We start from the raw sequence: 60948 nt of genomic DNA on the forward strand, positions 1-60948 counted from the left end.
ATTTTCCAGACGGGGCCCTGTAAGAACTCCTCCTATTAAAGATTACGACAGTCCGGACGGAGAATACATAGATAGAAGTAAAAAGTGGGACTAGATGTAGTCAGTGAAAGAAAACGAACAGAAAATTAAGACTGAGTGATGTAGAAACGTTGATTTCGTTTCACAATGTGTAGAATACTGGATGAGTTTTAATGTAAACATTCTATGTATTTACATGTGTTTGTATCAGAAAATGTAGAACGCATTAGGATTTGCAGTTACTAAGCTTCAAGGGAGAGAGGCAAGAAAGGAAGAAACAGTACTAAGTGTTTACATGTGAATACAGTTTTTTTTTTTCTGTTTTTGTAATGCCAGGTGATGATAATTAGTATTGAAAATGTTAAGTTTAACTTATTGTAATATACAGGGTTAGCATAAATGATTCATTCGTTTTAAAAAAGCTATAATTTCAAAAGTATTACATGTACACACATGAAAGATATATGAAAAGAACCAAAAACGCACCAAGTTTATACATCCTCGACAAATGTTCACAAATATGTGCCCCTTTGGTGATACGACACACGCTCAGACGATACTCGAGCTCATTCCATACAGTTTGTAGCATAGTCCTGTCAATTGTCTGCACTGCAGCACTGATGCGTTCTTTGAGCTCGACTGAGGATTACTGTAGTGGGCGTAAACAAAGGCAACATGTCAACGAGACGGGGTACCCCCCAAATTGGCACGTCTCAGTTCGTGCTACCCAAACGATGAACTTCGGCATCGCTGGATTGGGTGTATTGGTGAGAATGACCTAGCTTTGTTCCCCTGGCCTCCCATATCTCCTGATTTAACGCCCTGCGATTTCTCCTGTAGGGGTACGTTAAGGACCTTGTTTATGTACCCCACTACCGCAATCCTTAGTCGAGCTCAAAGAACGCATCAGTGCTGTAGTGCAGACAACTGATAGGACTATCCTACAAAATGTATGGAATGAGCTCGAGTATCGCCTGGACATGTGTCGTGTCATCAAAGGGACACATATTGAACATTTGTAGAGGGTGTATAAACCTAATGAGTTTGTGTTTCTTTTCATATATCCTTTATGTGTGTACATGTAATACTTTTGAAAATATAGCTTTCAAAACGAATCATTTATGCTAGCCCTGTATATGTGCACATTCTAATATGCAGAATCGTTATAAATAAAGTAAGGAAGCTACATACAACATGCCGATCAATGTAAATATTGTATTACATAAATTACTAGTTACAATATATACAGTCTTGTTAAAAAAAAAAAAAAAAAAAAAAAAACTTGACCAGTCACTTCTCTTTGAAATACCTTGTATTCTTACCCGTAATCGAAATGAAATGAAACCAAACAAATATAGACTTTCTGTGGCCAATTGAGACCATTATTTGAAGCCAAATTATTTGAATTTCCTACGTAGTGTTGTCAGAATAAGTCCTTTTAAAGCAAAGTGGATGGCCGCAATTTTTTGAACCTCTAGCAAAAGTGACGTTACTATGTTGGTCACTTCATTGTGATTGTGTATTTTGGTTAACATGCTCATAAGTTTTACCTGCTGGGCGAATATAAGAGTAAATGCGTGTATTGGTTAGTGTTCCAATAGTCAAGAATGTGTTTAAAGTTGTTAAGTACCTTCGCCGCCTTTATTTCTCAGTACATTGATTTATATGCAGTAGAGACGTATTTCTTTTTTGGAATAAATGCGGACATACATGATTCAGTTGCGTTTAACCCTTTAAGGATTATGTATAAAAATATTATTCTGATAAAAGAATTTTTGGTGTATATCTGATTAAGATAATACTTAAAGAGAATATTCCTATATAAAAAATAATATAATTTTTCACTATTGTATTTATGTACGTGGCTTCTGTTCTTGGTTTAGGTTAGAGTTAGTTGCATTTCTGTACAGCAAATGACAGCAATAATCAGTACAGCAACGTGGTTCCACCGTGTAACTAGCGGAAAACAGAAGAAACATCCAAAATAGTGGTTTCATGGCGTAACCACTGGGACACAAAGGGTTAAGTGTCACGTGCCTTGTAGAAATAAATTCCTGTTGCACATAAACTCAATGTTGGGCCGCGATGGCTCAGTGGTAGAGCGTTCACCTCTGGTGCTTGGGGTCCCGGGTTCGATCCCAGCCCACGCCAAGTGAACTTTTTGGTGGACAAATACCGTGTGCGTGGGTTTTCTCGGGGTTCTCCCGTTTCCTCCCACTTTCTTATTCCACCATTTCATTCATTACTTATCATCACCGTCTCCTTTAGCCTAACCGGCATAACCGTGGGACGTAAAACTCAAAAATTTCATTTTATAAACTCAATGTTACGTGATTTATGGAATAAATTTGTGTTGCTTATATCTTTTCATTTATGTTTACAAAAATGAATGTAATCTTGTTTAAACGTGATCGCATTACAGCCGAATGGACTTCTATGAATTTTTAAACATAGTACCTACTTCATAAAACGATAATTATGCCTGTTGTTCTGTATAGTTGAAAAACATGGTCAGTTACTCTGAGGGAAGAACGTAGACTGAAAGTATTTGAGAACAAGACCCTAAAACGAATATTCGGACCCAAGAGGAACGGGAATGGTGAATGGCGGAAACTTCATAACGAGGAGCTACATAATTTATACCGTGTAGTATATCTTTTAGTTACCTATCTAACTAGTCTTCAATTCTTCTTTTCTTATGAAACTACCTGGCCTACTTATCGATTCGGCCCTTTCCCTAGGGTAATACTCACTATATATATGTAAATATACTACACATAAAAAATTATAGTAATACGTATGTAATATTATTCAATATCTCTGTATATACGTACTTCTCAGTCTAATATCTAATAATTTAACTGGAGATTCTTGTTCCCGGATTCAGGGACTTTTTTATTTTAAAGACAAAACACCATTATTTTGATGATCCTTTTATTTCCAAGATAAATAAAAGAATAAGAAGTTTTTAGTAATCGCACACGCAGAGTTATTCCCCCAGAGTCTTCACTGCAAACTCTGAAGTGCCTCTATCAGTATAGGCCCTCACTTCGAGCCAGTACATACCTAATGTAAATTCTCTAATCCTCTAAAAGTCCTTTAAATGTTGTTGGGTCCTGTGGCATAAGCTTTTTTGCTGTCCTCACTGATGCAACAGCTCATCTTAGCCTTAAATTTAAAAGCAATTCTCTCACTTGAAGAAAAGATTGTCCTAGCTACACAGAATCCTTGTATACAAGAAAAACTGTGTTCGGGATGCCTAACTAAAAATCTTTATGAGGATATAAGTGAGGGTAAGGTAAAAAAAACAGTCTCTCATTATGAGACAAGAAAATGGCCCTTAAAGTAGGTCGTGCCCTATCCATCGGTCTCTCACTAATGAGACCAGAAAACTTGACCCCTTTACAAGGGCCAATCCCTATCACAGGTTAAGTCAGGAAAACTGTACAACATGTAAAACTGAGAAATAAATTCTCAACCATAAAAGGGATCGAACCCAAAACCGTTTGAGTTCGGGGATATCCTTCATAAGACCTAACCAAAGGTTTAACAAACCATCACTTTAATAAAATCTCACCTAAATATTTAAACATAATTCCTAGCAAGGGAACAAACTTACGAATATCGAAAATCCTATATCTTAAGAAAAAATTAACATTTTAAATTATTAAACTATGTCCTATCTCACTACTTGGCCTTACGCAAGACCACCTATCCAGCAAGTCTTTCACTGTATAGTCCTGACAAAAAGAAAAAGTCCTCGTAGTTGACTTAAAAACAAAAGTGGTTGATCCACGCTAACCCAGGACCGAAGGCCTTATATAGCCATGTGATCCAATGGTTTCTGAAAGAACAACCCTGATCAAGAGAACAGGGATCGCTTATATACGAATCGGGAGACACGTTGCAGAATCTGAATACGAAAAGTTCCCTAGCCAAAAGAAAGAAAAGATCGTTAACTTTGAAAAAAGGAAGGACGCTAACTACCTCCCCTCCTATATTTTTCCGTTTCTCTGCAACACATGTGGACTAAAACTATAGTTTCTAATGGACCAGTGTTTCTATCTATCTTTAAAACTAAAAGATTCATTTCATCTATATGAGCTGCAATGTTAAAAAAAAAATAAATAAATAAATAAATATACAGTTTGCATACAATATTCAGATTAATATACATATATATATAAAATAAATTATTAGTTTCATATTTACACTTAATATATATTAAACACCCAGGCCTGGGAATAAACCTAATATTTATACGTTCGTATATATATATTTATCATATAAAATTAAAAAAAAATCATTATTAATATAAATCAAGTAAGTGGCATAAAAATGTCCACTTACAACCGTTTACCAAACATTGTTAGGGCCATCAAATCTAGGAGACCAGGTGAGCAGGTCATGTAGCGAGAATGGACAATAGTAGAGACACTTTCAAAGTTTTAACTGGAAATCCAATCGAAAACGTCCGTTAGGTAGACCTAGACGCAGATGAGAGGACAATATTAAGATGGGATCTCGCAGAAATTGAAATACAAAGTAGAAACTGGATCCAGTTGGCTAAGGAAAGAAGTCAATGGAGAGCTTTTATGAACACGGCGTTGGACTTCCGAATTCCATAGACCATAGTTAGTTAGTTAGTATCTACTTTAAACTGGGTTTTTATGATGCCCTTTTCATTAAAGTAGGTGCAAGAGGTATCTGGAGTTCAAAATGTATGCCAGAAACAATATTACATGCTGATATTTAATGCAATAATGGATTCATTAATTATTTAAATATCCTTTTTCGCTGGTACACGTTAAAAAAATATTTTCCATTGTTTCTAGTGTAGACTTCTAACATAAACCACACAATACCAGTGAGGAAGCGAACAAACTTAGAATGGAAAACCAGGCAAGCCATGTCCAACGACAGACTTAGAACGGCAGAGGAAGAGAAAATCTTATGGAAACGGTTAGATAATAAGGGAAATGAATGAATACTTAGCATCTAGGTCAAGCTGTGTTCTCATCATTTCATTTCGATTGAAATATGAAGTCTGAGCGGGAAAATTAAATTAAATTTATTTTATAAATGTTACATGTCGCAGAATTAAATTTTCACCAGATAATGGACTTTTAAATAGATCTGAAGTCAGAAAAATCAAACCATTAAAATCCGTGTTCATTTTAAAAACAAGAAAAAAATGGTCTTATAAATCAATGTGTTAGATACTCAGCAGGATTAATAAAATAAAGTGTGATGCCAGTGATGTCCTTTGCGTGAAACGTTCTCCACATGTCGAGCATCATTCTCAGTACGTGTGAGTTTTCCTGTATTATTATTATTATTCTCTTCGATGTGTGAGGGCCACAATAGTCATTTCAGAGGTTATTGTCGCCCGAAAGTGATTCAGATACAATGTTTTCTTTTCCATATCTTTCAAACTTTTCAGGGGAAGTCGCGGTGGCTCAGTGGTAGCGCGTTCTCCTCTGGTGCATTAGGTCCTTGGTTCGATTCCAGTTCGCGCCAAGTGAACTTTGTGGTGGACACACACCATGTATGTGGGTTTTCTCGGGATTCTCCCGTTTCCTCCCACTTTCTTCATTCCACCATTTCTTTCATTTCTCACCACCACCGTCTCCTTTAGCGTAGCCGGCATATCCGTACGACGTAAAACTTCAAGACTTCATTTCGTTTTTTTTTTTTTTTCGTTTTTTTCTGAGGGTGTAAGTGAGATTGCCATGATTCTTCTTTCATCTGGGAAACATGGCGTACGAATTCTGCATAATAGCATATACTCATGATTTCAGACTTTGTAAACTACCCCTGTAGTACTGTGACTTGGTTTAACATCAATAGTTATGAACTATGATTACTTATGGAAGGTAAGAAACATTCGTTTACATTGTATTCAAATTCACAAACATACGACATGTTCCTGTAATCACCCTTAAGGTGTTCCTTAATAATTATACATATAGTAGAATTACAAACTAAACATTTTTCGTAAGAGCAGTAAATTTTCAAAAGGGCGTTAGGAGTGCATAAGAACTGTCAAGGAATCAATTGTTGCCACTGTTACAGAGACATTGTCACTTGCCATTGGCACAAGGAAGCCGAAGAAGATTGGCGTGCTCTTCTCTTGAATATGTTACCCTTAGATTCTGATCTTCAAGGAAAAAGGTTGGTTTTATTTGTGTTCAAAAAGTTGCTTTTATTTATAAGTGCTGATAAGTGATCTTCGCTTCCTGTTACAAGAAGTATATTTGTTACTACTGTCACATGATGGTATCTTATAGTCAAAAATGATTTTGCTTTATTTCCACTGGAATTTCAGCATCTTAGTATGTGTCCAACTTTTCTCTTTAAGATGAAATAAGTCTACCTACTACTGAAGAAGGATAATCATAAATTCTATCCGAAATATACAAGAATTTATGGTGGTTACAGGAACATGTCACGCGTTAGTAAATTACAATATAAAGTAATGAACTATCTTAAAATATTCTTTAAAACATACTTATCATTAGTAAGCACTCATCTCGAAACTGTTAAACTGTATTTTATTGACATTAAGTACTTGATGTAGTCTTCAGAAGTAAGTTGCTTGATAATGTATTGTGAAGTAACAAATTGTCTAACATTTCTGTTAGAATAGAAAGAAGAGCAAAATTTGTTAATTGAGCTCCTTCCTGGCCAAGCGGTTAGCGTACGCGCTTTTGGCGTGGGAGACCCGGGTTCGATTCTCGGCGGGAGTTCACGTGGTTCGAATTCCACGTTAATCAGTAGGTCCATGTCTCATATAGCCTCGCTGCTGAACGGGGCGCTAAACTCAGACCACCTCACCTCATTTGTTAGTTATTTTCTTACTGATAGTTAGTTTTTATTGGAGTTCATAAAACTTCGTAGAAAGCTTTTTAAAATCTAAAGATCCAACATATTTCAATCAAAAAATTTCTTGTACGCCTTATATTTGGAGAGCTACATATAGTGTAGCCAAATTCAATCTATCACTTAACTCAGTATGATGTGTTTATTGCGTAGAAAATACGAAAACTCGATTTAGGAGCCATTCAAGAATCTTGTGGCCCCTGGTCCAAAAACTAATTATTGACCAAGATCACAGTCTTTTGATCCATTTTTGGTTCTTGTATAAACAGCTGTCCTCGTATTTAACAGGACCAGTGACATGTATAAAGTTGTTTGCACATTAAGATTTAGAAGGTTAAAAACACAATAGATATACTCAGGGGCGGCTTTAGGATTTTAATTTTGGGTGGGCCCGCTCCCTCGCTTGTGGATACATATACACATTTGATTGATTAATGACAGTAGGAAATTACTTTTACAGTAATGGTTGATGCTATTTGTTAAATAATTATATACCATTAATATAAATAGTGGAAAATATGTTTACGCTTTATTGTATCTTTTAATGTTGATTTGTATACTGTATAACGTTTGTAGCAGCGTTTATACACTATATTTTGACAAATATCCTATCCGCTAAAACCACCACTGGACATACTGTGAATTGCTGCTCTTTTGGAAGTAAATAGTTGGATTGAATGACGTTCTGTTTGTTTCAATAAACATTTCGAACTTGTAAGTTTTTTAGGAGCTAGTCGAATACATTTTAAAAGATATATATAGTATTATGCCCACTGCTTTATTGCAACGTGATGTAGCAGAGATTGTTCATCATTAAAAATGTATGGACAATGTTTAGCAGAAGGGGTCCACCTATTTTTTCTAAAAAGTGTTACAATTTCGGTAGTTTCTGATCATATTAGGTTAGTTTCGGTTAGGTTAAGTTAGTTTATGTTAGATTATATTAGTGTAGGAGTCCAGCATAATTTTTTTAAAAAAGGAAAGACTTTCGCTTATTTCTGTTAATACTAGGTTAGTTAAGTTTACTTTAGATTAGATTTGAGGTGAGGTGATTTTAGTTTAGCGTTCCGTTCAGCAGCGAGGCTATATGAGACGTGGACCTACTGATTAACGTGGAATCCGAACCACATGAGCTCCCGCCGGGAATTGAACCCGGGTCTCCCACGCCAAAGGCACGTACGCTAACCGCTTAGCCACGAGGGAGCTCTAGATTAGATTTGGTTACGTTATGTTAAGCATAAGTACTTGCATCTTCCATTTCTCCCGTAAATTTTGCATTTTTTACGTACTTCTGGACCCCGTCTGCTAAACATTTACCAAATGTATCACTGACTTACTGATTCTTTCAGCACCAGATGTCTGATACTATTAGACATCTAACTGGATATTTTGTATCTCCTTGTAACATAGACTTAGGATTGAGTATAGCCCGCTCCCCCCCCCCCCCAGTGATTTGTAACGAATCATAGTGATTCTAACGATTCATATTAGTTCATAATGAATCGGAATTACATGTCATCAAGATTTAAGATGTAAATCTTGTGGTAAGGAGGCTTTAGTATAAGTAGTAGTAGCGGTAGTAGTAGTAGTAGTAGTAGTAGCAGTAGTGGTGGTAGTAGTAGTAGTAGTAGCAGAAGTAGTGGTGGTAGTTAATAGCAATACTAGTAGTAGTAGTAGGAACGGGTTAGAAGCCCCGCAGGGGTTTGTTGAGTTCTGTTCTCGATATTAGTAGTAGGAGTAGTAGTAATAGTAGTAGTAGTAGTAGTAGTAGTAGCAGTTGTAGTAATAGTAGTAGTGACTGTTCCAGTTCCGGTGACAAAGAACTGGGGGGAGCGAGCTATACACAAGCCTAGACTTATAAAAGACAGGGATTTTGCGAAATACTTTATTTCGTCCTCCAGATCTCTGAAACCATTAGGCGTAGAATTTCGAAATTTTATATAAATAAACTTCCTGTAATCTATTCTGTTGATAAGATGTGATTATGCGAGATATGACCTCTTGTCTTCTTCACCTTTAATGGTGTTTTAAAAGTTTTTGCACCGACATCTAAGGTCTTGTGTGCTACGATTGTAGGATTATTGAATTACTTGTATGAAAGAATAGTTCTTTGTATAAAATTGTATGTATACTTAAAAAAAAATAAAAAAAATCAAATGGCTAACACCGCCATTTGCAATGGTTGGCCGACTTAAAAGTCGAAGTGCGTGTCAAGTATTGTAGATAATAGATAAAAGTTAGAAGAAAGTTAAATTCAGTGCAATATGATCATAAGAGTAGAAAAGCAGAAAGTCAAAATCAGGAAAAGCATAAAATTGTCATAGGTAAGTATTGTAGTCTAAATCGGGAAGGAGGTTCAACGGGACGAAGAGGGCCAGCTACCCAGTTGGTCAGGGTGTAATAAATTGGTAAAAAGTGAAAAATACATGAATTTTAAATGAGTAGAATAATTGTGGATGAGTGTAAGTGTGTTTGTAATTAACTGTGAATGTGTGAATTATATGTAGAATGAACACTTTTCACTTAAACCACTTCCTCTTCTTGACAACACTTCGGGAGATGTTATCCCTACCAAAGTCACCGCTGGACTCCTATGACCTCTGAAGGGAAGGAATGGGTGGTTTGATTTTTTTTTTTTTTTTCAGTCTCCATAATTGTACATGATTTTGATACTTATATGGGTTTATAAATAATACGAGGCAGCCACATTAGCCATGTCCTCTATACACTGAAAAATTATTAAACATTGAAATTGTTTGCACAATAAAAGCGTGATCATGACACATCATAACCAAAATGGCGCGGGTGGAAACCCAAATTCGCCCGTAATAATCGAATTTGTCATAAAATAAAACCATTGTAGAAAAACAGCGACGCCAGGAACTATAAAAATTGAAACCAAGTTAAATAAACCAAAGAATAACACCTGTATTAAACGAAGGAGAATGCACAAAACTGTAGCTCGAGAAATCTGTCTGACTTCGACACCATAGGACCTCGAACTCCTCTCGGTATTTCCGAAACTTATGTGTCATCACTGAAATTTTCTCATATACACGAAGTTGAACCATGTGTCATGGCCACGCTTTTATTAGTGCAAACAACATCAATGTTTAATACAATTTACTCATCATCTAACATTTTTCCAATGTAATAGAATACATGGCTACTAAGGCTGCCTCGTACAATTTATAAACCCATATACTGGTTCACAGTTTGGTGTACGAAATGTGGCTTCAAAGGAAGAAACGGGGAGTGAGAGGAGACAAGATATGTATGATTTCATAATAGATATTAACTAAAATAAATAAATAAAATAAAAGAGAGCTTCTTAAATATTTTTTGTTTATTCAGTCACTCGTTACAAAACTGCTAGAAAAATAGAAAGTTCTTTCATTCAGCTTCATTCATAATACAGAGAAACAAATGCTTTCAAAGTCAACACAGAAGTACATAACAAATATATATACATATAACAATTTGATAACATCATTCATTCATTTTACAATTGCAGCATCAGAAAGAAAAAAACAATTTATACCTTTTAGTGTTGTGAAAGCACAGTGTATACATACATACAGAAATAGCATCAAGAATACTTTTGTCGTATTTTCTTACAATATACAGAAAGAGAGAGAATTTTATTTGCTGTATAGTCAACGAAAGGTGAATTTGTGCTTGGAGGGGGTTTAAGGGAAGAGTACCAAAATAAATCAGACTAAATGTTCCAGTTGTGTAAATTTTTGGAAGGCATTGTGCACTTTTTTTTATCTATATACAGGGTGTTGCAAAAATTTGTCAATATTTTGGGAATAGATTCCTCACCAAAATGAGAAAAAAGTTTACACGGACCTGTGGTTGGAAGTGCATAGTTTCGTAGTTTGGGGAATCTAAGTCTTTAAAATAAAGAAGAAGAAAAGTGTCTTTTATGCAGGATTGAGACTGACCTTAAAAGTCACTGAAGATCAGAGAAAGTCGGGAGAGATTATTCAAAATGTACCGAAAGTCAGGGAAATTGTTATGTTTACACAAAAATCAGGGAAATTAAAGTGAATCAGGGAAATAGTTCAAAATGTACCGAAAGTCAGAGAAATTGCTATGTTTACACAAAAATCAGGGAAATTGTTCAAAATGTACCGAAAGTCAGGGAAATTGTTATGTTTACACAAAAATCAGGGAAATTAAAGTGAATCAGGGAAATAGTTCAAAATGTACCGAAAGTCAGAGAAATTGCTATGTTTACACAAAAATCAGGGAAATAGTTCAAAATGTACCGAAAGTCAGGGAAATTGTTATGTTTACACAAAAATCAGGGAAATTAAAGTGAATCAGGGAAATAGTTCAAAATGTAGCGAAAGTCAGAGAAATTGCTATGTTTACACAAAAATCAGGGAAATTGTTCAAAATGTGCCGAAAGTCAGGGAAATTGTTATGTTTACACAAAAATTCGGGAAATTGTTCAAAATGTACCGAAAGTCAGGGAAATTGCTATGTTTACAGAAAAGTCAGATTTTTTTAAAAAAAAGCTACCCATAGAAGATACGAAAAACACCTTAGAGAATCAAGACAGATTCAAAAAGATGATAACGAAAAGACCGAGAAAGGAAAATTATCTTTAGAAACAAAATACCTTGAGGAGCAGTGAAGGGTGTTAAAACTTCAAATTTTGAAAGAAGAATGACAAACATTTAAATACTACAAAAGAAAGGGAAAAAGTTTGTATTCTTGGTTGTAGATAAAGAAATAGGCAAAAATGGTTGTTTATGTTTATGAGGACATTCAGAATGCCGAGATATTAAAAATATCATTACTGTATAATTATTGTTCCATCCTAGGTTTATTATATTCCAAATTTAGGAAGTTTGACTTATAAGTATTTATAGTAAGAAAATAAGAGTGTACTGTATTTAAAAATAAATAAAAAGGAGAGCATTGAACGACTATGGGAATGGTGGAGGTCAATTAAAAAATTACATTTTTCTAAACCCAGCTATAAATGACAGTGTTCTCGAGTAAGGGAAAACATATTTAGTCATGGAAATTCAGGGATCCAGAATTTCATTGTGAATCCTGTTATGGATCACAGAACAAATGTTTATATAATGTTTTCGTATGAAGTATTGAATACTGAACGGAATAAATGTGAGTATGGAGAATAATTAGCTGAGCGGAATGAAAATCAATGAGGGAACAAAAAATTGGTTAGAACAACATTTGAGAAGAAATTGATTCTCTATTAAGCTTGTTGAATATATGCGCCATCTTTGTTTTTTTTAAGTCAATTTACAGTAGTTATATGAGAAAGTATTCTTTCTTCTTGAAGTCTTTCTAAACTGACCCTTTGTACAAAATGAATTTGTGTTTTGTAAAGTTTTAATGTTATTTAAATTAAAATTGTATACCACGGAATTCAATTTTCAGAAAGTAAGGAATATTTAAATGGATGTGGAAAAGAAATCAATAAAATCAAACGTTATTTTTTTTATTATTTTAAGGAAAGAAAGAAAGGAGCATTTAAATGAATGTGAAAAAGAAATCAATAAAATCAAAGTATTAAAATTTTCTTTCAAGGAAAGAAAGAAAGAAAGGAACATTTAAATGAATGTGAAAAATAAATCAATAAAATCAAACTATTAAAATTTTCTTTCAAGAAAAGAAAGAAAGAAAGGAACATTTAAATGGATGTGAAGGAGAAGTCAATAAAAATCAAACCGTTAAAACTTTTCTGTGATTTCAAGGAAAGCAAGTAAGGAACATTTAAATGGATGTGAAGTAGAAATCAATAAAAATTAAACGGTTAAAATGTTCTTTCAAGGGAAAAACAGAATAGTATTTTCCAATATAAATCAATGGGCTGAGAAAACAAGATAGAGCAGGTGTACAACATAGTTAAGACTCCGAGAGAATATATGGTGGAAAGTAAAAGAGAGGAGAATGAGAAAATTGTAACTGAAGCACAATATTAATATGAATTGTCTGAAAACGAAGAGTTAGTTGATTTGGGGTTTAACGGTCTCTCAACTTCGAGGACATATGAAACGGAACCTACAGTTCAAAAAATCGGATAACTATTCCCCTAGCATGAAGATTTTAACAAATATATCTTTTCAATTATATAGTCTAAGTATTTTTTTCTTGTTAATAACTAACTATTCCATGATCCAAGGAATACTAATAATTTACCGCTATCACATATTAACTTAAAATACAGTTCAATAACTAATTTCAACCATCACGTTGACTGTACAAATATATTTGTGTTCATATCAAACAGCAAACAAACAAAAAACAAACATCACTCATTCCATCACAAATATCATAATTAGTAACAAAAAATACAAATACTTCTTTTTTTTCTTTCTTACGATTACATCTAACAAAATACTTTTGAGGACATAAATACAAAACTTTTCGCCTTGTTCTTTTCTCTACAAAAGTTTTAACATATATATTTACATTTCTCGTTCATTTATTGAGTTAGCTGTTTTTAAGAAAATGGTTTTACAACTAATTTTAAAAGGCCACTGGAAGATAAGCTGGGTATATATATATATATATATATATATATATATATATATATATATATATATATATATATATATATATATATATATATATATATATATATTTAAGAATATTGTTACTCTGCTGGAGACTTTCTATTTCAAGTGTGCCCTCGGAAAATATGTGAAACCTACTTCAGCCCCACCCCCGCCAACCTCTCAAAGATGATATCCTCCCTTTGCTTTGGGCGAAAGAAGTGAATGACCTCAGCTGTGTTGCCAATTTGTCATTCAGTCCTTTGGTCTTGACGAGTGAATGTAGTAGGCTACTTAGAATGGCTAACAAGATAGTACACAGCGAAGTCCGTTAAATAGTTCAATGTGGCAACACTGTCCACGTCCAACTATTGAAAGATCCCGCCCACAGCAACATGTCCCTCCTCTTTCGAGGGAGGTACGGGAAAACATACAACGACAGCAGCGCCAGGATGGGGCATAGTTGAAATAGAAAAGCTTTAATGAAAATAGTTACCCATAGCTTTTTTTTTATTTCTAAAGGACGTTATTCGTAATTTATCTTTGTTTTTTATGCAATATATCTTAAATTCAGTTGTTGTTGTTCTGGTGTTAGGCAGAACCAGTACTTTTTTTTTAGAGGTTTTGTAAAAAGTATCTCACTTCGTTTCGAAAATACAAAAATAAAAATGACATTTAAGAAGAGATGAAAGCGACTGCTTGAAGGAAGTGTTACTGATTTTTCTCAATGTGCTAAGATTTTTGATCAGAGGCGGCTCCAGAAGAATGTCATACTGGTAAAAATTCAACTTGTATCGCTTGAAACTAGGAGAATAAAGGTTATCTAATGTTTTAATTGTTGTATACAACAACTATTACGTTAAGAAAGTTTTCTTCTTATAGTTTCAAGTGGGGATAAAAACTTCAGTTTTTACCGGTGTCGCTTCCCTCAAGAACCGCCTTCGTTCCAATTATTGGTCAGAAGATCCTAGGCTGACATAGTCCACAAATTCCACTTACCATGCCATGAAAGAGGTGTAATTCATAGTTTGTACGAGTGAGTTTCTATGTTATAAGAATATACCACTTCCTTTAAAGCATGCTTTGAGTACTATTGCAATGTCTTCTGACGATCATTTAGGTCATCTTTGTGCTGGCAACTTCCGCATTCATGTTTATTAGAACAGTAATATCTCCTAATGCACACAACTTAACTATGTATGTATGCAAGTATGTGGACTCCTGGATGCTTCGAGGTCATCATTCTATAGCTATGATACCAAAAGCGATCAAGAGACGTCGGTGAACTTAAAAAGATTCAAGTTGGTGTAATAAATTTGTTGTGAATATCGGTATATTTTTTCCAGAAAATAAAAAATTTCCTTAAGTGTGAGTGTATACATGCCTAACTTTATTCAATATATATTCATGATAACCTGAGTCACCTATTTTGCATTCTACTCCATAAGAATATTCTGTAGTTTTTCTGCCCCAAGTAGCAGTGCGAGACGAAACAAACCAACAAAAACACAATGAAACCTACCTTTTAGGGACACACTCAGATACGAACATGGTTACCTTTCTTGTTACCCAAACAACGTAAACCTCTTCATGACGGACACGTATTGTTCTCAGTTCGTACAGAAAAATAAATTAGAAAAATAAATCTGGATACAGTGAAGCAAGCCAAAAATTCTTTCCTCACAAAAAATCTGTCATACATCAGTGACCTGGTGAAGCAGTGCAGGGAACATTTATAAGGTGAACTAGAAGTTCTTATTTACTGTGCTAACAATAAACTGCTTTCTGCTGCTAATCCTATATAACTTTTAATGGCTTACCTTTACTTTTAGTACTGTCAGTATGCAAATTAAGGGATTTTCCCGTTTATACTTGAGAATAAAGTGACCATAAATGTAGTACATTTTGCAATAAATGTTCATACAAACACATCACCCCCAACACTTCTTTACACAGATTTTCCCCTCAATAATGTGAACACTTGAGTACTGTATTTTGATTTGACCCTACATTTGCATTCATAAAAAATGTATTTACTATTTGCTGCTTAGAAATTCGGCATAAATTTAAGCAAAAATCTAAATTTGTCAAACCTCTCTGGAACGGACAATTTTCTCATTTACGGACAAATAATGTCCGTTATTGAGATGTTCCATTGTACTTTGTCCGTAAATCCAGTGGCCTTAAATCACATGGTTACTTGTCTACTTCTTTAATGAACATATATTAACTTACCTTGTTATTTTGTTTTGTTTTTTACTTCGCAAATTTAACTGTACCTAAAAATATCGTTTTTTGTACAAAAAATACAGACTTTTCCTATAGATCACCCATAATATAAGGACACATTGCTGTAGACGAGTTCCTAATCAAATACGAGCTCCCGTTTGCATATCGGGCAGATGTCAGAATTTTTTAGACAGAGTCGCAAGCAGTCTCCGTGGAACATATGATGACAAGGAGTGATTCTGGCCATTCTCATGGGACTAAGACACACCGCACACACATCGTCAAACTCAGCCAGTTCTTCAAGCGTCGCGTACCTGTACTGACTCAGCACTGCTCGTTCAGCACTAAGCAAAGTCCAGCTGTTGAGTGCCATTTCTCTAAATCGTAAGTAAACATTCACGTACAAAGACAACGTGACGACTCGGTATTGGCCGTAGATTAGAAGTGGAATTGCGAATATGAACGAAAGAGCACCTGTCACGGTTCTCAAGATCACAGGTGCCCAAAGAGTTTCTAGAGATTCCAGAATGTCCAGTTGTAAAAGGGACAACAATGAGGGGAAGCTTTCTACAAAAACTTTCTCCGTACACATGTAATATATCCAGGTGATGATCGTATAGTTCCACGTGGGATGGTAATGCTCCAGACCCTGTTCTAATCCAAAGACCAAAAGCATGAAGACAACTGTGATTATAAAGGTAACCGCCTTGGTCCATTCCAACACTATTTTGGTTGCTGACATTGCAAGGTGTTTGATGTTGGAATGCTGGGTGATGTTTACGTATGGCGACCAATCCTCTTTCTCAATGAGCTCCTTGATGTAGGACACGCAATACGCAACCACGTTGTAGAACATTAGAGAATACATGCAGGTTACCTTCTGGTCCGGCACCAACACTCGGTCACACAACATGAAGAAGATCAACTGAAATATTAACGAAAATTAGAATTAGATAAATATATCTCTGTGTTGTTCATTTACAAAAATCATCTACTATCTTAAAAAGGTTTATGTAATTAATAACTTTTCAGTTTTACTCTTACTATATGGTACCAACGTTAATCGGGAGCCACTATGTAATTGCACAAATCGTTTCCTAATGGCCTAACAACTAGCAACTCTTGTTTGACTAGCGACTTTCCGTTTTTACTAGATATGTTCGCACGAGGAGGTTTGCTTTGTGACTTTCCGATAAGTTGGAAAGCAGGAACAAGTAATAGTAAGCAAAGTATCATAAGGATTAGGGCATCGAAGCCGCAGCAGCGGTTGTTCCCACTGTCACTTAAATATCTTGGGTAAGGAACATAAGCTGTCAGCTTGTTTATACCGTGTACAGTACCGACTTTATGGAGGATTACATGACAATGAGGCATCGTGATTTTTGTTATTACTTTAGTTAGAGTAGAGGTACGTTGCCTGCATAAATAGATTTTCCTGCTTTGTGAGATACATACTAGATTTTATCCGTGAATTTTCCATATTCTGCATCCATATCATTTAACTGCACCTATTTCTCACTGAACTATAATATGTGCAATTATGTAAGACAAGTAAGTGTTAGAATAGGGAAGGAAATGACAGGAGAGTGCAACTGGAAGGAGAATTCGACAGGAATACTGTCTCGCATACATTATTTAATATCTATCTAGAAGAGAGAATGAAAAAGACCCTACAAATTAAAGATATCATTTCAGTAGGAGGTAGAATGATTAGGTGTATACGGAATGCAGATGATATGGCGCTTGTTGCAGAATCTGAAGACAAAATCAATAAGATGTTAGAAAACTTCAAGAAAGACTGTGAAGAATATGGTATGAAAATAAATGTTAGCAAGACAAAAACTATGGTGACTGGAACGAAGAGGTTGGTGTCAGATATAGAAGTAGATGGGAGAAAATAGAAAAGATGACTAGTTTCCGATACCTGGGTAGTATTATTAGTAATGATGTGAAATGTGAATGAGAAATAAAAGCAAGGATAGGAATGGCGAAAGAAGCCTTTAGGAGGAAGAAAATACTATTTGTGCCGCCTTGAATAAAGAGTTGAGAAAATGACTCATAAAATGCTTCGTGTGGAGTATTGTTGTGTATGGGTGAAAAACATGGACATTACGTAAAAATGATAAGAAACGACTGGAAGCTTTCGAAATGTGGATGTTGAGAAGGATGGAGAGAATTAGCTGGGTCGAGAGGAAAACGTATTACAGGGTGTTAGAAATGGTGCAGGAGAAAAGAATAATTTTAGATATTATTAAGAAGAGGAAGAGAAAATGGTTGGGACATTGGATGAGAAGAACTGTACCATGAGAGACGTGCTAGAGGGCATGGTAGCAGGAAAGAGAGGGAGGGGGAGAAGAATATTACAATTAATGGACAATATCAAAACAGAAATCATACATGAAGACGAAGATATTAGCGGAAGACATCGGAGCATGGAAGTTTCTCAGTTGCAGCAAGTGACCTGCCAATAATGGCAGAATATATATATATATATGATGATGATGTAAGAATCGAGCGGATGGGATATGTACGTAAATTTGACCGTGAATGGCTCAATTGCTACTTGGCTGATTTCATTGAACTGCTCAGGAATCCCAAAATAGTTGTAGGGTACACATCACGACGCTGGCACTCTACAAATCTAAACAATACCTTAAAAAGTACAACGTGTGTGAAACCTATAGATTGCAAGTCTTCCAATTATACTGTCAATATTAGTTTACGCAATCGAAACAATTAAAGATGATTATTACAGCGCAAAAATTCAATTAAGTAAAAGCAAGACGAGAGTTTTGAGGAATATTATCAAAAGATTAACTAAATTTGATAAAGAAATCTCAAGAGATAATCTTTTTAAGCTTGCAAGTAGGAATATAGCAGATTCTATCGAAATTGCGCTAAATTTTCAGAGGGTGGATAAAAGCCCACCAAGAGTTTTCTTGACTAGGACAAAAACCCATTTTATGTAAGCAAACAGAGTAACCGCAAGGAAAACTGAGTAATTTTTTAATATTTAATTTTAATTCTGTGAGTGTGTTAAATATCATGTTATGGCCATGACTGCCAACTGTACGGATTCCACCCGTATTGTATGGGTTTAACAACTCAGATACGGGTGACCTAATAATTGCTGGGGAAATGCTTGGACTCGTGCAAGAAACTGTGTGTTTAAAAATTTAGTGAAATCTGAACTAATGGTAAAAATTAACTTTCACATGACCTGCAAACAATTTTATGTAAAAAGAATCCTACTGTATTGAAAAGTGCTAAAAATGAAAACAAGTATAATTATGTCAGAAATAAATTATAGCTACAGTTTTAAATCAATCTTATTTTGTTTCTCTAACAACCACTGCTAAATATAGATTTTTTTAAAAATAAAATACATGGATATGTTTAACTGAAATAAGATTCTAATTTCAAGAAAATTGAATTTGGAGGACTCAAGCTGTGAATGTACGGGTGAGCAGGTTTGAAAAAGTTGACAGCCCTAGTTATGGCGTCGTTGTCTTTGAATTATAAGTCATATTTGTTCATTCCTTTCAAAGGTGAATATTTTTTAAAAGTAACTTTTAATTTGCAATTTATTTCCAAATATCTGATATCAAAGGAAAGGCCAGCAGTCAAATGAAATGCAGTTCGTGTGAAAGATCAACGGATATATTATTTGGTTTCTAACTTTCTGTTCGTTTTTCATTCTTCCACGGATGTAAAAGTTCATCTATTGTGTATGTGTGTGTGTGTGTTTTTGCTAATCTTTGAGAGTTTCATTCCAGTTTCAATGCTGGATGGTGGACAAAAGAAAAAGTGACTTGACATTTCCCGTCAAGTGAAGGGTGAGCCGGACTCTTTAGACAACATAACAAAATATGGTTCTTGGAATACGACCCTGAGAGCAAGTACCAAATTTCGAAGGGCACATCAAGGAGTCCCTGTACCCCCCAAAGGCAAAGAAGTCCAAGTCTAGGATCAAAACAACAATCATCGTCCTCTTTGACAAAAAAAAAAAAAAAAAAAAAAAAAAGAGGTGGTACACAAAGAATTTCTACCTCAAGAAAAGACTATCAATGCGAATTACTACGTGGAAGTTCTCAAACGTCTGCGAGACAGAGTCAATCGGGTCCTACTCAATGCTGGAAGCTCCTTCACGATAACGCGCAGTCACACAACATTCTAACTAGTTGTGACGTCATTACTAGCTAGAATTTGTGTTGCCACGTTACCGCAACCACCATACAGTCCTGACATTAGCACAGCGGACTTTTTTTCTATTTCCCAAGCTAAAAAAAAGCGTGGTGCATGGAAATCGCACTGGCAGTGATGTCTCGATATCCAAGGTAAGGAAATCAAAGAATTTTAATAAGTTGTAACAATCGGATCAATAAATGTTATTTCTGCACCAAGTCTCGTTATTTTCCGGACATACCCTGTACATAAAGAAGTTCCTTAAGTATTAAGATACTCACCCTTTATAAATTAATATATTTCACCTTTAAATTTTAAATTTTCCAAAAAAGTGGCCCCGATACAGACTGATTTTAGTATAAGTTAATCACCAACTCTACTGGTAATATTGATTCCCTTGTGACATGCATTTTTTAAAGAATGAATGGGTCTACAAGACAGGTTACTCGTGTATTTCTCAGCGGACTTTCTTCTACAATACTTAAAGAAAAAAAATTATCATTATATTTTTATCGTAGAAAAGATTTCTGTAATCACCGTACTCCGGTTGAAGCTACTAAATAACATAACTCCGCTACGTTTCCTAGCCTGTTTCCGTTATTTTGTAATATAAATTGTTGGAGCAAAGAGAATATAATTCTTCGAAGTATGTTCGTGATTGTTTATTAACAGAACGACACGAAATATCTTTTTTCATGCATATTCGTCATTCAATTTGAAGTGATCTAGCTTGATACACAGACACCTCTATGCAAACGAAAACGAAAAACGTTGAGTGCGTTACATGCAATTGTGTCCGTTCCAATGCGTCAATGAAGAGAAAGCCTTATAGTTTTTTTTTTTTTTAATCATCTTTCGCGTTGCGTTCTGATCCACAAATTTTGCGAAGACTAATTCGGAATGAGGTCCGCAATATAGCATTCTCCTTAGCTCCCCACTTGATAGACCCTTCGTAGTCTTAACGATCGGCATGGTTACGACTTGATAGTAGCAAAAGTAAAGAATACATTGATGATTGATTGATTTTGGATGTAACGTCCCTTTCAGCAGCGAGGCCATATAAGACAGGACTTATTGATTAACGTGGAATCCGAACCACATGAGCTTTCTCCGGGAAGCGAACCCGGGTCTCACACGTCAAAGGCGCGTACACTAACCGCTTAGCCACGAAGGAGCTCTAAAGAATACATTGAATCAATGTAGTTTGAAGTACATATTCACCAACCGATAATTTACCGTCATTTATCTAACAACGTCGACGTCGCATTCTGAATCATAGTTTTACTTCTTTTGTAAGGGCTGTGTTACGAATAGAATTCGTTGGCAAACGTCTGTCAAAATTGCCAATCGTAACATTGGGCCAACGTTGGCAATTGATTAGTTTACTGTTAGCCACTATTGGGCCAAAGTTGGCAATTGATTCGTCTACTGTTTCCCACTGTTGAGCCTCTGTCTGTGTTGTTAGACAGACGCTTATTCTATATATATCCGAGAAAACTGTATTAAAATGGATCGGTTGTTACGAAGCTGTCGACAAGAGAGCCTATATCTCTTTCGTGACGTACCCGCACGATTGTGCGAGTTGTGCGGATACCGCCTACAATCACTAATAATTATACATTTTTGTATTGCATTTTATTTCTTCGGCCGGGGACGGCTCGCTACATTTTTGCTGGTTACATGAAATGAAATGAAATCGTTGAGTTTTACGTCCCACGGTTATGCCGGTTAGGCTAAAGGAGACGGTGATGATGAGAGATGAGTGAAATGGTGGAATGAAGAAAGTGGGAGGAAACGGGAGTACCCCGAGAAAACCCACGAGCACGGTGTTTGTCCACCACAAAGTTCACTTGGCGGGGACTGGGATCGAACCCGGGGCCCCAAGCACCAGAGGTGAACGCTCTACCACTGAGCCACCGCGCCCCCCTTGCTGGTTACATGAGTCGTACAGATGTGTCAATCCCATACGAGAGTGCGTATTTCTTTTGTTTGTGGTAGAAGTTTGGTGGGATTTATAAAGATGTTAAAAAGTTCCCGTGCGGAAAGGGATAGGTAGATATATAGCTATCCATTTTTTATGGTAAGAGTACAAAATATATCCATTAAGAAGTTAAATTACGTTGTTTATTACCTGATTGACCATGGTTGAGATATTAGACATCTTCATGAAGACCTTTTCACAGCGATCCAATGGAGCATACATTTTACGTATAAATACTTTAGCAGGATTCAACACCAGATAACAAGTCCCTGGAAACAGAGCAAAACTTTATTTAAATATTTAGACAGTGAAAAATGTTCCAGTTTCATCTAATGGTTAACGTTAGCAATATAGATACTAATACGTAGAGTAAGTTGCACTCTAGTTTGTAGCTGGTTGTTAAATAGTTTTTGAAAGTCAGCTATTTAATAATACCCATGCATATCGTAAGTAAGAAACCAAAAGAGTGTCCCAATTAATTATTATTCCCACGGGGACAAGGGTGTTGAATTTCATCTATATATGCACCCAGCCATCACATATACACACTTAATACGAATATTCCTTTCTCACTTGTAAACTTTTATCTTAAATATACGAAATATATATTATATATAAATATATATATATACGAAAGATTTTTGAAACCCGTCTCCAGAAACGAAAAAGCTATTTTCCGCCAGTTTATTGAGTATCGTATTGAGAAACAAATTGGGATAGCATCATTTAGATCTTAAAAGTAGTTCTAAGAATTTTAATGAAATTCGGTGCAAACCTTGTTTTTTTCTAGTGGGGGAAGGGGTAAGCTACCAGTAACCAATTTAGAATGGATTTTAAGTTTTGGAAAATTCATTTAGTGGCATATCTACAAAAATTGTGAGGTGATATGAACTACACATTAGAAAGGTTTTTAAAATTTCTAGTGAAATTTGGTTTTAAAAAGTTTTTGTTTGGGAAAAAAAAAGGAATTTAAATAGGTCTGAATTTTCAGAAATTAATTCGACGGCAGTGAATTCTATCTTCAATATGATACTGCGACATTAACGACTACAGTGCAAGCGGTCCCAGGTTCGATTCCCGGTGGAGACACTCGGTGGGGAAAATGTACAAGCTCTTTCAGGCTAGCCATCCTGAGTGATGTTTTCTGAGTTTTTCTAATTCACACCAACCAACTGCCGGAATTGCACCTAACATATAAGTCCTAGGACGCTTCCTTCCTTCTTTCCCTTTCCTCGGATAGTGTGCTCGCCGAGTGACGTCATCCCTTATACGTAACGGGCTAACATGGCCATAGATGCCGAAAGCCCAGAAATCTAATTCCTAAATTTTAACAACTACAAAATAGTTGAGAAATTAGATATTTCATAAAATGTTTGAACTCGAATATAAGTGCTTTTTTATATAGTTTGGTTACACAAAATAAAAGTTGTTTCCTGTTTCTATTTTCATGACTATTCGAAAATAATCAAGAGCGGGGGAAGGAGAGTTTGTGGTAGTCCCCTCCCACAGAACACTGCAGGTGACGTCACCCAAAGGGTTAGCAACACTGCTGTCCAGTCGGCGAACCTCGAAGCGGATATACTCGGAAAGCAGCTGGACGAGCCTCTCCTGCTGCTTTCCGAGTATATCCGCTTCGCAGGCTCGCCGACTGGACAGCAGTGTTGCTAACCCTTTGGGTGACGTCACCTGCAGTGTTCTGTGGGAGGGGACTACCACAAGTTAACCGAGCCAGAGATGATAATTTTCTTACTCAGGAGGGGAGATAAATTCTTGTCAGAGGGAATATCTCTTGCATCATTAATCAATTCGCACACCGGTTATATAAGTAATCATAAGTATGCCAGTGAAAATTACTTTCAATACCTGATGAAAAAGTTATTTATTTTTATATGATTGTCGCACAATGGCATAGCATTAACATCTGCTGGGTTGGGTGTGATTTAATACAAAATGGAAAATAACGATCCCATGCGTATAACATTTACATGTAATGTTAACGGTGTTCAGCCATTTTTATTTTTAACCTATTGATTTATATGAGAGAGCTATTTTTATGTCTTCTTTGAAATGAAAAGACCTGGCGGATCTAGCATGGGGCAGGGGGCCTAGTCCCTAGTTTTTTGAGTGACAAAAATCATTGAAGTATCATTTATTTATATTTTTGAAAGTTTATAATAAGCATTGCATTTTATTCTTTGTTGGAAAATTTTTGAAACATTAGATATTCCTAGTTTTTGTTAGCGAAGTGCTTAAACGGATTTCAAATTAAAATGATTTGCGTAAACACATGATATACTTATCATAGTCTCAGTGACGTAACTACAGGGCAAACGGGGCTTGTGCCCCGGGCGCTGGATTGGGAGGGGGCGCAAAACTGGACAAATATTTATTTTTACTATAAGGCAAGGAAGGAAGTTTTAGCAAACTAAAGATCATAAAAAATTACCTCAGAAACTTAACAGGGCAACAACGACTCAACAACCTTAGGATTATATATCCATAGAGCATAAGTTAATTTAATAGGTATCTTTTAATGACACTGTAAAAAAAAAAAAAAAAAAAAAAAAAAAAAAAACTTGCAGTCAAAGGAGTCCACAAAGTTAAATTTTAGTTCCACTTTTTTGTATTTTCATTTAACTTATATCGATTTACGAGATCTGTAAAATATCTGAGTATGATAGTCGAGACAACAACTTGACTGTTTGCCATAATTAAATATTCTATTCTCAAGCAACAGACTGTTGATTCATTCTACACATATACACATCCCGATATAATTCCAAAAACATTGTGATGTGCAGTTATTATGATAAGACTGTAAGAATATGTCAAGCATGCTACTCAAAGATTATTTGGCAATCAAATACTAATTAGTTTGGTGTTTTATCTTGTTCCAAAAATTAAATTATGTACTGCAATTTTGAAATCAATCTTTACCACTTGAAGAAAAAATGGAATAGGAGAATTAATGAGTAATGCTAATATCAGGTGTAGTCGTGGAGCATTTTGGTTTGGTTGCTCAGGGGGGAGGGGCGTTAAGGCGAGTTGTTGCCCCGGGCGACAACTAGCCTAATTGCGTCGCTGCATAGTCTGGGTTCTGGCTAGCCCCCCAGGTTTTATATTCTAGATCCGCCACTGTGAACAGGAATTTTAATAATGTGATTCTACATTGGGAATCGAACCCGAGTTCATGCAGACCATAAGTAGATATGTTAACTATTTACACGAACACAAAAATGAATTGTATTTGAAAATAAAAGCAAAACTTTATACTTAAAAATGATCAAAATATTTTAAATCGTATACGTAATCCATGAATTTGCATTGCTAATCTGTTTTGACACACTGTACAATGTGTATAAACCGATTGAATATGAATTCAACTGGGGCTAATTTGTAGGAGTTGTTAGAAAACATGAGAAGGTCGCAGGAACCACTTCAGTTCCCATTAATCACCGCTGCGGAGTTTTTTTCCTCGCCTGTTGCCAGGAGGAGCTCGCTGTCTGACGGAAGATGCTGACTGAATCCATCAAATAAGCAGCCATGAAGCAACACAATCATCATTAGCCTCCAAACTAGAAACGAACAACCCCTTCCCTCCCTTAAAAACTTCCTCATAACAGCAGATGAGAGTGTTTCTCTGTTCACAGGGGGTAACAGTTTCTCAGAAGGCCTTCATTGCCAAGGCCAATTGAACGCAATAGACTGTTCTACATTTTCATAAATTATCGGTCACATGTGAGATCAACATCTAACCGTGGTGTTTCTTCCTTCCTTAGTGCATGTTATCTACAGTACGAAACAACGATTGGCAAACACCGCTTTATCTTAAATGTAACGTCTTTCTTCCTATGTAATATTAAAAATGTTGAAATATTCATGCTAAAAATAAATAAACAAATAAAATAGAATAAATAAATAAATAACAATAAAGCAAGTTTAGAGTGTAAGACAGTCAGTGATGAACATTTTCCGATTCGCAAAAACATACTTCACTTATTCCTACATCGTTGTTTAGCCGTGATGTGAGGTGAAAAATTTTCTTCTATATTTTTTCCGGAAAATTTTCCGTTGTTAACAAATATCAGTGATTAAGTAGCAATTCCTCAGTATTCATAAAATTGGTTGAATTCATGTATAGAAATGTTAAAAAGTGAAAGATCGTTTAAAGAATCTGAAAATTTTCATGGCTCACACAATTTCCAGGACTATGTAGAGACAAGTAAAACAATTTTTCATGAATCGAAATATTTTGTGTCTTGTGTGGAAAAAATGAAGAATTTTTTATGAGTCGGAAAATTTTCGTCATTTTGAAGCAAAAAGTAAACAACTTTTTGTGAATCGGAAAGTTTTATTGCTCTGTAGAAACAAGTGAAAGGAATTTTCATGAATCGGAAAATTTTCATCACGATGTAGAATCAAGTGGAAAAAACTTTTCATAATCCAGACAATTTTTGATGTTTGGTGGAAAATTTTCCACTGTACATTCTGCTATAACTATACATTCAACTATATTTAACTGTACATTCAGCTATAAAATTCAATTCCTGTAAAGGAAAGTTAGACAGCAACAAATTATCTTTTTCCAATTAGCTTTCGGAAATCAGAAAATTTTCTAATATTTCAAGTTGGGAATTAAAAATATACAGTGTTTTCCTCTCTCTCTCTCTCTCTCTCTCTCTCTCTCTGAAGATTATTCTTGTAACAGAAAATAAGAAAAAATGATTTTATTGTGTTTAACACTCGTAAATCATAATTTCAATATTGGAATTTTTTATAATCAACATCTTAGAGCAGATATTTGTATTGTAAAACTACAATTATTATGTACAAAAATGTATTAGAAATAACAACGATTCGATAGAACAAGTATATATACTTTGTGTTTTTTTTTTTTTTATTTTGTAAATTAAAATGAAATTACTTGTTGCTTTTAGAACGCAGCGCTAATAGTGCAGCTTTTTATGTTTCTTTTATTATTTTATTGGAAGAACAACACACAAATCAGCTTCCTTATTAGCTATATATTACTTTCTCTTCTGAATGAATATATGAATAAATAAATGTTTATTTCCAGAAAATGATCAGTATTTGCTTTCATGAGTTACTTAAACTCGAATTTTGGGTAGTCAAAAATTTACAGTAGGCACTTTATATTATATCTACTTATTTATAAATGTTGCAGTATGTAAATCTATAACAGTAGTAAAGCTATGAGAAAACCGTCTTATGCGTATTAAACTGACGAAATCTAATATTGTAAGATCAAAGGTGGATTCTGAGGGAAGAACGCATTGAAGCTTTTGAAACATTCTTAAAATGAAGAATCGTTAGATTTTCAATTCGTAAAACTTTTTAAGACAATATTTATTACCAATAAATTTTACTGCTAAACAACGATGTAGGAATAAGTGGAGTATCTTTTTATGAATCGGAAAATATTCATGACTTTTAAAAATTGAAATTTTAAATAATAGAATGGGATATTTGTACTCTACGAACTCGATGTATGTTCTCTGCACTTTGCATACACACACACAGAGAGAGAGAGATATATAAAGGAGTTGAATTGAGTTGATTTTGAGTTTAACGTCCCTTTCAGCAGGGAGACTATATAAGACGGGACCAACTGATTAACGTAGAATCCGAACTACATGAGCTCCCGCTGGGAATCGAAGCCAGGTCTTCCATGCCAAAGGCGCGTATGCTAACCGTTTAGCAACGAAGGAGCTCGTAGAGGAAGAGAGAGAGAGAGAGAGACGCTGTGTAAAATTTTACTTCTCAACTTAAAATATTAGAAAATTTTCCGGTTCCCGAAAGCTAATTGAAAAATTATAATTTGTTGCTGACTAACTTTCCTCTACAAAAATTCAATTTTGTAGCTCTATGTGCAGTTAAATATAGTGAAAAATTTTCCACCAAACATCACTATACATAATATCCAAAATTGTCCGGATTATGAAAAGTTTTTTCCACTTGTTTCTACATCGTGATGAAAATTTTCCGATTCATGAAAATTCCTTTCACTTGTTTCTACAGAGCAATAAAACTTTCCGATTCACAAAAAGTTGTTTACTTTTTGCTTCAAAATTATGCAAATTTTCCGACTCATAAAAAGTTATTCAATTTTTCCACACAAGACACAAAATATTTCGATTCATGAACAATTGTTTAACTTGTTCCTACATAGTACTGACAATTATGCGAGCCATGAACATTTTCAGATTCTTTAAACGATCTTTCACTTTTTAACATTCTATACATGAATTCAACCAATTTTATGATTGCTGAGGAATTGTTACTTGATTACTGATATTTTTTTAGAACGGAAAATTTTCCGGAAAAATATAGCGGAAAATTTTCCGAAATGGTAAATTTTCCGCGGAAAATTTTCCACCTCACATCACTAAAGACAGTTCATCGCCACAGAAATCAAAGTTCGTAGTTAGATGCTATTTTCTGACAGAGCCCAATCTATTCTGAATTGTTGCTATTCATGTTCCGACGATGCGCCTTTACGTTGCTACCATATGAGGTAGAGCATGTTTCTTAACCGCTGTGTCGCGAATATATGTCAGGTGTGTCGCTAAATTATTACTATCTTCTAAGATCTTCCTCAAAGAAATTATCTTTAGAAGAAAATAAAAAAAATATCGCCAATCGACTTATTTTTCTGATGGTAATATTTCTTTCTGATGTTCCTGCTTAAGAGTCGTAAGTTTCTTTTATGTTAATATGTTTCTATTCAAGAGTCTTACGTAACTTACTTGTGAGATTTATATCTCATGGTCCTTCCATAATTTTAAGAAAATGTATTCTATATATATATTATCGGGATTCCTGGTCTTGGTCTTGGTCTTGCATGCAAGACTCTTGCAAAAACTGCAAGACCAAGACTCTTGCGCTCATCACTAAATCAGGATTCCTTCTTTTATATTTCGAGACTAAAATTACTCATCACCAACCTAGACGTTCTACCACTATCAGCAGGTCGCTTGCTGACACTAACAAGCTTCCATGCATTAGGGTACTCAGCTAACTTCTTCGTCCTTACGGAATAATTTTCTGCTTTAATGATGCATCTATCGTCCTTTCTTCTCATGAGTTCCCTTGTGGCTAAGCAGTTAACATACGTGTCTTTGGCGTGGGAAACCCAGGTTTGATTCCCGGCGGGAGTTCATATATTTCGGATTCCAGTTAAGCTCTAGGTTCACGTCCTCATTGCTGAAAGGAACATTAAACTGAAAACCAAATCAAGTCTCTCCCTCTTTTTCCTGCCACAATATCCTCTAACACATCTTTCATAACACAGTTCCTTTTCAGCCAATGTTCTAACCAGTTTCCCCTTCCTCTTTTCAATTAGATCAAAATTGTTTTTTTTCTCTTTTACTATTTCTAACTCCTTCTAATCATTTTCATTCGACTCAGGTAATTTTGTCTAATTTTCTCCACACTCACATTTCAAAAGCATCCACTGTTTTTCAATGGTTTTTATGTAATATTTAAATTAAATATCTCAGTTTAACGTCCCACGATTATACTCTTTAACCTAAGGGAGACGATGATTAAGGCAAGTGAATTATTATGGAAGAATTGATGTACTGAGAAAGTGGAAGGAAACGGGAGTACTTCGAGAAAACCCACTGGAGTACTTCGAGATGTTGTCCACCACAAACTTATTTGGCTGGGGTTTGAACTAAGGGTCCCACTCTACTCTACTATTGAGCCAACGTATCCCCTGCTTTTATGTAAAGTCCATATTTCTCGTCTATTGAGTACAATTCCCCAATATATATATATATATATATATATATATATATATATATATATATATATATATATATATATATATATATGTGTGTGTGTGTGTGTGTGTGTGTGTCTTTTTCTTAAGTTTTTAGTCAAGGACTAACACAATAGACTTCTTCCTCCAAAATGCTTCCCTCGCCATTTCCTTTCACGTTTGCACTGCATGTTTTTTACCACCAATATACTACTTACCTAGAGAAAACCAGTCACTTGTACTATTTTCTTTCTCCCCACCTAGATTTACTATTCTGTTTAATTTCTAGGAAACAAAGTATAAACTGTACCATTCACATGAAAGCCACTGGAGGGGGTACTGAAAAATTTTATTGGAAATAAACTTTCGAACGTGGACTGTACGATAAAAAAAAAATATAGTATAGAGAGACTATTTTCTAATTGATACCTTAATTAGTGAAAATAATGAACCTTCTTTTATTGAAGTCGTTTTGCCATTTAAAGAATAAACAAAACTAAGATAATTTCTCTGACTTAAATACATGTACACAAAGAATTCTTTTCCCTCTACGTGAAGCATTAAAAGATCTTAAGAGGCAAAATTAAAATACCCGCTAATTTTTACAGTAATTATGTGATATCTTCAAATAGATAAAAGATAACCGAAAAGTGGAACAGGAGCTCGCTAGACAATATTATTTTACATGAGATACCGTTATCACGACTCACTTATCTGCTTTCGATTACCAGCCATTTAAAACATCGGTATTTATTTTCGCGTTTCTAAATGGCATGAAAACGGAAAGGTACTAAGTGACTCGTGATAACGGAACCTCATGCAAAATAATATTGTCTAGCGCGCTCTTGTTCCATATTCCGATTGTTGCTTATCTATTTGAAAATATCACATAATTACAGTAAAATTAGCGTATTTTAATTTCACAGTGATTAGGCCTCTTTGTTCCTATGTTTTTAAGAGTAAGATATTAAATTAGAGGTAATTGTACACGAATTACAGAAACAAGTGCGTACCTTCCATATATATAAACAAATGATGTATATGTTTGTAGTTCACACACTTTACAGCCAACATTCATGTTTTGTTTCTCAATAAGAGAGGGTAACTGACTCATCTTGTCCAATGAAGAATCTAGTGTTTAAAAACGATCGAATTTTGGGAATATAATAGAAAAATGTCTGGAAAACTGGTTGCTCCACATGTTACAAGTTTAGCTATACTTATGAAAATTTGGGGTCAATAGATAACTGCCTTGAATCTTAAATATTCTTCTCCGGAAGACATTGCAGCAAACCTAATTGGAAAATTAATTTCTCGGAAGATTACTCATTTTGTCTAATTGAAACTAAACCTCTGGGTCTCTCAAGAGGTGTTGTTTACAATATTTCGCTACAATCAATAATCAATCTGCACAGCAGAGATTTTTTTTAAAACAAAAAAAGCATTGGAGATCCCATGCTTCCTTATCCTTTGCAGGACTTGGTTGCATCGCTTGACAACAAGGCAGAAGGGGGGGGGGCGCTTGGAAGACAACAGACTTGTTTGTAGAAGACAATAATTGTCAGCCAGTGGTAGCTGTCATATCGAATCTGCCACTTTTTCTCATGTGGCAATCTCGATGACGTCACTAGAGTCTTGCAACCCCCGACGACCATATATTAGGCTGGTTGAGAAGACGATGGGTCCCAGGCACCCAAGCACCATCTGACACCAAACAGCAGCTGCAGGTAAGTGATGGCTCGCGTCTATAGTTTCTACTTACATCTTTCTTAATTGTGGACTGTTCTTTGTGAAATACTGCAAAATAGTTTAATTTGACGTTCTGTATAAGTGCTCTTTTCGATACTGAATGAAAACTATTGACACTGTTATCAAGACTTGAGAGTCCTGAGTTTGAGTTCTGTTGGGGTCGTGTAATCTGCCTCCAAGCAGACATTTTGTACGATTTTTTTCTCTCTTTAACGTTTTAAAAATTATTTTTGAAATCTGGGAGAATGTTTTAGTATATTAAAATTAATACCGGGATTTTGATTTATTTGTATGTATGTTGTTTCTATCAGTTTTCTGTTCGTTTCCCGGTTATCACTCAAATATTAATGAATTCATCGACGGCAGTTATAGGCATGACTAGTGTGAGACTTGGAACTTGAACCCAAGTACCCAGCACTTTTACTTCAGGTTTTATTTGGCAAAAATAGTGTGCGAACAGGTCCATTTTAATATTGTAGTTATGGGTTTTGACATTCGGCGAGGAACCAGATTTCTGTAGCCTGTAAGGGTTTGAAATTTTTATTAGTTGAGTGCCTCCAAGTAGATATTTCCGAATGTAGGTTATAACCCATTTACCTAACGTTACTAGTGGGATAACTAAGCTGGACTGAAGGCTAAATAGAAAATTAGGGTAAATCGAATGATTATGTGATGTCTCTACGTATCAAGTGATATATTCAAATATCTAAATATTAATATCGAAAAATCATATTGATAGTTATTTGGGTATTTTCGACATGTTGATATCATTGATGATGCTATATTTTCCGAAATTGTCGATGTGCAAAACCGATTATTGCGCATCCCTAGTCAGGAGTACAACGTACAGCTCAATTATATAGCTATTGAGCACAGAAATTAGCAATTAATTGTTCACATAAGGCACTGTCACGTCTTATAGCGTAAAGAAGCTAGTTTTTGACCAGAGATTTATATATAAAATGCAAATGCAAACTCTCTCTCTCTCCCTTCCGTGTGGACTTTGTGGTGGACAAACACCGCGCTCGTGGGTTTTCTAGGGGTTCTCCCGTTTCCTCCCACTTTCTTCATTCCACCATTTCACTCATTGCTCATTATCAAAGTCTCCTTTTGCCTAACCGGCATAAGCGTGGGACGTTAAACTTAAAGATTTCATTTCTCTCTCTCTCTCTCTCTCTGTATATACATTACACAGCAAGGTGTATTTATACGGCTCACGTTAATATTTCAAAATGATTGGTTGATGCACAATATACTCCATGCTTACGGCTCCCAGACGTCCCGGTTCTAGTGAACAGTCCCGAATTTGCAAGATCTATCCCTATCCCTAAAGAACCATTCGGAACCCCAAATATCCCGGTTTCTCACGAAAAAGGTGAGAAATAATCTAGTGGTGGATTTAGAAGGTAAAAACTGGGGTGGGGTAAGTCAGAACCCAGACTATGATAGGTATATCATGAGTTTACTATAAACTTTCAAAAATAAATAAATAATAGCTTAAATAATTTTTGTCACTTAAACAAGTGGTGGGCCTACGCCCTCCAGCCCCGAGCAAGATCCGCCACTGGAATAATCTACTCTGACTTTCTTCTCATATCTCACTCTCAACATAATTCTCATATCTCATTCTGAACATAGTTCTCATATCTCATTCTGAACATAATTCTCATATCTCATACTGAACATAATTATCATATCTCATTCTCTACATAATTCTCATATCTCATACTGAATATAATTCTCATATCTCATTCTGAACATAATTCTCATATCTCATTCTGAACATAATTCTCATATCTCATTCTGAACATAATTCTCATATCTCATTCTGAACATAATTCTCATATCTCATTCTCGACATAATTCTCTTATCTCATACTGAACATAATTCTCATATCTCATTCTCAACATAATTCTCATATCTCATTCTGAACATAATTCTCATATCTCAGCAAGAACCAAGTATGATCATAGTGTAAATTTTCATAGGTTATGTGGGTTTTTCAATCTATAAGCATGGAAGCTTTAGTCATGTGTTACAATTTTATTGTACCGTATATTTATCTATCTTTATGCGTGTGTAATGTGTCACTGGAATTTCTTTTTAATCTGTGCATGTGCTGCACAGAACACATACATAATACGTTAAAATTTTACCTTTAGCGTATTCAATGCAGCTTCTGAGCGCACTCAGCGGGTACTTGTAATTAGCAGATATGATCATAGGAATCACGAGGCAGGAATAGGCGAAACCGACGCTTCCTACCAAAAGAGACGCATTTCCTCTTGTCAGATAAGGGAGAAGTAGCACGATGGACAGCAAACACACTGCAATAGAAAATAAAAAGAACAATTAAAAAGCAGTTTTACAAAATTAGAATTTAGTACCATATATACGAGGTGTGTTCAAAAACTATTTTTTCCCGCGTAAACTAATGAAGCGCGGGAGATTTGCTTCAGCGTAGATGTAGAGGGAACAATCATGATTTTTTCCCCTCAGTCGCTGGCAGTCGGCCAATGAATGAAGACGTAGTGAGCGGTCGTCGTATTTCCGTTTTTTGTAAAATGACAGAAACACTTAAGCAGCGATATTGCATCAACTTTTGCCAAAAGCTTGGCGATACCCAAGCGGAAACCATTCAGTCGGATCGGTACATTCAATTTTGAACGAAAATTGGGGCATGAAGAGAATGTTCGTGAAATTCGATTTAGGCTTTCATCCCCAAACACAACATTCCTGTGTGTCGTCAGGCTCCCTTACTCACCCGACATGGCTCTATGTGACTTTTGGTTATTTCCCAAGCTGAAAATGCCACTAAAAGGGACCCGATTTGAGTCAAGGAAAGACATCATGAGGAATGCGACGGCACGCCATCGTTGCTTACCATTCCAAAAACTGCGTTCCAGATGTTAGGAGCGCTGGGAGAAGTATATGCATTACCAAGGAGACTACTTTGAAGAAGATTAGTGTTTCGGATTTTCAAATCAATAAATGTATTTTTGCCAATCAAAGGTTCGATACTTTTTGAACATACCTCGCATAACCTAAGTGTCATACCTCGACAGAACGCGAAGAAGCTCTTAAAAAATAAATGTCGTCTCTAATAAACGGTGTGCCCATTTAAAAAAAGAAAATGCAAAATGCATATATAGGAATACATAGCATAACTAACGCTACCATAATTTCAGAACGTGAAATCGGGACATTTTCCTGTAACTATTCAACTGAATTATGGGAGGCAATGCTCGAAGTGAGACAGTATGCGGTGGTATGCCATACCGCCTCTGGTTTTTCAGTAATGAGGACATACCGTCTCTGGTTTTTCAGTGATCAAGACAATATCTAAATAGCCGGTATGTTGAGTCAAAATCATAATAAAACATACCGCCTCTGCTTTTTTTTTCCACTTCGAACACTGATGGGAGGTTAAGAACACATGGCAATTTACTTGAGGCAGAAACTTGAGCTACAAGAGTAAGGCTTATATTAGTCCGAGAAGCAGCGGAACTTCGTTCCGTCTACCAGTCGTATCATAACTCAGCTCCTCTGCGATATTCGTCTTTTAGCAATATACAGACATTTATTATTATTATTATTATTATTATTATTATTATTATTATTATTATTATTATTATTATTATTATTATTATTATTATTATTATTATTATTATTACATACCTTGAGTTTTACGTCCCACGTGTATGCCAGCTTGTCAAAAGGAGATGGTGATGATGACAAATGAATGAAAATGGAATGGTGGAATGAAGAAAGTGGGAGGAAACGGGAGAGCCCCGAGTAAACTCACGCACACGGTGTTTGTCCGCCACAAAGTTCACTTGGACGAGCTGGGAACGATCCAGGGACCCCATATACCAGAGGTGAACGCTCTACCACTGAGCCACCGCGGCCCGTAATGTGTTTTTAAATACGACACAGCAGAATTCATGATTTTGACAGGACAGAAAAGGGCGTTAATGTTTTTTTTATTATTATTTATTTATGATAAATGCTCACATGTGTCACTATCAATTTTACTTACAGAACACTTTTAAATCGAATGTATTCATTCCATAAACGTTTAAGTCACCTTGTAAACTGACCGGTCATCAAGGGAGGGAATCTATCCAACTTATGACGTCAGGATTGTGTGTTATCTCTTTTTATACCTTCACGTTGAAAGCGTTTCGTACATTCACTGAGTGACAGTCGAAACCACAGCGCTTTGTGCGGTGGCCAACTGCGGAATCACTTGCTGCGTAAATTCAACTTTTTTTGTTTTTCCTTACTTTCTTGTACGTAATTCTTCGCACCGTTATGAGCCATTAACCATATCAAAATACACCACGGCCATTTTTTTTATCGTCTAATAAGTGATATATCATTTTTGTGTAATACGGAACATTTTGGTTCCAGAATAAAAATCATAATCCTTTATCAGACACTAGCGTCAATTACCTGCTTGGCTGTGTTAAAATAAGAACAATTAATACCTTCAGTTTGTCTGTCACTTTTTAATATTATTGAAGCGGTCTCTGATAGACGATGCCTTTTGTCTTGCCGGACATTTTCCATCATTTTTATATATTTCCACGTCCCTCAAGTTGCAGGGCTGAATTTGGATTTAAACGCCATCGGAAGGGTCACTGTTCATCTCAGCACTCTATGGATTCGGCGCTAATATCGGTCATTTTCGATCATTTTTATATGTCTTCCCCTCCCCTGTAAGTTGTACCGTCAAAGTAAAATGATAAAGAGACATCCCAGGCTAAAATCTCATCTATGTTGAAAATTTGATTGAGATCAGTCGTGTGGTTCAAGAGTTATTAAGTTAGAAACAATGTCATTTTCATTTTCATTTATATGTAGAATATAGATAGAATATAGATACACTAGACAAAATTGTTGCAGAATATATGTAGAATATATATAGAATATATGTAGAATATATGCAGAATATATGTAGAATATAGATACACTAGACAAAATTGTTGCAGCGTTTCCGAGAAAATTGCATTTTAATTTTATCTTAACTTCTCAGTAAGTTTCCCTTCTTTTGAAGGGTAGGACCAAAGTTTTAAGCTTCTCCCTTAAGAATCTTATATACAAAAAAAGATCGTAAGTTTAAAGTTTGGTATCGGTACGTTGAATGCTATGACCTCTAGGCGAATATAGTTACACAGAGATAAGCAGACAAATAATCTAAAAGTTTTCTTTTTTTTTTCGGTATGTAGCGGCCGTGAAATATGTAAATTCATTGAACACGATTACTATATTTGCTTCTCTGCTGTCTTCGCTCGCAAGTGAAATTGACGGGGGGTTAGCGCAACAGTGGTCTAATCCACATTTTTAAAAATGGAGAAAAATCAAGTTAAACTTAAACACGTGTGGTTTTTTGTACAATATATGTATGTATATACAATGTATGACACATTCAACCGTGTGCGTGGGTTTTCTAGGGGTTCTCCCGTTTCCTCCCACTTTCTTCATTCCACTATTTCATTCATTTCTCATAATCACCGTCTCCTTTAGCCTAACCGGCATAACCGTGGGACGTAAAATTCAAAGATTTCATTTCATTTCATTATGACACATTCAAACACTTGTGCTTGCTTTTGTTATATTGTACAAAATACCACATGCGTTTAAGTTTAACTTGATTTTTCTCCATTTTTAAAAAGTGGGGCTAAACCCCTCAATTAGAATAGGCCTATGTCAAATCTTACATTCACACAATACAAATACAAGTAATTTAACAAATTTTGACTGAACTTCCCGTTTCTGAAACACATTTATTTGTATTATTTTTATGACTATTACCTCACTTAACACTCGTTTTCAGCATCAAGGTTATATGAGAGACGCGTGCCTAAGTATAATGTAAAATTATAAACACCATCTATTTCTGTTAGGGGTTACTGCTCTCGTCTTTGGTGCGAGAGGTCCCGGGTTCGATTCCCGGTGGGGACACTCGGTCGAAAAAAAGTGTAAAAGCTTTTTCAGGCTAGGCATCCTGAGTGAAGTTTTCCTGCTTTTTTCCTCATTCACGCCAGGTAAATGTCGGGATGGCAGCTAGCATATAGATCCCAGGCCGTTTCCTTCCTTCCCTAATCATTTCTTCTTTCCCTTTTCTCGGATAATGTAGTCGCCGAGTGGGCCACGGTAGCTCAGTCATAGAGCGCTTACCTCTGGGTTTTCTCAGGGTACTCCAGTTTCCTCCAACACTCTCATTCCATCAATTCTCCCATCATCATTCCCTTGCCTTAATCATCCGTCTCCCTTAGCCTAAAGGACATAATCGTGGGACGTTAAACTGAAAAATTTACTTTTTTATATATAGATTGGTACAGGCCCCATTTTTGACCATTTTTTATATTTTACGTTAAATGTTAACAATACTGTACTATTATTATTATTATTATTATTATTATTATTATTATTATTATTATTATTATTATTATTATTATTATTATTATTATTATTAGCTGAATAATGTTTCGTCCTGATGGAATGGAAATAGTAATTTTCTACGTTATGAAGTTGTATAGAAATGATGTGCGTGGGATTTAAACCCATGTCAATCAAAGAGCAGTAACCGATCATGAAAACCAGCTGTGTTTCAGATGCCGAGAGAAGTTCGGTTCATTCACTTGACGTAAAGCGAGTTGTACGAAGACTGCAATGGCTCATGACGGTCATGGTCTGGTGCCAAAGAGAATGGGGGCTATAAAAATGGCGTATGCAGTTAAAGGGTAACAGGCTACGAACGGAGAAGGAATGGGAATTTTTGTTTAGAACGCCATTTTATTGGTTGTTACCGAGTCACACTTCACCAACCTGACAACACGTGCATTAATATATTTCACAAGAACCAAAACCCTCGAACGTATTTGAGTGAAAGATGTCTTGACTTAAAAGCCTTCAGCCTATATTTGTGTAAAGGGCTATTATATATGAACATAGCAAAGAAAAGCGAGGGGGGGATTGTGATAGGGAAGTTCTTTGTCTAAAGCAGAGTTTCTCAACCTGAGAGTCGCGACACCTAGGGGGTCGCGAGAATGTTTAATGGGAGTTACGAAGACAAGAGGAAGGGATCAATATAATTAGAATCTAATATCGGAAAATATTTTTAAATATTATTTTGAAATAAGTACAACAAAAATTAGGTCTATTATTATTTTCAACAGGTGCAGAGTTGTTTAAAAATCGATTTAAATGAAAGATGTACGATATAAACTAGCACGAACGACATATTGAAATACCAGAAAAATACAAATGTAGCAAAACTTGAATGAAAATTGAAAGCTAATGAGATACCTGAGCATGGTGTGATTTCACTAGTGCGGCAATGCCCGGTTCAATCTTCCTGACGCACATTATCAAGTCATTTCAAATACTCAATAACTTTTTTAACAACTGTCTAAGTTTTTTTAAAACCAAAATTAGAAATCACTTTATTTTTGTATCATATGACCCAAAAATTAAGGGAGTCATGAAGTTTTAAAATATTCAAAGGGACTCCATTTTGAAGCAGTATGACGCATAGGATTCGATATTTGTAGTATGAATGAATTGACAAAATTTGATTTAAATCCATTCGCTTTTAGAGAAGTTACTGTATCCACGACGATATACAAGAAATGGATTCCACTATTATAGAAATAGATGGATATCGTAAGATCTTCGCAATAAGTGTATTAAAAATCCCACAGAAGCTTATTACAAACCAGAAATTATAAGCGGGTCGCTTTTCAAGAGGATGTAATAAAATGGGGATCATGATAGGAATTAGGTTGAGAACCATTAGTCTAAAGGAACTGAATCTGCGAAGCCTACATAGAATCTGCAATAATTGTAAGAAGATGGAGAAGTTCGAAGTTCTTTCATAAAGGATGTATTACTTTATTCCTTTTTTAGCGTAATGTCCCACGATTATGCTCCGAGACTAAGGGAAGATGAACATAATGGACAAAATGGTGAATTGAATAAAATGGGTGGAAATGGGAGAAACTCGAGAAAATCCACTCACATGGTATTTGTCCACCCCAAAACCCACTTGATGTGAGCTGGAGTCGGACCAGGAAGTAAAATCACCAGCGACCTGAACCATATACGCAGATAAAAATCTTTAAGAAAAAAACATTATTTTGTGTATTGTACTGTATGAATTTTAAAGTTTGTCGCTGAAAAATGTTTGGAAGGCAAGGACACAAAAACGGGTGAGTGAGGAACGTTATAGTGCTTTTTCTCTTTTTACACTTAATATGTTCCATGGACGATCTTTAACATTCACATAATATAATGCATAAAATTAGGCTCTTACAGATTTTTGTCTCTAATTTGTTCCATATTATGTAGGTATCTACCGGTGTCTGTCGGAGTCGTAAATTATTATTTTCCAAGCCAAGTTTGTGTATAGTTGGGAAAAGGTCTTGAGAAAATAGAATGAAATATGTAATTTCATGTCCCACGTTATTCTCTTTAGGCTAAAGAAAACGGATAAAAGTGAATGCTTATGGAACAATTGGTGGAACGGGAATGTGGGAGAATGTGGAAGGAAAAAAACTCATGGACACTAAGTTGTCTACCACAGACTCACGTGACTTGGGATCGAATCTGTTACACTTCATTCCAGAGTTGAACGCTCTATAGCTGAGACACTGTCCTCCGATAGGCAAAAGATCTTGTCAAAATTTAAGCACTCTCGCCTAATTTAATGTGATTTCTCTTTTTTATTATTGGTTATTAAGAAGTTGGGTTTACCAATAAAAACTTCTTTATAAGCTTACCTTATGGGTCCGTCCTGCTGGGTGATTTTAAAAAATTAAGAATTACAGGATGAATCAGCACCAATTTTGGCCAGGGTGTAGAGAGTCAGGAATTTGAAAGCGAGTTTATTGATGGAGGCTATACATCCACTTGATCCGAAGATATTCCCCGTCATGTATTCCCATAGAACTTATTATAGATTCATTTTCCCTTGGAAGTATGCAACCAGACTGTACCTAAAGGTAAGACTGGTCCCATATCATTCAGTTACTTTCAATATGCTAACCAAATTCCTTAACCTCACACCGCTATTTCTTACTATAAGAGAAACCATCGTCGGATAGTCGGTAAGGTGTTTACTTAGCAAATTGTGGACCTCAGTTCGAAATCAGGAGTTACATTTTCGTTTTACGGGCATAACATTTTCTTTTTACAGGAGTTACAATTTTCGTTTTTACAGAAGCTACATTTTCGTTTTACGAGTTACATTTTCGTTTTAGGGAATTTATATTTTCATTTCCCAGGAGTTACATTTTTGTTTTATGGAAGTTGCATTTGCGTTTTATAGAAGTTATATTTTCGTTTTACTGGAGTTACATTTTCGTTTTACGAGAGTTATATTTTTGCTTTTCGCTTTCTAGAGTTACATTTTCGTTGTACGGAAGTTAGATATTTGTTTTAAAGGGAATTATTTTTTCGTTTTATCCTCCCCCAAATGCCGGCTCAAAGCAAATACAGGAGGCCAATAGGTGCCTGGGGAAACTAAAGACGTTAAGACGGCTGGAACGCAGGAGCATCTTTACATGTAAACCAGTTATAAGAACATTTCTTGAAAGTTTTGTTGAATTTAGTTCAGAATACTTTGTCCTATCTGGAAGCTTAGCTTGATGATGTAAACCTTTCTTGGACTAGAATTTGCTTCTTGTATTCCCATTCTTTTGCTTTGATAAACGGAAGAACAAAAAGTAAGTTATTTCTTCGGAAGTCATGGTTTATTTTTATTTTTTGTTCTTAGAAAATGGCAGAAATACAGTCGAGCCAAAAATCCCTAATAACTGTAGCGACTTTGAGATACACGCGTCCATGAGAGTAAAGGAAAAAGGAATTTCCAAATGATTTTCTGGTAAATGCAAAAACTGTCCTACTTTTAAAATCCATTTTAACCAGACTTCCATTGTCACGCAATTTGCTTACGTGGATATATTATTTTATAATTTATCCATTTATATTGCATAGTTTTGAAATGAACGAATCTAATTTATCTCAAGGATGATCCTTCCCCTTCCCAAGATCCATGGCACACTTGTCCTCACCGCTCATGTAGTGGCTTAGAGGCTGCTGTGCGTGCCTTTGGTGTACGGGGTCTCGGAATCGAATAATAGAACCTTAAAAACATAACACGATGGGCGAAACTCACCTCTCAGTTATATCCATCGTTTGGAGGAACTACATTAATTAAAGAGACTCTACCATCGTCTACACCGAAACATTAGTGAAAGTTCGCATCTCGTTTTGGTGCCAGGAGGCGTCCCATACAGTAAGATATCGAATACCACGGTATGGCTACAACCCAGCAGAGTCGACCCTAACCCAGGAGCTTCCTGGAACTGTCTGGGACAGCAGCAACAGCAAAACAACAAGAATTGGAAATGTAGTGGGATGAAGACATGTTTTAAAAGTATGGTCCACTGGAACTAAAGAAAACCCACAGCTTGCCAGCAGATTCGAACCCGAAACCTACCGATTGGAAAGCAGGAACCTTATTCTGTACTAATTAACAATATAGAGTCGTAAGAATGTCTTGTAAATGATGGTTTATCTCTAAATATTTTGTATTCCAAGAATTAATTAGAAATACAAGTTGACATCCAAAAATCCGGTAACTTTCGGACCTGAGGAATGCCAGGTTTTCGAAAAGGTCGGATTTTTGAATGATTGGATATGCTTGTATATATTGAACAAAAAATGACTACCTGTACAGTCTTTCAAAGAAAGAAAATTCAGCAAATGCATGATAAAATGAGTAGGAATACCTGTTAGCAGGTGTAAGCAAAGTACAACTAATTATCAACTACAGCGCCATCAAAATATAAACGGCACCTCCAGAAAACAGTGGTACATCAATGCGGTAAATTTGAAAATGTGCTCCAAATTCATACTGAATATCTAAAGAGATATTAATGTTGGATTAATGTCAACCTGTAGTGTTTACATTTCTTGAAGGCCTAATTTTTTCCTATGGCACGGAAACCCATCGATTGGGGGGCGTAGGCTGACGTCCCACTTGCCCTGCACACGGTTCAGAATGCCTCAATCTTGTGTTTGAACCCAGATGTTTTCTGAGAAATGTTTCTTTTACTGAGTAATTATTGAGTTTGTCAATGATTTCATCGTCCAATGACATCACTAATTTCAAAATATTTTTACTAAATGTTTTGTGAAATGTTTGTTTTCATTTCTAAGTAAAGATGGCGAAAAAGAGTTTGTGAAAGAGAGAGTGGGTGCTTTGTTGTTGGATGACTAAAAGAGCTTTGAATCATTTCCACTGACTTCCAAGGTGACTTTCTTTCTCTCTTACAACGATCTCATGGGCCGCAGCCAACATTTATTTTACAAATGCTAAACGTGTACGTATGCTCACTCCACAACACCACATGATTCGTAAATATCAAACAAACGGTTCTGAAGATTAGCAAAGCTGGTGATTAAATGGGAAATATGGATCCATGGATAAGCATCGTGATGGATAAACATCATTGACAATTAACTTATTGGCTTTACAAAACGTTTTCAACTACGCGATGCGTTTTTATCCTTATTTTAAACCAAGAAACACGCACTAACATAATTTAAATTATCTACCTCTACTAATACCCATTTATCAACTAGTTCTTTAATTTGTGATTCGAAAATATTTTCTTTTTGACGTAGAATAGGAAATGGAGTTTCCTTGAGATGTTTATGTTCCTGTAAGTACAAATGCCCCACAAAGTCTTTTGTACTGTATAACCGACTTTCTTGTTTATAACATCATTATTAGATGATTTAACCTCAGAGATAAGTTATCAACTTCTGATCCCGAATAACGCCAAACCATGTGGCTATCTTCCTTGACCTTAGAGGTTTTATTCACCTGTACAACTGAATCAGTTTGATTTCTCCCTTTGTAAGTTAACTCAGTATTTATATTTTTTTCTTTTATTTCGATTTAATAGCATGTAGAAATCATCTGTTTGTTCTAGCTTCATATCAGATGCATGTGAGTCGCTTTCCACATTTATCCCACTTGAAGATGGTAAACTATCCTCTTTCATATCTTTCACTACTGAGGGTTTCTCTTGAAAAACTAACTGGTTGCAGGTAAATTTTCCTATCTTCTTCTTCGCTTTATTCTTTTCCTTCCTTTCCTTATTCTTCTGTATTAAATGGTGATTTTCATTCATTTCCTTTTCTTGATTATCCGAATCATCCATTAAAGACAATATATTTGAGCGTATAACCTCTCTATTATTTAAATTGGTATCTTTTACACCGCTGAATTCAATTAAATCTTCTCTTATATCCGGAACTACCAAAGCAAGTTCATGATGCGAAAAATCAGATGAGAAATTCTGATTATTGACTTTAGTCTCAGTGTCAGATATTCTATATTCCAGCCTATTGTTCTCTTCCATTTCATTCTCAAGATCTCGCAATTCTCTTAGACTAGCATCAGTAGGAGCACTAATCTCCAGTAGTTTTCTTTCAACATTTTCTAAACTTATTTCACACCAGAGACCAACTCTATGAAAACAATTGAAGTTTTTTTTTTTTTTTTTTTTCGAATGATGATATAAAGAAACCATTTGATCTTCAAATTCATTAAAGCCACACGGATGAAAAGGGAAGAGGCAAACTTCATCATACTGCAAGTTATTTTCTTCTGCAGTTCGACCCGCGAACACCATTGCTGACGTACAGACTGACAGACAGTCGAGTTTTCAGGCGAGTCCCACTTGGACTTGCCCTACAGTGATAGCCACATATGCGTTAGACGTTATCAAAGTGAGAGCAATCTGCAAGCGAACGTCACAGAAGCCAAATGACAGTGACTGCTATACCAGAGAGTTAGATCCCGAGAGTATATCCTTTGTTCGGACAACTCCGCACTCCATATTTCAGCAAGACAATGCCCTGCACGTGTATTTCGAAATGCACAAGCCTTCTTCGAGAAAGGGCGGATAACCATGCTTCCCCGGTCTGCACGGTCGCCCGACATATCGTCCATTGAACATGTGTGGAAAATGGTTGGTTTACACATTGTTGATGAGGTATTCCGCCAGACAGTCTCCATGTCTTGCTGACTCACATTTAAGCAGTGTGTACGTGATGCTTCAAGAGGACACGTAACTCCCGTGTGATTCGATGCTACCATGAAGAGGCTCTGATTACAGCACGTGCAGATTTTAACCCATTGTAATTCATCATGGTTGGAAATATTGTAGAGTTCTGAGATTGTAATCATTTCTACCTGTATTTTGGTGGACAGCATCATATCGGTGGATTTTCTCAGGGTTCTCCCATTTCCTCCCATATTCTAAGTACACCAAATATTTCATAACCATTAACTTTGATTATCCTCCATAACTTTTATCTTAAACGGGACATCAAATTAAGGAATGTAGGGACAATAAATTAACATTTCCGTTCCTCGTTTCCGTTCCCTTTTTTTAAAAAAAATATTTTCATCACCAATTCTCTCTAACTTCTGCGAAGCGAGCACGGTTGCTGAGTGGTAGAGCGCTTATCTGTGGTGCGTGAGGTCCTTAGTTCGATCCTAGGCTAAGTAAATTTGTGGTGGACGACAATACGTCCGTGGGTTTTCACGGGGTACTACCATTCCCTCCTACTTTCTCATCCCACAAATTCTCCCATCATAATACATTTGCCTTAATCACCGTCCCATAATCGTGGGACGTTAAACTAAAAGACTTTCATTTCTAACCTTTGCGAAAACATCCTGATTAGATTTTTTTTTGATTTCATCTAATTAATTTCTTTTCTTTTTTTTTAATCCATATTCCCAATTCCAACTGTTTTTCACCGTAATTTCCATGTTTGTTCTCCTCAAATATCCTTTTCAAAATAACTTAGTACTAATTTAAGTTGGGTTTATCGTCAAATTTATTATACACGCGTTTCGAGGTGGATCCTAATGAAAAGTAAAAGAAGTGATATATCAGAGTGTATATATCATTTATCCTGTCTATATCTAGTAGATAGAGTTGATCACAATCTTATTTATAATACAAATAATGTCTTAGTCTGTGAGTAACGGTAATTCCTACTAATTCACAGTCACGCTAATAAATGTCGCTAGCTGCACTGCCTTCTACCACACGTCAAGAGATGTCTAGGCAATTTGAAGACGAACCGAACACAATGGAGGAATAAATAGTTCGCTTTTTATGTGTTCTAACAACTATTTCTGCTTTCGGCAAAGTTCCTCAACGTGTGTCTTGGCAAATAATAATAATTAAAACAGAAGGGAACTGAAAAATCAAAGTTGCATTGAAGGAAATCAGAATCAGTCATTTGCTCTGGCGGAATGTCAACGATCAAAGAGTCTGACGTGGAACCAAGCTCCTCGTGGGTTTGTTTGTTTGTTTGTTGTTGCTATGGGGTGCTTGCTGTTGGTTGCAGACTGAACTCTCAACAGGTGATAGCGTATGCGCCATCATCGTTCGCCACGCTTTTTTTTTTTTTTTTTTTTGAGGTATTTATAGCCACTGTATTCGACCGGTCATGTCTCGAGAGGGAAGTTTGTAGGCTGTCCGAGGGGCAAGAAGAGGGCAGGGGAGAACCACACAGCCAGAATAGACGGCGGCGTACAGCCAAAACGTTGATCGACGGTTTAACTTTTCAGAACGACAAAACTTTACGCGTGCATTGCCTCTCGGAAGAAAGAAATAAACACTGATTTTATGTAGTTTATATTTTAGAAACGTTTATCTACCACGATTTTCTATTTAAGTAGCTACTATTTAGGCCTATATATAATGCTTTTCACAGTGCGTAGCTTATTTGTTTCTTAATAATAAGTATTCTACTTATAATGTAAAAACATATCAGTCTGTGAGTAACGACATTATGCAAACTGCAAAACATTTAAGAGTTTCGGGTTGCATAAATATCTAGGCGAAACTATTTGTAAATTCTTAATCCTTATTATAAACACAAAACCTCAATCTGTTAATCACACTAAATTCCTAATAGTTCATAGTCAGGGCAATAGTTGTCGCTAACTACGCCACCTCTTACGCCATACCAAGAGATGTCGCTACAGCACAGACACTTTTCATAGGAGGAGAATCTAGTATTTCTACCTTACTGGCGGCCACAGCGTTTCGTCGCCAAATTAAGTTTCGTCACTGCAATTCCATTATTCGACATTGCCTTCTTATGGATACGTGCCTGTCTTTACAGGTATTTCTTTACCTTATATCAATAACAAATTTAGCAAAAAAATCTTTTTTATCAATCTCGGAATTGGGGGGGAGGGACGTGAAGTTTTTAAGCATAGGTATGATTAACACTAGCTTCTTTTTTCTTTAGAAATTCCGGAATTTAGGGACTTCAGCCCGAAGACCCCTTCCCTGTAACCGCCACTGTCTTATATAATAATAAGCTACAGTATAATTCTTAAAAATATGAATAACTTATCTGATATTCTCATTTCAGTTGCTATTTTCTTCCATTCTGTATTTAAAACGTGCATATTATGTTGTTTGTGCCTCTTATTCCATATTCCTGGAACATTCCTCATTAGTTCTACTAATATGTCTTTCATAATCAAAAGTGCAGCAAAACCTCTTGAGCATGGGTGCACACAAGCCTTTGCAGATGAAATTCTGAACAAATGAAGATTTTAATCCGTGCAGCGCTTCAGGGAGAACCAATGAGAACACAAGCCACAGCGATGCTTCCGCTGAACATCGATGTGAAAACAAATTCGGTTGTTTATAATCGCGACCACTAATTCACCATCGCGGTTGACCTCTAAGTCGCGATGTAGCGCATATCTCTGGTATGCGCTTACCCATTTGAATCCATGGGTTTGTGCCATTATCGAGGCAGTGACCTTGATCGCGAGGTATCTTCGGTATGTCTTTACCCATAGTGTCGCGAGTTCAACCGCATCACCTAAATTTTAGGGGAAGGGAGGAGCCATTGAATATATCCTACTTAAGTGTAAAGCGCAAAGACCGCAGATGTTTTACACAGAACTTAAACAAAATGTGAAAATATAAAAATCCTGATATCCACTCTTAATACCTTTTTACTACATCTAAATTGATGTTACTGTCCCAAGACAAGCTGTTACCTTCTGTGGGCCACCAATCTATTAATGGGAATGAAACTGCATTTAAAAAAATAAAAATAAAAATAAAATGCTGAAATGTGACTTGCTCTCTAACTACGTCACCAAGGACTAACAGATCCGGAAAGGTCGTTTGGAGGAGCAAAATCACCTTCTGGACGATGTAAGAGTCGAGATATACAAAATGCAAGTTTTATGTTACAACAGAATAAAGTGCTGCAATATGATATTAAGTATTAACAATGCATATAATCTAATTTCCAGGTTGTATCTTTGTTGATAGCCTCGCTACTGAAAAAAAAATGGTAAATATAAATGGTAAATAGAAGAACGGAGAGAATTAGCCGGGTATAGCGGTAATCGAATGAGAGAGTGTTAGAAATGGTGGGTAAGAAAAGAACAATTTTAGATATTATTAAGAAGAGGAAAAGAAACTGGTTGGGACATTGCCTACGGAGCAACTGTATCATGAGGAACGTGCTAGAGGGTACGGTGGCAGGAAAGAGAGGGAGAGAACGAAGAAGACTACAATTAATGGAGGATATCAAAACAGAGAAATCGTGCATGAATACGAAGAGGTTAACGGAAGACCATGAAACATGGAAGCTTCTCAGTTCCAGCAAGTGATTTGCTAATAATGGCAGAATACCTGTAATGATGAATTGAAGAGTTCGGTGCAAGAAAGGAACAGCTTCAATTTTATATTTGATTCAGAACTGAAACAAAACATCGTTAAAAAATAAATTTATTTTACTTTAGCCTACAAACTTTTTGTACAGAAAGGTATTATTACAGGAGTAAAACCTTTCGTTACAAAAAGTTTGGAGACGAAAGTAGGCCTACAATAAACTGATTTTTAACGATGTTTTGCTTCAGTTCTGAACCGAATGTAAAATTGGAGTTATCTCCTTCTTGCACCGAAGTCTTCAATTACTGTTATTATCTAGCTTCATAGCTAAGAATGTAATTTTAAAAATGCATCTTCCTAACCTCATTTTACAACAACTGCTCTAAACTCCCCCCAAAAATTAAAGAAAGAAAAAAATGTTTGTTGTACCGTTTGAGCCTCTCTTGAGGGTATTTCCTCTGCCATGACCTTTACTTGTGAAGTAATGTTCAAATTAGGTCGGATGGCATTCGTATTGGCAATTTTCCAAAGAATTCCTTCCAGCACATATGTAAACTCATTTTTCATGCTATTTTACTTCTACCTAACGAAAGTGGAACACATAATTTAAGCAATGTTTACATCTCTCTGCCCCCCCCCCTCTCTATATTCAACCAATAACAGCGAAGAGGAAGAAGAAGATAAACCAGATATATTTCTCGTAATAAACCAGAGATATATATGAACAAGAATACTGCATTGTTTTACTTAATAAAACTTCTGTTGTTTGCTACCAGAGGTAGGATAGTTTTGTGTTTGGGTGGGTCAGAAGTCATATAGTGACATAACCTACATTCACAGCATCCAACAGTAACAGATAAATATATCAATTTTGTAGGTTTGAAACGAAGTCAACACTCATTTTTAGAGAATGTTTTGTTTCACTCTTTCTCTGCCACGTTGATTTCAGTACCCCAACCTAATGGGCCACCTACATTTTTGCAATATTCAGCCTTTTGTAACAAACTAGCTACATCTAGTGGAAGCTGTGTAACGGAAGTACGCTACGAAAACTGTCAGGCCAATACTGTTGTGCCACCAGAGCAGAGATCTGCACGGGCCGGAATTTTTAGCCGGAGCCAAGGGCGCCGATTTCTCTGTAAATTTGAGGGGGCCCATTCCGATGCAGAAGGTATATATATGAGGATTTTAAGACAAATTGCATTCAAATTATGCCACATATTGTAGACTATATTCTTAAATACACGAGTTTTAGGGGGGTCCGGGCCCCCTGCTCCCTAGGATCGGCGCCCTAGGCTCGAGTCCGTTAATTTTGTAATGTGAGTCCGAAATGTGCTTTATCCTTTAAACCCGAGCCCGGGCTGAGCTCGTGTGATAATCAAATAAGCCCGAATTACAGAAACTTTATAATTAACGCAAAATTATATTCTTACTTACAACAATTTAGAGGTTTAATTTTGCAGTTTAAAAGCTTACATGATTCAGAGAAAATAACGAAATAAAGCTTATCATTTGCACTTGTTAACTATATGAATTCTCTAAAGAAGATGGTCATGTAAATAAATTCCGTCTGCCTTAGCCTCGGTGCATAAACACGGGACGCCAAACTAAATATTTAATTTCATTTTATATAAATTCTTATGAAATGACCAACTTGAAATGAATAGTCCAAATATTTACAACAAAATGTCAATGTATGATAAATTTTAATGTAAATGGATGTGTTCTAAACCCACTCAGATAGTCCTCAAAGCAGTCATTGTCGATTGCTCTGAAGAAAAAGAATGGAGTTCATGTTGTGGTTGCTCAAACTTTCACTCACAGATAAGATAAATATGTTCATTTCTGTTACTTTTAGTTTTGCTCCCCACTACTACACAGTTAGCTACTCTCAATTACAAGATGATAATCAGATTTATAGTGTGAGCGTCTCAAGTTAAAAATTTAGATGTGTTTTAAAAGTTATCCAGAAAGAATGCTCCCATAAATATCATTGTTACAGTATATTTACAAAGTTAGGCCAGAGAAATATGGTTGCATATTTAAAAATTTACGACCCGGCCCGAGCTCGAAGTGATCTCTGCTTCGCACGCCCGAGCCCGGCCCGCGAGCTCGGTCCGAGCCATGCAACCCTCTACACCAGAGTATAAAAGCTCTATACCTGCGTCTCACTTTACAGAGAATGTCTACAATGAGCACTACCTCTTTACGTCAAATGGCGTCAAATGACACACAGCAATAGGTATGAATGACGTCATATGGGGTCAAGTGGCAGCGAACGAGTTAATCTATAAAAATGAAAGTCACTACGTTTGTTCCTTCGTATCACTGGAACCACCCCACCAATCTCGATCAAATTTTCAATATAGATGAGGTTAGGGCCTAGGATGGTTTTTATCACTTCACTTTGACGGTGTAACTTAGAGAAGGTATATATATATATATATATATATATATATATAGTAGAACGGGGGAAGACGCCATACTTTTTCATTTTGAGGACTGTATCTCTTGAATAATGCGGTCATAAAAGGCAAACTGTACAGCAATGAATAGCTACAGGGTTAACACACAATTGCTGTAAATATCACATGTTGAACTTCTATGGTGCACTGACAATTTACTGAAGAAATGACTAATGAAATTTGCCATCTTACCCCGATATGTCGGGTAGAGATGCCTAGTGCTTCGGGGAAAGATGCCACGATAATAAAATTGTAGTTACAATTAACAAAGAAATACGTTAATGCTTTTATTTCAGTATAAACACACACAATAAGCTTGTCATGACCCAACACAATTATATGTAGCATAAAGAAATACATGGAAATATAAATATAGTTAGTTTGAAAACACCGTGCTTCTCATACAAAAGGAAACTTGATGAATTAAAATAAAAGCAGTATTATGTAGGGACTCCAAAGATAACATGTTTTATAGGATTAGTTTATATCCGTAGAATAAGTATTAGCTACATTCTAATGCAATATTGAGTCTTCATGATTACCTAATAGTTAGTATAAAATACCGGAAAATACGCGTACAACACAAACTTAAATCCACTAGTCATGAGAAAAAGGTATGGTTAAAACGGTGTTTACTACCATATCAATACTTACATTTATAACATTTGAACTCAGTTGTGGCATGCGACACATGTATCAGGAAATATTGCACAATTTTCGTGCAACCACATGTTACAGATCGTACATCTGATCCATGCCACGTTTGCACCTTTTGGATCGAATAACATCGACCGCATATACAGCAATAGTCATTGGAGGAAACCTCATCCTTTCTGTTATTTAGACATAGCCCTACTTTTGCAGCTGATCTCTTACGAAGTTTCTTCAATTTGCAACTAGAACTTCCTCCAGAACTGAAAGAGGACATTGTTGCTACTTCAACGTTTACTTGCTGCTTATCCCTAGTGCGTTTTGAGAGTGTATGTTCAGTCTCATTTAAAATATGTGCTGCTCTTTTTGGTTTCCGTCTCCTACCAGTTTGGGTTTCTTCGCGATCTACGGGATGAATTGGAGATATGTCTTCAAAAGGTGTTTTCTGAGGAAGGGAAGATGAACGTACAGTATTAACGGAAGATGCAGGAATAGAAGATTGAGAAAAGTCATTTGAGCAGCTAAGACTTGCAGAATCTCGAGGAAGGTGTTCTGAAAGAGTGCTGTCGTCTGATGGAGAGGGAGAAGCAGAATTTCGTTCGTTAGTTGAAGCAACACTAAAATTTGAAGTAGCAAAAGCTTCATAAGGGATGATTTTAGGATCGTAGGGCCAGATCCCACATGCTTGGAAGCCTGAAGTACCATTTCTGTGTGTTGCAGCTTTATCCCAGACTTGACGATGCAAGATAGGAAATAGTGACCTGGATAGTTTTCTATGTTGATGTGTTCGCTGACATTGTGACAAAGCTCTGTAGAAAGAACGCTTCAATGAACGAAAGAAGCTCTTATCTAATGGCTGCAAATAACGAGTGCGGTGACTGGGGAGGCAAAGCATGATAATATAATTTCCTGTTACAAAGTCCAGCATATCAGGATTAGTGCAATGAGAAGAGTGACCGTTCACAATGAGTAAGACTTTTCCTGGGGGTTTGCGTGGCAGAAGGTGTTTTTTGCAACCAATTCATAAAGATTCAGAATTTGTATAGGCATGTTTTTGATTCATAACTACTATAGAACCATTAGAAAGAACATCTTCTCACTCGGACCTCTTATTTTTCCTTCTCAAAATACATAACATTGGCAAAGAATTGTCTACTGTAAGCAATCAGTGAAATATTTTCAACTTTGTCTGCTGACGAAAGCACACTAACTTGTTTAGAACTTTTTGCTGCTACTACAGTTTCTGAACAAGAATTTAATTGTATTCCTGTTTCATCACAATTAAAAATACTACCTGCTCTATTGAGTAAATCGTGTTTCTCACAGATTTCTGAAAGAAGTTTTAAAATAATTTCCAACATTCTCACGATTCATAGCTTCTGCTCGATCGCTAGACAAATTCTGAAACTTTCTTCTTACTCACGTAGGAAATCTCATGAAAGACCACAACCAATCGTATCCAGCCATTCCATTCCCTTTGTTAAATTTATGCCTCACACCATAACGTTCAACGAAGTTGTATGCTAGTGTTAGTATCTCTCGTCCAGTTGGAGCAAATCCTGCATTTTGTAGTTTCTATATGCAAGCAAAGAGCAATTTTAAACAATGATCATACGATGTGTTATGGAATATGTATAGAAGTGTATGTGCATTGTATACGAAGGGTTTTACTAATAACTAACTCTTATGGAACTCATAGCCGCTATATCAAACATTCGCCCTTTCCGAATTTTAAAATAATACCAGGAGAATAACAGTTCTGTGTATTTTCATTTTCAATTTTCTTGCTATTAATCACGAAGTTAGGAACTTCGTGACTACCCGAGCAAGAGTTAAACTTGCATCTTTACCCGAGAAAATGTACACATGCATCTTTACCCGACATTGATGTAGCAACTTTCCCAAACATCGGGGAAAGATGCCAGCTGAATTTTCGCGCCAAAACTGCCACAAGATATGCTGAGACTCACGTGCACGTAAACCCTGTAATCCTCTCTATACAGCAACTACGTGTTTCGTGTCATTATTAATTGCATTACAAACTCATGCAGAAAATACGACTTATTCACAAACAAAAACATGTGTAAATTTATTGATAATTTCTACATTTTACCATAAAACAAGTGCATAACATACTCATCGACGTGACTGACGACGTCCCTTTCTTCTTCTAGACCCCCGCTAACAACCTGCGCAAGCTCGTGCCATATGTTGTTGTTACGACGAAGTTATAGCAAAACTAGCATCTCTCCCCTATAGGCATCTCTACCCGAAGCACTCTATATATATATATATATACGTAAATGATCGAAGTATGACATTAGTGTCTAATCTATAGTTTTCAGGATCGCTGAGATGAACAGTGACACCTTCCGATGCTGTTTAAATCCAAATTCAACACTTTACGTCCAAAATGAAACATATTCTCCCCATTCTCCCCGTGCGAAGAACGGGTCTTCTGTTAGTCTATACTATTGTTTAAAAGAAAGTAAAAGTTACTTACTCATGATCGGCCAGGTCATATTACGCTAGAAACGTAAAATTTCGTTGCGGAAGCAAAGGATGAGATTTAAAAAAAAAAATGAAATACATATCTCAAGGGGACCGGAGTTAAAATTTACAGCCAACACTAAAGTGTGTCACAAATGTCTGAGTCAATGAGGTGAAACTCGCCGTGTAGAAACCTTATTAAAAGTAAGAGAACACATGGTTAATGTTTACAAAAATTCTGCTTCTAAATGGGAAAGGCTGAGGATAATTTTATAACTATTAAAATTTTAGTATTTAGATGGAAGACAAGGGGGGGGGAATGAGATGACCATAGCCACGAGGTGTTCACCTAGCGTTATGAGGAAAATAGGGGAGCTATCTGAAGGAAGAGTTAGCGAACTCACGTCAACTTAACCAGAAACAACAAAGGTGATGGGCTACTGATGTGTTGAGCAGCAACGACACAAAGAGGCGGATGCCCCCTTGTGGTAACACTTGCCCCTCCACTGTCTACTAGACGTATGTTATAATGCAGTCATATAGTATAAAACTAGTATATTCGGTCTCTGTCCCACCGCTTGCCCCCAAATAATAAATCTTGGTATCATCACTGGTGCTGAACACACATTTCTGAACTTCGTCCTGCCGGCCGGGTGCCTTAAGCCGATCGAGATTTTGTCAGTGAGTTTGTTTAGATTTAACTAGCAGTAAAGAGCCGCATGCTTTCTAAAACAAAAGTGATCGTTAGATCTCATCCTCTGATGATTTCTATTACAATAACAGTTAATCACTATTTATTTTATTATCCAACTTATTTATCGTATTAAAATAGCTATAATTTTACGGCGAATTTATGACAACATACTTGCCAACTAATCAATGTAATTTTGTGCAAAACGTTACAGTGAGAAAAGGAAAGCATGCACAGAAGAAGAATGTTTATTGTTTGTTGTGTTTCCCGATTTACAAGTTAGCTGGGTACTTTGTGACATTGAATACAGGCGTATGTTTAACTTCACAGGTGGGGGAGGCCTTGAAATGCCTTTCTTCCTGTTTGGTGTGAATACGAGACAGCCCATAGGAACGAAGAATTGGATTGTTTCCAAATGGATCCAAATAATTAAGGCAGTAGTTTGTTTTCTGTCATGTTGTTAAACACTAAGAGATAAGAGGCATGGTTTCAATTTATAAAACTTTTAACAAACAATTTGCTTTCCTCCCCCCTCTCTCTGTCTTTTTATTATTAAAAGATTCAATTTATTTCAATCAAAACTTTTCCTGTTGGCCTTATATCTGGAGAATTACATATACGGTAGCCAAATCCTAACTATCACTTAACTCACTATGATGTGCTTATTCCGTAGGAAATACAAAAACTCGATTTAGGGGCCATTCAAAAATTTTGTGGTCCCTGATCTAAAAAACTAATTCTTGGCCGAGATTGCAACCTTTTGATCCATATTTTTGATCATTCCTAAAATTCTTGTTTAAAAAAATAATGAGATCACTTCTAAGTAATATAAAATATAAGTGTTATAATTAATAACATCCTCTTTCCGACGATGAAGAAAATGTATTAGTATTAGCAAATGTTGTGCCTATTGGTTCTACATTTTCTTTTTTCTCCCCTTACCCTTCATTTGTACTACTACAACACAAGTAAACTACTCTTAAAATTTAGCCTCAAAGTATCATATATATATTATAGTTTGACCTCCTGAGTGTTTGGCCTTCGTATGAAACACCATGGTTATAAAGGACAGATCCTAGTATTAGAGTGTCTGGGAGCCAGAACCGGAACTTGTAAATAAATGTAACATTTAAACTAAAGTAACTCTTACCCGTAAGCGTATACAACCCGCAAAATATAGAAGATAGCTTGGTTGCCTATACGACAGGGATAATAACGATCACATGCACTATCCTTCGTTACTATGTTACAAGCTTCTGTAGATAATAGATGAAGCTTGAAGTAATGACACCTGTGTCCGAAAATGTATAGTTTTCAGCTGCTACGTGTCGACACATCCAGCTAAACAAAAACTCAAAGGATTTGGAATCATACATCAAAGGTGTATTGCAAAACAATGGTCTCTATTAACGACATGAGACAACTAGTTCAATTATCATCTTAGAGCAAAGCACACTAAGAGGGTAATTAAAAAGATGTAGCCAGGCCTAAACGAAATTTTATATATATTCCCAATGATTCACTCCGAATAAAATAACTACAGAATGTAACACTTGAACACACGATTTGAACTATTTCTCTATTAAAAGAATGTTATTTTCTAAGCTTCGTTATACATCATCAGGCACAGATAAGTCTTATGATGCTATAGCACGGCCAACAAAAGATGGTCTCTGACGTTTCTTACCATATGCGGTGGGACATTGCAGTCCCTACTTTGATACCAGTATTACAAACCACGGTCACTCTGTCTTCTACCATTAATTAAATTGCCACTACAGTTGCACCGAAAAAAAGCTTGACACGCGAGTAGTGGCAATGTCACTGCGAGCTGTCAGAGACGTTCTCGTACTGGACGCACTATAATATGTGACTTTTTTTTTTTTTGAGGGGCTACAGCTCATGAATATGACTATACCTTGACAGAATATTGGTTTAATTGTCTCGTATATAGTTATATAGTAACAGTCATTGTGAAAGCATCCTTCCGTTGCTAACTCCTTGCCTAATGTGTGCCGCGGGTGAACTGATATGAAAAAATGAAATCTTTCAATTTAACGTCCCACGATTATGCCCTTTAGGCTAAGGGAGACGTATGATTAAGGCAAGTGAATGATGATGGAATAATTGGTGGAATGAGAATTATTTCTCTTCTCTTATAAAATGAAATCTTTCAGTTTAACATCCTACGATTATGTCCTTTAGTCTAAGGGAGACGGATGATTAAGGCAAGTGAATGATGATGGAAGAATTGGTGGAATGAGAATTATTTCTCTTCTCTTATAAAATGAAATCTTTCAGTTTAACATCCTACGATTATGTCCTTTAGTCTAAGGGAGACGGATGATTAAGGCAAGTGAATGATGATGGAAGAATTGGTGGAATGAGAATTATTTCTCTTCTCTTATAAAATGAAATCTTTCAGTTTAACATCCAACGATTATGTCCTTTAGGCTAAGGGAGACGGATGATTAAGGCAAGTGAATGATGATGGAAGAATTGGTGGAATGAGAATTATTTCTCTTCTCTTATAAAATGAAATCTTTCAGTTTAACATTCTACGATTATTCTCTTTAGGCTAAGGGAGACGGATGATTAAGGCAAGTGAATGATGATGGAAGAATTGGTGGAATGAGAATTATTTCTCTTCTCTTATAAAATGAAATCTTTCAGTTTAACATCCTACGATTATGTTCTTTAGGCTAAGGGAGACGGATGATTAAGGCAAGTGAATGATGATGGAAGAATTGGTGGAATGAGAATTATTTCTCTTCTCTTATAAAATGAAATCTTTCAGTTTAACATCCTACGATTATGTCCTTTAGTCTAAGGGAGACGGATGATTAAGGCAAGTGAATGATGATGGAAGAATTGGTGGAATGAGAATTATTTCTCTTCTCTTATAAAATGAAATCTTTCAGTTTAACATCCTACGATTATGCCCTTTAGGCTAAGGGAGACGGATGATTAAGGCAAGTGAATGATGATGGAAGAATTGGTGGAATGAGAATTATTTCTCTTCTCTTATAAAATGAAATCTTTCAGTTTAACATCCTACGATTATGTCCTTTAGTCTAAGGGAGACGGATGATTAAGGCAAGTGAATGATGATGGAAGAATTGGTGGAATGAGAATTATTTCTCTTCTCTTATAAAATGAAATCTTTCAGTTTAACATCCTACGATTATGTCCTTTAGTCTAAGGGAGACGGATGATTAAGGCAAGTGAATGATGATGGAAGAATTGGTGGAATGAGAATTATTTCTCTTCTCTTATAAAATGAAATCTTTCAGTTTAACATCCTACGATTATGTTCTTTAGGCTAAGGGAGACGGATGATTAAGGCAAGTGAATGATGATGGAAGAATTGGTGGAATGAGAATTATTTCTCTTCTCTTATAAAATGAAATCTTTCAGTTTAACATCCTACGATTATGTCCTTTAGTCTAAGGGAGACGAATGATTAAGGGAAGTGAATGATGATGGAATAATTGGTGGAATGAAAATGTGGAGAAAAATGGCAGCACCCCAACAAAACCCCCGGACACGATGTTGTTCACTATAAACTTACTTCGCTGGGGATCGAACCAACGATCCCCACGAATCAAGCGCTTTACCACTGAACTACCGTGCCCTTTCCCCCCAACACAAACTGATATTAACATGTAACGGCTAAATCGCACCTCCCTGGATACAAGCCCATTTAGAAAATTGTTTCTTGTTGACTCCCTCCCTTCAGAAGTTCGTAACATAGCCTCAAAGGTACTTTTGTATACATACATATTTTAATCTTGTGTTGTCTTTGTCTTTTTACCTGTTTGAGCTGTCTTCTCTTCCTGAGCCCTCGCGTCCAATTTGGCGAGGTTATGCAGTGAATGAAGTCTTGCTCGCACCCTTGTAATCATTCCCATCTCAACCAGCTACTGCAACAAACAAAACAAAAAAAAAAAACATTTTAATATATTTTATTTTACACATTTAAACTCTAACGAGTTAGAAGAAATGAACAATTAATTCTTGTCCGGATTTTTTTTTTTAAAAAAAGCTTTATTTGACTTTAATAACGAATACGAAAACACACGTGTTTGGTAATAGGGAACCAAAAATCTAAAAGTAAAATATTGCTTAACTACGAAAGGTAGTCAAAAAGTTCCCGGAATTTCATTCTGGCTCTTTATTACCGTAATATAAGTAATTTACTTAAGCACTTTCAAAATAGACATCTTCAGAACCAGAGGCGTACTCAGAGGGTGGGTCCTGGGGGTCCGGACCCCCCCCCCCCGAAATCCCGACTTTTTTGTAAAAGTAGTCTACTTTTAGGGGCAATTTTAGAAATTTTCATATAATTTAGCCTCAAATTGTATTTGACCCCCCGAAACGCTTTAGACCCCTCCCGAAATAAATTCCTGCGTACGTCCCTGTTCGGACATACTCACATCGTCCACTGCTCTTGCCATTGCTCAAAACACCGACGAAAGTGCTCTTTTGGTATCTTCCGAAATTCAGCCGTCGCGCTGATTTTGATGTCTACTGTAGCGAAACAGATATCGGTGCTGTTTACCTTAAAGCACTGACCGTAAACTGATTTTTTTTTTAATGTTATCAAAGTAAGTATCTGAAGCAGATTTTCCCAATTTGCACATGAATTTGATGTTTGTCCATTGTTTGAACCGCAACATTACACCAACTTATCACCATATTCTCCTCTGTTTAGCTATACTACTCGTAAACTGACTGCTATGACCTGTTCACACTTGTCATATTCATAACTACGCAACTTAAGAACTGCAGTATACAAGATTCACTCTGGTTGCATCACAAATGTCAAAAACTAGAACAACATTCCGGGAATATTTTGACTGCTCCGGGAATATATTGACAATACTATACATACTTTTCAAGGTTTTTACATTCAGAAAGATACTTTGCCACGTGGCTTGATGATACCATTCGTAGAACGGAATTATATTTCTCAACACGTATTGAATTCCTCTGCAAACACCTTAAGAAGAAAACTAAGTGAAAACTGAAAAAAAAATTCTTCGGTTAGTAAACAACACGTAACTACTTGTCTTTCACAAATGAAGTGTAACCTTGTCCGCTGGTTAAGTGGCTAACGCGTGTCTTTGATGCATGGGGTACCGAGTTCATTTTCCGTTGGGAGAGCATTGAAATTTGGATTCCATTGCGTGCTTCGGTGTTGAAAAGGACTGCCGAAATCAAAACAAACAACAACGGCAACAGTATAAGTATACAGTCAATTAGAAACCAAGGTAGAAATATCCTGTTAAGTAGATAACACTCATTTCTGATAAGTTAGTTTGGTTGTCTACCTATTAGGAGAAAAAATTGTCAGAAACTACTCACTTGTCATGGAAGAATCCTGTTGAAGCGTAGTTTATGTGTTCCGAAGACTCAATAAACAACTCACGATCGTCTCTCTTCACTTGCTGAACTGTTTCTGGCGCATGGAGACGCAACGCTGGGGCCTATGCCATGCTTTTGGCTCTCTACCAACCAGAAGTTGCGTCAACTTCGCCAACTCAGCACTTGCGTGGCTACATAGGAAATATTGCCAGGTACTTCCTTTACGTCACAGGGTAAACTCGCATTTTACGTGGGCAAATTGTTCGTTTCGAAAATCTTGACGTAAACAATATGCAACAACAACGAAAACAATGATGAGAGAGAAGATGTTTTTATTTTTTATTCTCGACAGAATGAATGAGAAACTAATTGCCTAATGAATGAGCAGGTCATATTGCTTCACTGTTTTATTCAAAGAGCGAATAAAATTCGATGGGCGTATTCAAAAATACTATCATTCGGTTACACACCATGTAACAAATATTGCTTTTATTAGCATAAATATAAATACAATGGTTCTCCGTCTTGCAAGGAGAAGGGGCACGGTGGCTCAGTGGTAGAGCGCGCACCTCTGTTGCGTGGGGACCGTGATTCGATCCCCGGCCAAGTAAGTTTGTGGTACACAATTCGTGTCCTGGGGCTGCGGTGGTTCAGTGCTAGAGCCTTCACCTCTGGTGCACGAGGTCCCTGGTTGGAACTCAGCTTGCGCCAAGTGAACTTTGTGGTGGACAAACACCGTTTGCGTGGGTTTTCTCGGGGTTCTTCCGTTTCCTCCCACTTTCTTCATTCTACCACTTCTTTCATTTCTCACCATCACCGCCTCCTTTAACCTAGCCGGCATAATCGTGGGACGTAAAACTCAAAGATGTCATTTTTCATACACCGTGTTCTCCCACTTTCTCATTATACCAAATCTTACATCATAATTCACTTGGTTTAATCATTCTCCCCGTTAGCCTAAATGGCATAACGTGGGACGTTTCATTTTTCAGTGTTTTCCGTCTTGCGAGGTTAATTCGTTCCATAATATTACTTCGGCTATTAAAATCTTGTATGCCGAATAGAATCATTTCATATAAAATAATGCAGACCCAATTAATATTTTCCACTCTTCAAAAATATTAATTTACACGTAACAATGACAAGTGTACACCACGTAAACG

General features: G+C 36.1%; 2 protein-coding genes across 2 annotated transcripts in view; one reads left to right on the plus strand and one right to left on the minus strand.

Annotated features, from left to right (window-relative positions):
* Window positions 1-1732, plus strand: part of mRpL40 (mitochondrial ribosomal protein L40) — a 24963-nt gene extending 23231 nt beyond the window's left edge. Inside the window, exon 5 of the mRNA XM_081730007.1 lies at window positions 1-1732. This exon is cut by the window's left edge and continues 20 nt beyond it. Within this exon, the coding sequence (XP_081586133.1) occupies window positions 1-94 (94 nt within the window). The 3' untranslated portion in view covers window positions 95-1732.
* Window positions 1733-13507: 11775 nt separating this feature from the next.
* LOC145663871 (uncharacterized) lies at window positions 13508-59871 on the minus strand. The gene is made up of 5 exons (XM_081730006.1): window positions 59786-59871; window positions 58233-58341; window positions 33524-33694; window positions 21985-22103; window positions 13508-16593 (listed from the first exon to the last, which is right to left on the minus strand). The coding sequence occupies exons 2-5, from the start codon at window positions 58327-58329 to the stop codon at window positions 15805-15807; spliced, it is 1176 nt and encodes a 391-aa protein (XP_081586132.1). The 5' UTR covers window positions 58330-58341; window positions 59786-59871; the 3' UTR covers window positions 13508-15804.
* Between the last annotated feature and the right edge of the window lie 1077 nt (window positions 59872-60948).

This window comes from Thermobia domestica, chromosome 11, assembly GCF_964235325.1.
Source record: "Thermobia domestica chromosome 11, izTheDome1.hap1.1, whole genome shotgun sequence".
Classification (NCBI taxonomy): Eukaryota; Metazoa; Arthropoda; class Insecta; order Zygentoma; family Lepismatidae; genus Thermobia; species Thermobia domestica.

What these genes read in the sequence shown, in the direction of transcription:
- LOC145663871 (XM_081730006.1), bottom strand. Translation starts at nt 58,329, where the DNA reads ATGGGAATGATTACAAGGGTGCGAGCAAGACTTCATTCACTGCATAAC. An exon ending in CTGCATTGAATACGCTAAAG is followed by an intron (nt 22,104 to 33,523) that starts GTAAAATTTTAA and finishes CTCTGTTTCCAG; the next exon opens with GGACTTGTTATCTGGTGTTG. An exon ending in TCTCAACCATGGTCAATCAG is followed by an intron (nt 16,594 to 21,984) that starts GTAATAAACAAC and finishes TTAATATTTCAG; the next exon opens with TTGATCTTCTTCATGTTGTG.